The sequence below is a fragment of the Pinus tabuliformis genome, chromosome 1_1 (genome assembly GCF_031772625.1).
Source record: "Pinus tabuliformis cultivar Carrire ecotype Pingquan chromosome 1_1, CPIR1, whole genome shotgun sequence".
Classification (NCBI taxonomy): Eukaryota; Viridiplantae; Streptophyta; class Pinopsida; order Pinales; family Pinaceae; genus Pinus; species Pinus tabuliformis.
The window spans coordinates 216405656-216477744 of record NC_142297.1 but is presented as its reverse complement, the minus strand read 5'-3'; the positions used below and the strand labels follow the sequence as shown (position 1 = coordinate 216477744).

At 41.5% G+C, this 72089-nt stretch overlaps 1 pseudogene; it reads right to left on the bottom strand.

The window, feature by feature from the left end:
- Positions 1-34153: 34153 nt before the first annotated feature.
- Positions 34154-70552, bottom strand: LOC149212313 (transmembrane 9 superfamily member 7 pseudogene; annotated as a pseudogene).
- Between the last annotated feature and the right edge of the window lie 1537 nt (positions 70553-72089).

Genomic DNA, 72089 nt, shown 5'->3' with positions numbered 1-72089 from the left:
AATCTTTTCATATTTTACGAGTCAGTTGAAAAGAGCTTAAAGAAGACTCGTCTTTTGAGGAACGAGTGATAAACAGGGTTAGCAGCTGATTCCAGGTACAGGTTGGAATTTTCCAATCACGGCAGTGTCACAAGGATGGCTAGGTGAAATCACTCTTCGCAGTTGTTCCTCAAAATGGGTAAACAATCATATGGAGGTGAACGATCGGCCAAATGAAAAGTGGAGGTGACGCTGCAAACACAACCAAGGCTTTAATGGCTGATAAGGTTACATTCACAATGGTTATTTACCGGGTGGTGGTTCATTTTTTATTTTAAAATGAGCTTAAACACTGGTGGAAACACTTGCTCATTGCTTATGTTTATTTTTTAACGAGCATGAAGTCCGCGTTAAAACTGCTCGGTTTTGCGTTTATTTTTTAACGAGCATGAACTGTGTGCTAAAATTGCTCGATTATATGGTCAAATTTTGATTTTTTACCATAACTAGCTTTGTTCTTTTTCAAAGATAGTACTGTATCCTCAATCGCTGCATCAAACTAGTTAGAAATGAATAACATTTGTTTGAAAATGAGATTAAAACCCTAATATTTTGCTTCGAACTACGTAAAAAACAATTAAAAAGTGTTTTTACCTCTCATTTTACCATTTCGTTTGAACTTGGTTTGTTGGAGCTTTGGAGGTGCCTCTTTCCCCTTGATTTTCACCAGCTGATTTCGGGAGATTCTGTGGATGATTCTCGGCACCGTCTGGACCAGGTAGGAGCTAAACCTTAGCTCTTTCTTTTCATGGTTTCCTTTTTCCATTCTATGCCTGTTTTCCTGTTTCCCTAAGCCCCTAGGGTTTTGTTAGGGCGCTCTGCCATCAGCGCAGCTGGTTCACTCGAAACCTGCGCTGAATGTCAAGCTGCCTAAAGGCAGTTTGACCTTCAACGCAGGTGGAACATTGGCTAGTTGCGTTGGGCACAGAAAATAGCTTTGTTGCACAGTTTTTGATGAAAATTTTGCCAGTTTCTCATCAAATCTAGGATCTAACTCCTCTCATGTTTGTTTTTCAGAGATTATTGGAGCAAAATGACCCTTACATGGCGAGAACGAGAACATGAAGAAGAGGACATGATTTCCCTCCATGATCCTGTCACGGTGAACGCGCTGCGGAACTGCGGCCTGCTGAAGTTCTTCCGTATCTCTACTATGAGAGCACAGATCTCTTTATAGCAGTATATGCTTGATGCTTGGGATCCTATCAACCAAGTATTTCAGATTAGGGGAAAATCTATCCCCCTGACCGTAGTAGACATTTACTTCTTGACTGGTTTGTCGATGCGGGGTGCTCCCATATCTTTGTCAGGTTCGGCCCGAGGGAATGACTCCGTGAGAGATTATGTCCGTCAGTATTGCAGGGAAGGATCTCAGCCGAGCAGAGACGGCAAGGTCGTTATCCATGAGATTACTGACAAGTCTCTCAAGTCCATTCTGTATACTATTGGTAGGATGGTCGGTAGCGCATCTCTTCATGTTGCCAACAGATCCTATGTGCAGCACGCCTTGGAGTGTCTCCAATCGAAAGTATTCAACTAGTGTGATGCAGTACTTCTTCAGATGAAAAATTAGTTGACCAAGGTAAAGGACGGGAAGTTGAAGAACTTTGGATTTGGTTCTATTTTGACTGCCTTTGCCTTGGAGAAGATACCACTGATGCAGCCTCAGTATATTGCACTCGACTTGCCTTCTCCTACCGAGCCACGCATGCAGAGATGGGTTGATCACATGTCAAGGCATGCTGGTCAATCTCAGATTTCTTTCACTGATACCTTCTTCAGGTGGTTCGAGCGTCAGGAGATGGTCTATTCCGAGTATCCATATGTTGGCATGGATTTCCGAGGTGATCCGGATTTGGCACTACCGGATGGCGAACAGTGGGGCGCTATTGGTAAAGTCTTCGACCATATCACTGTTTACTGTTTTTATTCATAATGTCCTTGTGCTTTACTCTATCAAGACTTTAATCAAACTCTTGTGTGCATGCAGATGTTAGTCCTGTTCATCCAACAGTTCGCCCGAGAGCGCCAGTCGCTGCCCCAGCAGGGGATACTGCTGGGAGGGTTATTCTTTGTGACATTGACGTGGCCGAGACCCTTACAGTTGTGCAGGAGCAGGTTGAGAGCCTTACTCTTGGTATTCCGGATGTGCGGATCGACGAGTTACCTTTACAGTTGCAACGGCATACTACTGGCGTGCCTAGACGATGGACTCGTCTCTTGCGCATGATTGCACAGGCCGTGACGTGCTATCATGAGCATCACTAGGCTAGGGTGCCCCCTAGCATTTTTGAGTTTTCGGGTCATGCGACCAATTTTTGTCTTGGTTACAGAACATTATGTGTAAACGATAAACAGCTTATATATATATATATATTTTGATTTTCGGGGTTTATTCTGGTTGAGTTATATGATCCACTTGTACAACATTGATGATGCATTTCTTTTTATAAATGTCGCAAATGTCTATCTAACACATAGTTTGCTAATGAGTCGGTTAACGTGTTTAAGTTTCTGGAAATATGCTGGTATAGAATTAAATCAAACTGTCTTTCCAAAATCTTAACCCTTAGAAACATACGATAAATAGCTAGATTGCGGACGGAATATATACCATTGAGTTGTAGTATCACGAGTTGTGAGTCTAGCCTGACGATTAGTCGGCTTATACCATGGGTGATGGCATCAAAGAGTAGTTCTATCAACGCGCTATACTCAGCGATGTTATTCGTTGATTGCCCAATACACACACCTCTGAAACTTACTAACTCGCCACTTGGATCAAAAATGGCGCAGGCCGCGGAGGACAGGTTCCGCGAACTACGACCCGCTCCGTCAGCATATCCTACACATGTCTCAGAAAGGTTCGACATCTGCAATAAATGTAAAAAGGTGGATTACTCGACCAAAACAAACACTTTAGCGAAAACAAAATACAACAAAAGCATACTGGTTACTATTTAAGCATAGTAACGCTTAAGGTACAACCCATTGCGGGGTTGCGCCAGTGGAATTCCGTCATAATCCATTAACTCGTAGGCTCCTTTTGCTAACACTCGTTTAACAATATAGGGGCCCATCCATAAAGAATTAAATTTACCTGCTCCCAATTTGTCGGATTCTTGGTCGTAAAGTAAGACCAGGTCACCTTCTGAGAAGACACGGGGTTTAACTTTTTTGTCGAACTGCACCTTGACTCGTTTCTTATGGGCTTCGTTAGCCAAAGCGGCATCACGACGGGTTTCATCCAATTGGATTAATTCCAAGAAACAGGCCTCTTCTTCTGAAGTTCCGGGGAGGAGATCAATTGCGAGTTTAAGAGACGAAATTTCACACTGGACTGGTAAGACTGCCTCCAGGCCATACACCAGTTGGAAAGGTGTGAACCCGGTTGCATTCCTTACCGATGTTCGGTAAGCCCACAAGGCTGAGTACAGGATTAGGTGCCACCTTCTTTTGTGAACTCCGATCATCATTTGCAACATACGCTTCAGGACCTTGTTGATCGCTTCAACTTGCCCGTTGGCTTGCGGATAATACGGGGTAGAGCTGTCGTGAGATAGCCCTAGCTTGGCAGCTAATTCGACCATCATGTGATTGCGAAAATGCGATCCATGATCTGTAACTATAGCCTGTGGTATGCCGAACCTGGCGACTACATGATTGAAAAAGAAAAGGGCAGCTGTTTCACCAGTGTTATCTAATGTAGGCATCGCCTCGGCCCATTTGGTAAAATAGTCAACGACGACTATGATATACCCATGCCCCCCGGTCGAGGTGGGGTTACATGTCATGAAATCAATGCCCCATTTGGCGAAAGGCCCAACAGCAACTATTGGTTGTAAAGGTGCAGGTGGTCTTCTGGTTTTGCTATCCAAAATTTGACAAGCATGACAACTTCTGACTGCGGTTATGCAATCTTTGAACATAGTTGGCCAGAAGTATCCTGCTTGTAAAAAATTTTGTGCTGTTGCATATCCAGATTGATGCCCCCCACACGCGCCCGAATGACACTCATTCAGGGCTTTTTCGGCCTCCTCATGGGTGAGACACCTCCTCAGAACTGTATCGATACCACGACGGTAAAGCGTATCACCGACGATCATGTAGTCTTTTGCTTGGTATCGTATACGTTTCTATTCAGAGTGAGAGCTGTTAGGCCTGAACTTTTGGGTTTGGAGATAAATTATTATATCTCCATACCACTCATTGCTTGTTGATATCAGAAACAAATTCTCGTCCACGATTGATTCTTCGGATGTTTCATCGTTGGACGACGATGGGAGATCGCACAATAATTCTGCGAAAACTAGAGATTTCTTTGATTTGGATTTTACAAATTCCAGATCAAACTCTTGAAGGATCGCTATCCATTTTGAATATTTTCCCCCTAGCAACTGTCGCAACAGTATATAAGTCATGGGGTTGCAATCTGATAAAATGGTAGTTTTCCGAAAGAGGACATAATGTCGAAATCCTTGAATCGCTTGAACAGCCGCAAGCGCTAGTTTTTCAACATAAGAATATTTGCTTTCTGTATCATTTAAGTTCTTACTTAAATAATATATAGGGTGTTCAATTCCATCGACTTCTTGAACTAAAACCATCGCAATGGTCGTATCCGCTGCAGCCAGATACAGGTTAAAATCTCTTTGATAGTCCGGGGCATACATTAATGATGCTCTTACTAGAGAATCTTTCAGAGCATCAAAGGAAGCTTGCGCCACCTGATCCTAGACAAAAGGTACATCCTTTTTCAAAAGAGGAGTATAACCTTTAGCAAGTTCTGCGTAATTTGGAATGAACCTCCTCAGAAAGTTTGCTTTCCCTTGGAGTTTCTGTATCTAAAGCAAATTTGAAGGTGGAGGCAAATTAATGATTGCCTAAACCTTGCAAGGGTCGAGACGAATCCCATCCTTAGAGACTACAAAGCCAAGTAAACGACCAGAACCGACGCAAAACACACATTTGTGTGGATTGAGTCTTATCTTGTAGTGTCGGCAACGTACAAATATCGCTCTTAAATGCTGCGGATGATCAGTCTGCTTTCGCGAATGAGTCGGAAGGTCGTCGAGATATGGTTGAACGATGTTCTTGATGTCATGGAAGGCATAATTCAATGCCCTCTGAAACGTCGCCCCTGCGTTCTTTAAACCAAAGGGTAATTTTCGATAAGCGAATGTGCCCCACGAACAGATGAATGCAGTCTTTGACTGGTCCTGTGGGCGGATATTTATTTGATTATACCCGAAAAATCCATCCATGAATGAAAAGATTTCACATCCGGCGCATTCATCAATTATCTGGTCGATGAAGGGTGTAGGGTAGTTGTCTTTCGGACAATCTTGTTTTACATCCCTATAGTCGACACACACTCTAATTGTCCCTTGTTTCTTCATAACAGGGACAATATTCGATACCCAATCAGTTAGAGGAACCGGGTAGATGAAACCAGCATGGAGAAGCTTTTCAACTTCTGCTTTAATGGCAGCGGCTTTCTTGGGGTGCACCTGCTGAAGCCGTTGTCTTACTGGTTTGACATCATGATACATCTTAATTTCATGTTCAACGATACTCGAGTCAATGCCTGACATTTCATCATATGACCAAGCAAAGACATCTCTGAAGTCGCGAAAAAGAGCGTTATATATTTCCAGTTCTGAAGGAGAACAATCTTTGCCGACATAAATATTCTCTACAACATTTGTTTTAGTCGAGATATTTATGGCTATAGTCTCTTCAATATTGGATAAGTTTCGCTCGGTATCCACCATGTTTACAGTATTCGATAGGAATTCAAAAACTGAAGGGTGATAAAGGTCATGTTGAGTATCTTCTTCATATTCTGGAAGAAGGGAACGATGGTGGTAATCATTCCATGGTGTCCCCTCAATCAACATTGATTGAAGGATTCCTTCGTCAGTCCCATGCACTTTCGACCAGGGATCTAATGGGGTACCATATTCTCTAGACCTACCTACCCAAACGCTTGACGAGCGTTGATTTGGGTTCGCCTCCCATGCCCGAAACATTGATTGCTACAATATATCTATTGGGCTTGGGGGCAAAACCATTGCATGATCCATGTTGATATCGTCTTCTGAGATCTTCGTGGAAGATATCATGTTGCAAGCTGCTACCAATGCTATTTCTCCTATATAGATGGGAGGTGGAAGGGAGAAAGTTCCCATTAATGTGGGGTCTTTCAGTAGGCCTACTCTGATATCTTGAAGCGAATGGTTGCTTCCATGGATCATGGGAATGCTTCCTGTAACTTGTGAACCATTAGGGAGGAAGTTTTGTTGGTTGACGATCGTAATCCCTCCTTGAAAAGGGAATGCGATCTTCCTAAAATAAGTCAACACTACAGCTGCCATGGCATATATCCATGGTCTTCCTAGTAGGATGTTGTAGTCAAGATTCCCATCGATGACTTCAACATTTATTTCTACTGTTTTTCCCCCTAGTTCAACCTTCAAATTATTTAGGATACCGTACGGGGTATATGTCCTTCCGTCGAATGCTTTCAATGTCGTCGAAGATCGCGACAAGGTTGGAGACCCTAAAGTTTTCCAGCAACTCATCGACATGATACATGTAGATGCCCCCTCATCAATAATTGTTCGGTGAACAGTTTTGTTGAGGGCTTTCACTTGAATAAGGAAAGCTAGTTGAGCTGGTAACTGAGGATCGTATCCTTTGTGGTCGAAGGATACAAGATTGGAATCCTTAGGATCAACCCCACCAATAGCCGATAACAACGCCTGCCTTTGGGATGGACAATTTTGTAGTAATTCAAGAGTCGACATAGCGGATGGCGATTGGGCCAAATCTTCCACTATGTTATAATGTTACGCCGCTCTGGCGCGAGGATTAAATGTCGACTTGTGTACTACTCCCTTTGGCGGTTTTATTGTTAATTCAGGAATGATGGGTGGTACAACTTCTGTCGAAGTTGTTGTCGAACTACTTGGTTGATCTTTACCTTTGTCGTTCGACAGCTGTGGATTCCCGTAATCTTTGTTCCTTGTCGAAATAAAAGCATCATTATGTTGCTTGGAGATCGACAACATTAGCACTTGCGACGGGGAAGCATTTCCACTATCAACCAGATTTTGACCTGGATTGGGAAATGGATCAGTTAACACAGCTGAGGTTTGTAAACTTTTGAAGAACCTTTTAAGCTCAGCTTTGTATGGACAATCGGCTGTCCAATGATCCTCGTCACATATCATGCATGGACTTTTTGGTTTCCCTTTCCTAGGAGGGTTTGAAGAAGTTTTTTCAGGGGATGACTCACCCTGTTTCTTCTTCTTCCCTTTGTTTTGCTTCTTCTTGCTTCCTGGTTGATTGGTTTCTTTGCCTTTATCTGCTGATACGGCATTTACTTCCGAAGCAAGAATTTCTTCTTTTGCATTTTGATCCGAAGTCTTACGGGCTTTCTTAGACGAAGCCTTTGTCGATTTCGCGTTTGCCGTGCCAATCACACCATCGCCGGCATGAGAGTCACTATTTGATTTAGGAGGAGGAGGAATTGAGAATTCCAGTCTAGGGGTGTCAGGTATTTTGTCGTAGAGCGTGCCAGACTGAGTGTAGACTAAGTCTAGATATTGTGCACGAGCAATAACTTGCTCCTCCGTTATGACCCCCCCCTTGGCCACATCTCCTGTTATGGCAGGAAGTAACGACTTGATAAACCATTCGGCTAATAGCTGATCGGGAACGTATGTTTTCACCATCCTACGACGATGACGCCACTCATGTATATGATCGGATATATGAGTGGTCGTTGTCTGCTTGAAGTTGGTTAAGATTTTCGTTCCCGTTTCATACCTTATCGGTAATTGAAAATGGGTTAAGAAAGTCGTGGCTAGGGAGCTGAAATTGTCGAAAGAGGCTCTAGGTAATTCAATATACCATTTAGCCGTTGGACCCGTTAACGTCCTCTGAAAAAGGCGAAGCCTTATCGAATCATCATTCAGGGTGTTTGATGAACACCACAGATGAAAAGTCATCACGTGATTCGATGGGTCTTCACCTGGATTTCCATTAAATTTAGGAATGTCCGATGGAATCACTGGCCACCAAGGGGCGTAAGCAATTGGATCGTTTGTTAACCGGTGTAAATCTGGTAACTCTAAAGTTGCCACGAATGGTAACTGTTGATTCAGGTTAGGTGAAGCGCACCCAGGGTACGATGGAATTGCCTGAGCAGTGGGTCTTTGCATACCAGCATAATGTAATTGATGTTGGTATGATTGATACGGTTGGTGGACTTGACCACTGTAAAGCGGTTGGTTTTGACCATTTTGAATGTACGGTTGTCCACTGTTCGCAAAGATCTGCTGCTCAGAACCTTGGTACACTTGCTGGAATTATGGTTGTTGGTATTGCACCAGCCACGGTTGTGAAGCCATGTTCTACTGCGCTATACTAACCAGCGGACCAAGATGTGGGGTAATTGTACCCGTTTGGACCTGTGTCGCCCCACCAGTTGGCGATTGTGGTTGTGTCACAGGGTCAAGGGGCTGTTGCATTACAACCTGAGAAATCTGCGGTTGACACACAACAGGCATCGATTGAACTTGTGACACTGTTACAATAGCTGGTGTTGTCGGGATGTTCGACATAGGTACACATTGTTGCATAGAATACACAACTCTTGGTTGTTGGGGTAGCATAGGTACCCAACCACTTGTCGTAACTCCAGTATAACCTGAATACTGTTGAGAAATCTCTTATGGATATCCTCCCGGAGGGGGTAATGAAAGGGCATACTGCCCCCCATACGGTAGCAATCCGGAACTCAAGGGGATTGTTTGTCCTTGGGGACTGGATTGCCCAAATTGACCTCCAAATGGATCAATCTGGCGAGTCTCAACATACGAGTTGCCGGATATTACTCCGGAGGAACAAACTGGAACAGACCACACTGTCGAAATAGTCCCTGGGTGGACTCCTTCTAGCGATTGTGAGCTAGTTGGGACAGATGGTACGCCGGCAAACATTGTCGGAGTGACGGCAGGGAGTTCTGCTGTCGTTGTGTCATTCGACACAGTCCTAGATGTTGATGGTTGTTGAGACATTTTGAGTCTATCCAATAGATTGCCTAGCGATTCTACAGGAACTTCCACTGGTGATAGACTAACTTCTAATGTAGAAGGAAATAGAGTGACCCCTACTCCAAAATGTGTTGGAGTACTTGCTTGCGGATCTTCTACAATTTCCTCTATCGCAATCAAACCAGGTGGAAGAGGAAGACCGTCAGGTCTGTAAAATATTTCTGGTGCCGAAGAAGGGGTTGAATCGACAGCGACATTTGTTTGAGGAACAAGACTCTCTGGACCGGTTACAGATGGAACTGGTTCAGTAACACAAGTACTTGTTCTCAGACTAGGATTAGTGTCACTGTCCCTCTGTGGCTGTTGAACTTCTTCTATAGAGGTAGGGTTTCCAGAAATGTTTGGAGTAACCGGAATCTCAGATGTTGTTGGAACACTTGTTCTAACTTTGATAGGAGATTTCGAACCGGTTAAACGAGTTCGCTTTGTCCGTACTGTTTTCGATTCCGGAGACAAAGACGGTTGACTCGTAAGCCTCTGCGAACGACGGGGTTTCAATTGACTTTCTTCCACGATTGCGGATTACTCGATCAACCAAAATACAAAAGGGGAAAGTGTGTTTCCGAATTGAATGAATTTTTTAGACGCTTTAGACACAACTTGTTTTTTCACTTTTAAAGAGTCGAGAAAAAGGCTAGAGATGACTCTAGTCTCCTTCGATGTTTTAACGAGCCCGAAGTGACAAATGCTCGGATGGAATTTTTCCGTTATAGAGTCTGAAAAAGGTCAAAAGGAACTGCTCTGGAGTTCTAGGCAGAGGGTGTGCCAAACTTTTCGCAAAACCGCAGAATACTTTTTAAGGTACGGGCGGTCGATCTTCCTGAATGTTGTGTTCAGTGCATTGCGATCAGTAGGGCGGCCGACACGGCTTCCTAAGGATAAAGGTTTTATGCCTATAGGGGTCTCCCAATATATACGCGACGGTACGTGGGAGCACAATCCGTACTGGCGCTATCGTCCCTCAGGAGGAATCACCCACCTTCAACGAGATCGACAGTCACCAGGCTTTACGACGCCGGAACACGTCTCTAGCCTAGACCTCTATGTTGTGCGTTATGTTGCAAAGCGTTGTTAAGTTCATTCAGTTTATTTTAAGTTGATCTTTTTAGAAGTTTGCCTTTCTGGATCACCACGAGATGTATGATACAATTCCTAAATGCAGTCTAAAGATGATAAGCAAGCTTTATATCTTTTCAACTTTGAAAATCCTAGCTACTAAGGGAAAAGAAAGACACCATATTTTCTCAAAGAGCAATCAGCACACTCTAATGCACTTTTCCTAAATCAAACATGCAAACTATCAAGATGCAAATGCACAATGCAGGTGTTTGTTTTCCGCTTTCTTAGTATTGATGCCTACAAAGAAAGCTTTTTGTACAACTTTGAATTTGCTTTTAAATGACAAATACAAACAAGTTTACTTTTTTCGAAATTAGAAAGGGTAGAAGAGAATACAACACTTTACGACTTTCGAAATGAACACTTGTTTCGACACTTAAAAGAGACAAACTCAAACCAAAAGCAAAATTAAATGTATAATCAACTGTAAACAGCCAATGAACTCTCTCCTAAGATCACAATCAACAGATCTGAATCAAGGGCTACAGGATGATTATTTCACTCATGCAAAGGAAAACTGTAAATGACGCCACAAACACATAAAAACACTCACAGTCCTTTTGTACAAAAGGAGGCGGAATTTAAGTAGAGAAAAGGAGTTATTAGACTGGTACCTATGCTGGTTACAGGCTGCAAAAATCAGAGATCAAAACAAGGCAAAACAGAGCAGAGAACCCCAGCTGCACAAGGCCAAACTGGATCAGCGCAACCTCAACACAGGGGTTTTGACATTCAGCGCAGGTGGCCTTCACGGGACCTGCGTTGAAATGCAGAATCCCTTCACAGGGGTCGCGCTGAAGGAGAAACGAGAGTTTCTCACTGGGTTCTGGGTCACAGATTGCTGATTAATCAACGGTTTCAGGCCAAATAAAAGCAACAAGCAAGGTACAATCAAAGGGATGCTTTGAGGGAGTACTAAGATCTATCACAAAGGATCATCAAATCATTTGTGAGTCCATTGTTCAGATCATAGACAAATCCAGTGATTGGATCAAAGCAGCAACTGTCTACTTTGCATCTGAGAAGAGCAGATGCAGTTTGATTGTTGTTGTTGAGTCTATGAAACAAACAATGATAGAGACACAAATAAAATGACTAAACAAGTCTCCCCAGCGGAGTCGCCAATTTGTTGTGGGGAAAAATGCCTATGCAGGACGATCCTATCCACCTAAGGTGTGACAGTGCCTTAGCAACAAACAGAGACAGCTATTCTAGTATTCTTCCTTTATGAATTAAGAATGAAGAGAGATGGATGGACTAACCGGTGTCTTCCGTTTGTCCCTCGATCCGGTTTCTCTTCTCTTTGGGAGTTCACAGCTACTTGTCTTCTCGCTCGCCCAGCTTCAACAGGTCTCTGCAAGATCACAAGAGAAGAACACTACACAAAGACATAGATTCATAATCATAACTAGTTCAGGATTAGAAGTAAACTAAACATACTAATGCAATCATACATCAAAGATACATCAGCATATAGGAGAAACCAAGATAGCTTTATTGATGAATAACAAGGTTCAGGAAGAGATACAACCCAGAGGGTTCCAATCCAGCATCTCCTTCCCAGCAAAATGGAATTCCTATCTTCACCTCCCTTCAAAGCATTAAGCACCCAATGATTCCAATCTCAAACCAACAGCAATTCTTTGCAATAACAAAATTCCAGCCCTTAGATCTCATGGAGGAGAGATCCATATATAGATGTTTGGAGAGAGGATGAGTCAGCTTGAGATCTGACTAGTGTCCTCTCCCTCTGTCAGTTCTTGATTCCACTTGGAGGTTCTTGCTTCCACTTGGAGATTTGGAACCTCTTACTCATCATAGTCGAATTCACTAAGGAAAGTGTCATTGAGGAAGATTTTGGAAGCTTCCTGGGTCTTGACACCTTGAATAATGAACTTGCCACTTGTCAACTCTCGTTCAACACACATGGGTAGTGCTTCTACCTGCGTTGCAGTGCAGGTAGCCAGTGTTGACTTTGACATTCAGCGCAGACAGCTAGTGGAGCCACTGAATTGATCCTGAATTGACTTGTTTTTGAGCAATTTCTGGTGGAGAACTTCTGTGAATTGTTGTCGCATGTTAGCCTTGTTCCTCTAGGGGTAGGAACAACATGTTTAGGGACTTTGGATCCCTTAGATTATGGACATTTCATGCTCAATGCTGTAAGGCACAAAAATGTCTATAACAGTTACCATTAAGTTGGGAGCTTTACCTCCCTAATTTTGAGGGAAGTTGTTGAGACTTTAGATGTATAAATAAAGAGGCTTAGGACCTGAGTTTTTTTGAGTTAGTCAACTAGGTAGTCATCAGTTAGACAGTTAGCAAGTATTCAGACTTTTTGTCTAGTTGCAAACTTATAACAGTTCTGATGTAATACAGTGTTTGATTTATAATGAAGATGATTTTTTATTTGATCCGACACTGAGTTAACTCAAAGGGCTAAAGCTCTTGGGTTAGGGCCCAACCCTAGCAGCGAAAGTTCCTCTTTCTTGTATTGTATTCTACCATAAAATCTTGCTTTCTGTTCATTAACTTTAGCAGTTCATTTTCATTACAGCAATAGCATAGATGCATGGTTTGATTGTTTATTTGGTTAAATAGATGCATTTTCATTATAGTGGTTCAGCACGGATTTCTATTTTCCTGCTCATTGACTTAAGAAGTTTCATGTTTCTTGTTCATTTGCTTGAATAGTTGCAGTCCATTATAGTAGGGTAGAACAGAGTAGTTGTGTTTCAGTTTGTTCCATTTATGCTTTCATTTAATTAGTAGGTTGGAAAATAAAATATCCATTAGGATGCTCACAGGTGCCTCGGCCTCACCTCCTCCCTCTGGGACCATGATGTGAGGAAGAAACCTTGTAGCAACCCCAAAAACACAGGGTTTTGATTTTTCATGGGGTTTTTTCATTTAATACAGTCATTGAAGTCATTTCATAGTGCTCTGCCCCTTTCATGGTCATCATCTTGTTTGCCCTCTTTCTATCATTTAGACCTCCACCCTCTTCTTAGATCTCTCATGCTGTCAATCTCCTTCAACCTGAAACGCTCAGCGAGATCTGTAAATCCACGTTCAAACGGTTTTATTGGAAAAATGCCTTTCACAAGCCAAATCATTCAGTCATCGCTCAAATCCACTTTTTGCGTTTGACTTTCTGCCTTTTAAATCCCCACCGTCGATCTGCCTTGTCAAATCCTACGGTTATCGTGCACCCGCTCACCAACCTACTCAGTCACCTCTCCACCATAGATCTGCTTTGCTAGATCTGACGACCTTCGTGCCATATTGTGTGGATTTCTGTCCAAACGTTATCGGGCTAAGAGCACATGAGATGGGCGGTTTCCCTGTGCTACGTGTCGACCGGGGAGGCTAATCACGTGAATTTTCAAAATACAACTTATGGTTTTGAGGGAGCGCGAGATACAGCTTACCGCCCTCCAATCTCGCTCGTACTTTCCGCACATTTATTTTCACGCTCCAACCTCCACCGTCAATCTGACCTACCAGATCTGACGGCTATCGCATCACCTGATCACTTTATCGCCTTGAACTCTCCACCATCGATCTGTCTCCTGATCCAACGGTCGACACTTCACCCGATCGCCAACTGGCTTGGTCGATCTCTGCCATTCATCTGTCGATCGCCTCCGCGATACAATCCCAGTCATCCATCCTATTAGTCCACCATGTCTGCCCATCTGCCTACATACCCTCCTACTGTCTGATCTCGACCATTCATTTACCCTTCACCCGCTTGGTCCAACGGTCCTCATGCATTGTTGCTCATTACGTCCTCCTTTCACCATTTTGACCTCTGATCACTTCGTCCGCTTATGCACAAACTTAGTCTAGTTCCATCTTTGACCCCTTACCCTAGTTTTATTTCTTTACTCTTGCAACTTATATAGTTAGCATTAGATTAGTGTTGCTTAGAAATTATGCTTAGTCTAGTTGTTTTCATGATTAATTAGATTATGGTGATCTAGGTTTGCATGTTGTTTTCTTCATTTCTGCAGTAGAACAGCTCTCCCCTAGAATAGGTTTTCTCTCCTTCCATCAAAATCAAGCTTCTTCTGACCCAATAGAAGTATATCTTAGAACCCCTGGGGTCTCTTGCCAGATGAGCAGTGACAACAGGCAGTACGTTCACTTCTACTTTTGTATATAACACAGTCACCTCCAAATTTGTACAAACCCCAGGTTGATAAGTAAATCCAGTAGCCCTGGGAGTTGTAGCATTCTTGCTGCAATACCTAGGCTCATCACTTTTTGGCATCATTTCCGAGGAGGTGTCAGAGTAGTAGTGCTTACTGCTCTTTTCTTCTATTTTCTAGTTTCCAACTTTCTTCCATTAGTTTATTTCTACAAAAGTAATCTAGTTTCCTTCTTTCATTTTGTCATTTATCTGCTTTCCTTTCCATTCTGCAAGTTAATCTATTTTCCTTTCCATTTTGCAAGTAGTTTCCTTTTTTTAGTGTTTTTCATTCAATTCAACCATATTATTTTGCAAGTAGTTTTATTTGTCAGTAATTTCTTTTCATTTCAGTCAGCAATTTCAATTCAGCAAGTAGTTTGAATTATGTTAGTTGTTTTTCATTTAATCAGCAATTTCCTTTCTTCAATTACTTCCCAGCTTTCAAGAAAAATCTCAAAAAAACCCAAGAACATTTCCTTTCATGCCTCGTAGGATTAGGGATACTTGAGAAAAATTCTTTCCCAACACCCCCACCTCATCCAACAGTCAACCTCCTTTCTTCTTCACTGATAATGAATTGGAAGCCCCTTTGGTTGAGCAAACTAACATATTTGAAGAACCTATAGGGGAAGAAGAAGAGGAAGAACCCATTCCTACTGAACCAATGGTTAAATACTTAAATGGTAGAGGAGATAGAGGGAGAATTGTGAGTGCCTTCCCCATTAGGGAAACCAATGGGGACACTAAAATGAAGAACATAAGCCCCTCTGCGCTACCTCATTTCCGTTGCTTGACCACAGAGGACCCTGACACTTTCCTATTTGAGTTTGATGTTGTCTGCCGAACCTATGACTATACAAATGATGAGAAAAAGTTGAAACTATTTCCATCTACCCTCAAGGATGCAGCACTGTGTTGGTTCATGGGTTTACCTGGAGATAGCATAACAACTTGTGCTCAAATGCAGCAGGCCTTTAACAACAAATATAGGGATTATTGTAGGTCAAAGGACACTGAAGATGATATTTTCAGGATGACCATAGGCCATGATGAATCCCTAGAATACTATGAAGAAAGATTCCAACTCAACTACAAAAGGGCCAAGTGCACACTTGACCTTGAGTCACTAAAGTTGGTCCTACTTAGAGGAGTAAGGGAGGATATCCTAGACACCTTACATATGTTATCAGGAGGAGATATCTACCAACTACCCTATGAAGACATCAAGACTGTCTTTAGAAACCATTCTAGGGCAACCAAAAACAAGGGTAGAAGTAGTCAACCTATGGCCAGTACATCGTCCTCCAACTCATCCATCAAGGGTGAAATTGGAAATATGTTGGAGGACTTCAAAAATGAGATGTTGCAAACCCATGCCTTGCAATTGAATACCATGAATATCAGAAGGAAGTAAGAGGAAGCAGAGAAAGCCCTAGCCATCTTCTGTCCTAAGTGCACCAGAAGGCATCCTAGCAATTAATGCCCATTAAAACATATTGAGGTTTGCTCAGTCTGTGAAGAAAACCACTCCACAGACAAGTGCCCTTCCTTACCTGGACTCAGAGTTGTATACCAAGGAGCTGAAGGGGTCACTGAGAAGCTTTGCTACATTAATCAAAGGAGACCTCATGTGCCTAGACCATACCAGCAGGGTATGCAAGGATCATCCCATGCATATTATATACCCAACTAAAACACAGCTAAACCTTCTTAGGGACCCCCTGCTCATCCTTCCTCGTCTACACCCCCTCCTTGGTCCTATGCATCTCAATATCATTCCCAGCCACCCAACGAACCATTTCAACCTTACAATGAGCCACAACATCAGTGGAATACCCCACCCCAGGGGTGGAGGTCCCAATTCAACAATGTTCCAACTCTATTGTCTCCATCACCTACCCAACCGCAACTCCTGCACTCTGCTCCACCTAGGACACCCCATATGCATGCCCAACCAAATCCAAACCAAAACAATAGGCAGGCCCAACCAACATATGGTGGAGAGACATCATAGCCAGCTTATGCTGTTGAAATTCAAGAGATCAACCTAAGATCTAGGAGAACTATCCCAGATAACCAACCTCCCTCTCCACATAAGAAGGTTGAGAAAAAAAGAGAGGAAAGCAACCTTAAAGAAAATCCACCCTTTCCTGAAAGATCAGCCCAACCACACCAGCCTACCCTAGAAGAAACTGAACTTCTGGGAGAATTGGAAAACCTATGTGTAAAGATTCCCCTTCTCCAGGCAATCAAAGATGTGCCTATTTATAATAAATTGATTAAGGAGAATTTATTTAAGCATCCAGGAAGAAGAAAAATGGATGCCCCTACCATTAATGTCATTGGGCAGTTATCTGACTTAATGTTTCGGTAGGCAATATGTCCAAAATACTTAGACTCTGGAAGCCTTATAGTCGATGTCCACATCAATGGCACCACTGTAACACACACTCTGATTGATCTTGGGGTTACCATTAATGTGATGACCAAGGACACCATGCTCAAGCTTAACCTCCAAGGGTCATTGAGGAAGCCCACAACAGTGCTGAAACTTGCAGACCATTCAACAGTCACTCCTGAGGGAATTGTGGAGGATTTGATTGTATCCATTGATTCCTGGGACTCGGGAGTACCCAGCAGATTTCCTAGTTCTCCAACCTATGGCTAAGCTCACTGGTTGCCCTCTCATCCTTGGGAGGCCATGGTTGGCCACAGCTAATGCCTACATTAGTTGCAGAGCTAGGAATATGACCATTAATAATGGGCATATGTCCAAACAATTAGTCCTATACCATCCTGCTCAACCTCCCAAGAACAGGACTTACCTTTATGGTTGGAGGAGGAATAAGATGAGCTTTATTCTGCCGAACTATATACTTTGGAAGCCATCATAGGAGGAGGGCAGCAAGATGAGGATGATGTAATTGAACACTTGCTCCAAAGTCCAAATCCTAGTTCATTACCTCTGGAAGAAGAAGAAGAAGAAGAAACACTAAACAATCATCCAACTTACTTATGCTTGGCCGATTCCAACCCAATCTGAGTCAAAACCATATAATTTGGCCCAAAAAGAACCTGAAGATTAATCCATCTCTTTCTACTTCAGAGGAGGAACAACTATGCAACTTGTTGAAAGAGAAAGCCTTTGCTTGGAGCTACAAGGAAATGAAGGGAGTACACCCCTCAGTGTGTAATCACCACATATACATCAAGGAAGGTTGCAAGCCATTCAAGCAACCACAAAGGAGAATGAATCCAACCCTCAAAGACATAGTTAAAGAAGAACTGCAAAAACTATTAGATGCAAGGTTCATTTACCCTATCTCTGACAGTGGGTGGGTCTCTCCTTTAGTGTTAGTGCCAAATAAAAATGGGAAGTGGAGGACCTGCGTTTATTATAGGGAATTGAACAAGGCCACAAAGAAGGATCACTTTCCCTTACCCTTCATTGACCAAGTGCTAGATGGCCTGGCAGGGAAGAAGTTCTTTTCTTTCCTAGATGGATTCAGTGGGTACAACTAGATCCAAATCTGCCCAGAAGACCAGGATAAGACCACTTTCACCTATCCATGGGGTACTTTTGCCTATAGAGTCCTTCCTTTCGGCTTGTGCAATGCTCCTGCCACTTTCCAGAGAGCAGTCCTAAGTATTTTTGTTGAATTAGTTCACAACACTGTGGAGATCTACATTGATGATTTTACACCTTATGGCTATGATTTCCTAGAGGCTCGGACTAACTTAGGCAAAGTATTATGCAAATGCATTGAGATGAACCTGTTCCTCAGTCCAGAAAAATGTGAATTCTTAATGACTAAAGGGACTGTGCTAGGTGATTCCATATCTCAGCAAGGACTGCTGGTGGACCCAAACAAGGTAGCCATCATCCAAAGGGTCCCATCTCCACAAAAGCAAAAATATGTTAGGAGTTTCTTAGGGCTAGCTGGATATTACAAAAGATTCATAAAAGACTTCAGCAAGATAGCCTCTCCTTTGTTTGGATTATTGGCCAAAGATTCTGAATTTATATGGTCAAAGAGCTGTCAAGAGGCCTTGGACATTTTAAAGGGTAAGGTAACCACTGCACCAATCCGAGGCCCAAACTGGGTCCTCTCTTTTCACATCCATGTTGATACCTCACATAAAGCCATAGGAGCAGCCTTAGGACAAGTAGAAGACAAATTTCCTTATGCCATCTATTTTATCAGTAAAAACCTGTCAAAGGCTTAACTAAACTACACTGTGATAGAAAAAGAACTCCTACATATTGTGCATTCATTAAACAAGTTTAGGCATTACATTATAGGCTATCATACATTTGTGCATACTGATCATGCTACAATTAAATATTTGATGAACAAACCAGATGTAAATGCTAGAATCATCAAATGGTTACTTTTATTACAGCAGTTTGATTTAACTATTGTTGATAAGCCTGGTAAGGAAAATGTTGTTGCTGACTTTCTGTCTAGAATGAATCTGCCTACAGGTGAAGAAGGAATGGTGGATGATGAGTTCCCAGATGAGCATTTGTTTTCTATTTCAGTGCTCTCCCCATGGTTTGTTGATATAGCAAACTATCTGGTATCAGCACATATCCCACCAATCCTACCCTCCAGAGAGAAGAGCAAGATAATCAAGAAGAGTGCCCCCTTCACCTGGATTGGGGGCAATCTGTTCCAACTTGGTCCAAATCAAATCTTGAGAAGATGTGTAAGGGAAGAGGAGGTCTTTGACATCCTTTAGGCCTATCATGATGGGCCTTATGGAGGTCACTTTGCGGCAAAAAGGACAGCATTCAAGGTGTTGCAAGTAGGTTATTATTGGCCTACTCTTCATCAAGATGTGAAGAAGTATGTTAGTCAGTGTGATTGGTGCTAGAGGATGGGAAAGCCTACTCCAAGGGATGAAATGCCCCTGTAGCCTCAAGTGACTTTCGAGCCATTTGACAAGTGGGGCATTGACTTCATTGGGCCTATCAACCCTCCTTCCAAGCAAAACCAACACATCATTGTGTGCACCGATTACTTGACTAAGTGGGAAGAAACCAAAGAAATCAAGGTAGCAACAGAAGAAAAGGTGGTTGAGTTCCTAAGGGAAAACATATTCTACAAATTTGCGTACCCTAGAGAATAAGTTACAGACCAAGGCAGCCAGTTCACCTCCAGCATGATCGAAGAATTTCTCAAGCATCAGAGGATCAAACATAGGACCTCCACTCTTTATCATCCACAAGCTAATGGGCAAGTGGAGGTGACCAACAAAGCACTTGAGAAAATCCTGACCAAGGTAGTGAACAACAACAGAAAGGATTGGGCTGAGAGACTAGTTGAGGCCACCTGGGCCTATAATACAACGTGGAAGACCACCACTGGATTCACACCCAATAAGTTGGTCTATAGAAAAGAGGCTTTTTTGTCCAACTAGATTTAGATCTCAGTCATGCACAAAAAAAAGGATGTTCCATTTGAATGGCCTAGATGAATTTAGAATGCATGCCCTCCTCCATACAGAGATAATTTAGCTCCAGAGAAAGATCTGGCATGACAAGCACATTAAGGAGTAGCTATTTCAAGAGGGAGACTAGGCCTTATTATATGATTCAAGGTACAAATACTTCAAGGGTAAGCTAAGAACAAGATGGCTTGGACCATAAGTGGTGGAAAGATGCCATGACAATGGTTCAGTGTGGATCAGGACTATAGATGAAGAAGCCATTCCATTACTAGTTAATGGACATAGATTGAAATTATTCAAGAGGCCTTCATCTAGACAAGATTTCATTGACAGCATCAATAAGACAGTGATGATGGTGGAGCAAGTTTCAGCTCCTCCCTCATCAAGTCACTTAAAAAAGAAAGAAAAAAAACAAAATAAGGATTTAAGTGAAAACCTCCACGAGGCGCCTGACTCCCATCTTTGGGTTGAAAACCTCCATGAGGCAGCCCAAGGATGAGAAAAAAGGAAATAAAAAGAAGATCCCTGGGTAAAAACCTTCATTGAGGTGCCCAGGGCAGATACCTAGGGTGAAAACCTCTCTAAGGTAGCCTAGGTATTCTTCAAAAAATATAATAATAAAAGAAAAAGAAAAAACATAATTGTTGTTTGCAGGAGGATGAGAAAGACAATCAAGGAGAAAAGAGAAGATCCAAAGGGGGCCTTGCCTCACATATGTTCATCTCCCCCACTCGTTACCATGCATCCCTCTATAAATTCCATTGTTTTTCACTTCACTACTTCAATTCAAGAGAAGATTGTGTTTTCCACAGTATCACCTCATCCATTACCATCATCCCTGCCTTCACACACACTCCTACTCCCTCTGTACATGCAGCAGCATCTGATCTGCAGTCACAGACACCATCAACAAACAGCAGAGGAGGAAGAAAGAACTACAGAGCAGCAACAACAACATCTGATCTACAGTCCCAGACACCACCAACGGACAACAGAAGAGGAAGAAGAATGACCATCAACAACACCTCTGATCTTTGACACTTGCAGCGTGGCATTAAGGCCACATGTAAGTATCCTACTCTCTCACTCATATGCATCATTTGATCAAAAGTTGTAAAGGTTAAGAGGTAGTTGGTTTGAAAGTAAAAAGGTGGCTAGTTTCCTCTTAAAAAAGGCTAAGTAGATTAAATACACAGGAAACTATGTTTCTTCAAAGCAGTTGCTTATTTCCTCCTCAAGCCTCACAAGCAAGATACTCATTTATGATGCTAGTCCTTTTGTCAATGAGGGGGAGGAAAAACAAAAAGAAGAAGATACAAAGCTAGATAGGGATGAAATGGATAAAGAAGACACTAGTACAAAGGAACATGATGCTGAAACTAAGGAAGAAGCAAAGCAAGAACATGATAGAGATTAAAAACAAAAGAAGAAGAAGGCATTGAAACAAAAAAAGAGAGAGCAGCAAGAGACAAAAGAGCTAAGTGGCTTCGGGGACAGAGAAGCAGCTAAACAATCAAACCCCATGGCCCTAATCAGCACTCATAATCTAATTACAAATAATCCTCAGCTGACACTTAGTCATCTTGCTATCCAAGAGCAAGCAATTGCACATTTTGAGGATATGTTTAGGCTGCTAAAGAATGATAATATACCTGCCTGCTAAAAAATATGGAAAACACTGCCACATAACTTGAAGATCAGAGAATATTAGTGGGAAGAAGAAGAAAGGAAAGCATGCTACTATAAACAAGAAGAAAAGACCACAACAAAAGAATGAGATGTCAAAGAGGCTACCAGAACCACTAAGTTTCTCAGAGGATGAGCAACACTTTCAGTAGGGGGGTGATGATGAGCCTCATCATTGAGTAATTATATGGGCCTTAATTGGCCTTAATTGGCCTTAATTCACCTCCTAGCTTAGTCAAACCAACTATTCTCACAAATTATTGCATACTTTTGATTATATTTTGCTTATGGGGTGAGTTAGAGTTGGATATTTTGATTTGTGGTCTAATGTGCATGTAATGCAGGAATAAAGGATAAAAGCAAGGGAAATGCAGGGATAAAAGGTAAAGGCAAGGAACTATGGTAAAAGACCTTAGTAAAAACTCGGATGGGACAAGGGAGAGGAACTACAGGAGGTAAATCCTCCTCATTTACTGCCCATCCATTCGACTATCCCTCCATCACTTAAAAGTACACACAGCCAAATCAGGAGTACTAAAAGACAGCCAAGCAAGTGGAAGTACAAGCAGCCTCCCTACTAGAAGGCAGATGAGCTAGTGAAAGTGAAAGGACAAGTTACCATTAAGTTGGGAGCTTTACCTCCCTAATTTTGAGGGAAGTCGTTGAGACTTCATAAGTATAAATAAAGAGGCTTAAGACCTCAGTTTTTTTTAGTTAGTTAGGCAGTCACCAGTCAGTCAGTTAGCAAGTATTCGAACTTTTTGTGAAGTTGCATACTTGTAACAGTTCTGACGTAATACAATTTTTGATTTATAATGAAGATGAATCTTGATTTGAGCCAGCACTAACTTAACTCATAGGGTTGAAGCTCTTGGGTTAGGGCCCAACCTTAGTAGAAAAAGCTCCTCTTTCTTGTATTGTATTCTAACGTAGAACCCTGCTTTCTGTTCATTAACTTAAGCAGTTCATTTCCATTACAATAGTAGCATAGATGCATGGTTTGCTTGTTTATTTGGTTAAATAGATGTATTTTCATTACAGTGGTTCAGCATAGATTTCTGGTTTCCTACTCATTGACTTAAGAAGTTTCTTGTTTCCTGTTCATTTGCTTAAATAGTTGCAGTCCATTACAATAGGCTAGAACAGAGTAGTTGTGTTTCAATTTGTTCCATTTATGCTTTCATTTAATCGGTAAGTTGGCAAAGAAAAGATCCATCAGGATGCTCACAAGTGCCCCAACTTCACCACCTCCCTCTAGGACCATGATGTGAGGAAGAAACCCTGCAGCAACCCCAAAAACATAGGGTTTTGATTTTTCATGGAGTTTTGTCATTTAATATAGCCACTGAAGTCATTTCATAGTGTTATGCCCCTTTAGTGGTCATCAGCTTGTTTTCCCTCTTTCTGTCATTTATACCTCCACCCTCTTCTCAGATCTCTCATGTTGTCAATCTCCTTCAGCCTGAAATGCTCAACGAGAGTTGTAAATCCACGTTCAAATTGTTTTACCGGAAAAAACGCCTTTCACAAGCTAAATCGTCCAACCACCGCTCAAATCCACTTTTCGCATTTGAATTTCTGCCTTTTAAATCCCCATCATCGATCTGCCTTGTCAGATTTGATGGTTATCGCGCATCTGCTCACCAACTTGCTCGGTCACCTCTCCAGCATAGATATGCTTTGCTATATCCGATGGCCTTTGCGCCATATCACGTGGATTTATGTCCGAACCTTATCGGGCTAAGAGCACGCGTGATAGGCAGTTTCCCCGTGCTACGTGTCAGCCGGCGAGGCTAATCACGTGAATTTTCAAAATGAAACTTATGGTTTTGAGGGTGTGTGAGACACAACTTACCGCCCTCCAAACTCGCTTGTCCTTTCCGCACGTTTCTTTTCGCGCTCCAACCTCCACCATCGATCTTCCCTACCAGATCTGATGGTTTTCACATCACCCAATCACTTTATTGCCTTGAACTCTCCACTGTCGATTTGCCTCCTAATCTGACAGTCGTCGCTTCACCCGATCGCCAACTGGCTTAGCTGGTCTTTGCCGTTCATTTGTCAATCACCTCCGTGATACAATCCTAGTCATCCATCCTGTTAGTCCACCATGTCCGCCCATCTGCCTACGTACCCTCCTAATGTCTGATATCGACTGTTCATTTACCCTTCACCCGCCTGATCCAACAGTCCTCATGCATTGTTGCTCATTACGTCCTCCTTTCACCATTTTGACCTCTGACCACTTCTTCCACTTATGCACAGACTTAACCTAGTTCCATTTTTGACCCCTTAGTCTAGTTTTGTTGCTTTACTCTTGCAACTTAGATAATTAGCATTATATTAGTGTTGCTTAGCAATTCTGCTTAGTCTAGTTGTTTTCATGATTAATTAGGTTATGGTGATTTAGGTTTGCATGTTGTTTTCTTCATTTATGCAGTAGAATAGCTCTCCCCTAGAATAGGTTTGCTCTCCTTCCATCAAAATCAAGCTTCTTCTGACCCTATAGAAGTCTAGCTTGGAACCCCTGGGGTATCTTGCTAGATGAGCAGTGACAACACTTCACTTCTACTTATGTATATAGCACAGTCACCTCCAAGTTTGTACAAACCCCGGGTTGATAAGTAAAGCTGGTAGCCCTGGGAGTTGCATCATTCTTGCTGCAATACCTAGGCTCATCAGTCGATAATCTTTCTCTTGCTTTTGTCACACGCATGTATGTTTCCCTTTGCTGATGGTGCTCTCCTAGATGTTGTTTCACGCTGCTCCGCTTAGCCTTCCACAACGATGTCGACTAGTTCATTGGACCTGGAGAAGCTATTAAAATATCTCCATGGGTCTTCCTCAACCCAATGAAACGCCCCGTGGATCCAAGGGAATTGCACTCTCACGCAGTTATCCTTTACAAAATAATGCAGTTCGTACAGATTGAAGCTTTTGGTGTCGAAAGTAAATTTTTGAACTCTTCTGTTTTGGCATCTGCATGCTTGAGATTTTGTATCTCGTACAACTTGATCCACAACGGAAGAGTGGGCCAGGGTTCCATCTTCTTTCGATGCAGTCCAGCTGACAGCCCTACCGAGATGTGGTACGACACTTCTTGCATGACAAGCTTGTCCATGGCAAACTTCGGTAAAACGTGCAAAGGCTTCTCCACGTTGTACATCCGTATGAATTTGCCAAAAGGTGAGGCATACCAATCCCCTATGTTGATCAGTGCCTCCATTACTGCCTTCAACATGCAAGGTGGATCCTGCTCAAATATCATCTTGTACACCGAGGTGACAAAATGGTTTGACAACTATGTGATGACTCCACAGAAGCTGCATTTGAAAAATAGTCTGCAATAAGTGTTCATAGAGGTTTCCATTGATGTCCATGCCCACTTCAAGCCCAGGAACTACTGACGGGCACAGATTACATCCAAGATGTATGCGGACATGTAGATTTATGCTTGTTGACCTTTAGGCGAATATCGAGCTCCTGTTACCTATTCCTTCAGCCTGTGAGCCAACATGTCAGAACAATTGCATGCTTTTCCTTCACTAGCCAGTTGGTCCAACGCGATCACCCAAATCTGCGGGAAGGTCTCCGTGCTCTCTTGTTCGTACAAGCGGCATGCAAAAATGACCAAGTATTGATATGCCTTCCGCATTATCTTCGTCTTGTAAATCTGGTTGGGTGTCATCCTAAACTTGGCTGGCTCCTTCACCCAGTTCTTCAAGATATCCCTAGAGTTTGCATTGCCGCTGGGTATGTTGAAGGGTGTCTCCGTGGTGATCATTGGCTTCGTGAAGTGGTAAATCTAATGACAACACCATCATCTCGGGATCAGTTTACGAGATGATCCAATGTATCATGTCGGTGCATGAGAACACGGGAAACCTGCATGCAATCTGGTACAAGCCGGACTTGTGAATGTTCACATAGAGTTTGTGGTCTTCGAGATCTTCCCCAAATGTGCCTGAAAATGTATCATTGATATATTTCCATTTTAGCTTGATGTCTTTGTCTACGATCACCTTGGTGTCTTCATAAATCGGTAAACTCATAGACACTCGCTCAACTACTTCTCCAGTTTCACTTCCGTCGGTGCCCTTTGACCCTGATCTCTTGGAGGCCATTGATCCTGAACTGCTGAGAGACGGACGAGCACCTGCTATATACGAAGACATGGCAACATGCATGGCAAGGAATCTGTCAGTTAAAACCAAAGAAAACTTGAGGATTGACATGCAACATACCTAGGAGACTGCTGGCAAGGATTGTGCAATTTTCACTGGGAGGTCGAGAGACTAACTATCAAAACTACACAAAAGGCAGTCTGAACTATTGGGAGGCTAGTTGACTGACTTGCCAGAACTGCACAAAAGGAATTTCGGACTGTCGGGAGGCTGGCTGACGGTTGGAATTGTGCAATACGCAATCCAGATTGACCTGATGTGTGTTGAGATTGTGCAATGCGCAATTTCAGGTGGAAAGTCATGCAGGCCCAGGGACTGCATTGTGCAATTTTCTGGGCCAGTAGACACTACCTCTCAGAATTGTGCCAAGAAAGTTTGGAGGACACTGTCTTACCAGATTTGTGCATTTTTCTAGGAGGAAGGCGGAGCCTTTCCTCTCAGGAATGTGCAATGTTGTTCGGGCAAGGCAGAGTCTAGGCCAAGGTTTCCTAGACCTGCCGACAGGAAACTGAAAACATATGAAGATGTGAATGCATGGCGAAATCGAGTGTAAGCAGGAGTGAATGATCATGCATGCAAATAGCGAGTGCAAGATTCAGGAAAATGGGAAAACATGCATGTGTGTGAAACGAGTCGTTGAATCAGCGATCGTTCGTGCAAAACAGTGTCATGCATACGACAATAGTGAGATGCAAATAAAAAGTGAAACTGTGCTAATACAGGCTAACATGCATGAAAATGACAGCAAGAGTTCACAGAAATCAAGCAGACAGCACTCACACAAGCCAAAACACAAAAAGTGACAGAAATACTGCAAAATACAAGTAAATTGGACTTACCCAGAAATCACTGAGTCGAATGTGCCGAAGACTCCTAGATGTGTTGTGGGATGTTAGAGCTCCAAGATCGATGTGAAAAATGAGCTCTTAAGGTCGAATAAATAAGTTTGAGGCTTATGACGCGCATGCCATAAACCTGGGAAAAAGCGATACTTGGAGGGAAGTTTCTAAAATGACCTTTGCATGTAACCTCGACCTGCTAAAAATAGATCCGCATGTTTCTTTATGCTATTTCAGGAAAAAGCAACCCATGCATGCAAATCAAGTTTGTTGGGTCTCGGGTGGAACTGGTCAACCTGAAGGTACATGTAACAACCGGCTTGACTGAGAGAGGAATTTGCGCAATTTCTAGGAGGAGCAGATCATTGCTACCCATAATTGTGAAATTTCTGGGCTGAGCTGCAGTGCTAGGCCAGATTGTGCAATTTTCCCAAGGAATATTGTCTGACTGTATTATGAAATCTCTGAGCCTAGCAGGCTGCCCAACAGATTTGTGCAATTTCCGGATGGAAGGTTGGTTCCCCTCCAAAATTGCGCAATTTCCTGAGGGAGCTGCTCAACCAGCAACTAGCTTAAGTCCGGAATGGCAGCTTGTGAGGGGAGTGAAGAAAACTAACATGCATAGGTTGGAAAGCTGCTGAAAAATCAATGAAGCCTATGTACTTGACATTGCAAGACATGCTGCTAAGGATGGTTGGTAGGGAGGCTCCAAAACAAAGCTAAGGCAAAATTTTGGAGGGTGGTTGTAGCCGCTACAACACCATCCTTGATGACTCCATATTATTTGTCTCTCCACATTAATATTGCATCTCGCATGTACATGTAGGGACTTCCAAACACGACTCCACATACATCAAGGTGAACCACATCTAATTCTACTTCATCAATAAAATTAGCACTGATGGAAAATATAATTTTGCACCATTTTGTTACCTTCAGTTTAACATTCTTATTTACCCATCCCAGTGGATATGGGTTTGGATGATTACAAACTTCCAGCCCCAAGTTATGAACCACATTTGCTGCAATGAGATTTGATTGCGATCTCATTGGAGCCCAAATCCAACTTGGGTTAATTTAACGAAAAAAATGTAAATGCGTATGAGTAATTTGGATGGAAGGAAATTTGGTTAGTAGATATATTAGGGAAATATTAAAATACCCCATTGTGGTCTTAGGGTTAGGTATTTTTATGTGGGATCTGAAGAAGATTTGACAGTAGTCTTTGGTTTTGGTCTTAGGAGAGTTGCATAGGATTTGGGGTTTGTGTGAGGAGCTTGGTGTGGAAACACAACCTCCTTGCCGCCATGGCAAGGACGACTACTTGTCTTGTTATAAATTCATGTGGGTGTTAATGGAAAATCTATATTTTTGTGTCATATGTGTTTATTTTACAACATTTCTATGTGTGTGGTTCAATTAGTTGTCTAGTATTGGTAATAATTTTCTGTGTGTTTGCAACAGCGTGTAATATGAAGCAACTTGTTGGTTTAATATGTTGTTGTCCATGTACAGTTTGTTTTTCTGAAAGGAATTTTTATGAATGCAATTAGCTTAAAATAATGTTTTATTTTTCTTTCATTGGCCCTCCTAGTCAAAGGTGCCAAAAATTGCACTAGATAGGAAGTACATGGTCCCCCTCTTCAATCAAGTGGCAACACAATGGAGAGAAGGTCAGGCGAATGAACTTATGGTCTGAGGGAGGCTATGGGCCTGGCTATCTTGTAGCTTCAGGAAGAGAACAACATCTGTGACTTTGTAGCTAGATTTTTTGGGTTTTGTCAGTTTAGAGGCTCCTCATAATCTGGTGGCTCACTGTCAGTGTGGTGGATGTTCCTATGTTTTCAAAGACACTCCTCATTCATGCGACTTTTGTGATATTTTCTTTATGAAAGGGAGGTTTCTAAAACTGTTGTGATGGCCATGGAGACCTGGATAAAAGACCCAAAGAGGGATTAAAAATAAAGGTTGGAAACTCGGGTTGACTCCACTGGATATTGAGGTTAGGTTTATGTTATCCACAGAGGGAAAATTTTCCCAACAATTTGCAGCAGCCCTGACCAACAGTTCAAAAAATGACATTTCAGTAACGTATTCTTCCACGATTAAGGCAACGGATTCCTCAGAATCATACCTCGACCACAAATCTTGTCTATGTTTCAACTTGAGGCCCACTCTACCACATGTCAATAGTGGGACCAGTGGACATGTTGACTATGGGAAAACTTCGATGATAATTGCATGTGAAGGAAGGGTGCATAGCCCAATGTAGGAACAAGGTTATGTAAGGGGAAATTTAGAGAGTAAGGCCCAGGACACAATTGATTGGCATAACATTTACTTGAGGAAGGATAGAGTGAGTCGTTGATGGCAGAAGAAACGCACAAAGGCATAGGGTCCCAACATAGTGGAAAAATGTATGGAGGCATTCATGCATATTGACTTGAGATGCGATGAGCAGGGAAAAGGAGTATACTCATTACGCAAAGAGGAGGACTGCGCAAAGCAGTGAAGAGACTAGGATAGTCTTGTGCATGAGGTGAGCCCCTCAAGAAGTGATAACGAGCTTGGTGCAGTATCGAGAATCCATTCACAGTGACAAGGAGTGCCTGCAGATTAAAGTTAGTTAAAATAAGTGGTGATGCTAAAAATGGCGATGACTAGAAACTCATCTTCATCCCTCAGAGAAAATCTATGGTTAAAAAAGGCCCCTCTAACAGTTGAGAACAAGAGTCGGCGAAGAAGGCATCATGTTTGAGAGATGGGCTATGACAGTCATGGCCATCGCATCTATTAGTAGTTGGGTTTTTGCTTTCTATCACTTAAACACAAATATGCATGCATTGTCGATGGTTTAATATGAGATGAATTTGTCAAATTGCATGATTGTGTCGGGGGAGCCACATTTTGTAATGAAAAACCCAAGGATTTTATTCTTAATTGTGGCGGGTTGTCCATATTTTTGTTTTGTTTTTATTATTTTTCTTTGTTTTGTTAGTTTACATAGATCCGTCTAATGTAGAAGGGAATTTTAGGTAGGTAGATAGGTGGTCTTTATTAAGACTCTCATAAACCCTCAACAAGAGCAGACTCCAACAGCACAAGTAGTGATGAAGGCAACGGTATTCGAGCAGGTGCAACTGATAGGGATAGAGGAAGGAGGGAGAACAATAGGAAGTTGATTGTAGGTTTCAATACCAAGTAGCAAAATAGAGAAGGAGAAAGGATTGGGGTCTTGCGAGTAGGAGGTTGGGAAGCCCAAAAAGGAAGCAGTGAGCAAGGAGGATGCGCAGAGTAGAGTACAGTAGGGGAGTAGCTTGCGGTTTAACATTCAGAGGAGAATTTGGATTGTGTGACAGCAATGCAAGTCACCATGGATGTCTGCTTACATCTGGATCGAGGGCGAGCCAAGACTTTGTGTCAGGGACTTGTTGGAGCCTAGGTCCAACTTGGGTTAATTTAATGAAAACAATGTAAAATTTAAATGTAAATGCAAATGAGTAATTTGGATGGAGGGAAAGTCGGTTAGTAGATATTTTAGAGAAAATATTAAAATAATCCCTCATGGTCTTAGGGTTAGGGATTTTTGATCTGGACTTAAACAGGAACACAACAAATTATAGATATAACCATAAAAATAGAGATGTAACAGAAATAACATTTCATTTCATTAATATCAAATACTAAAATAAGCTTACAAACATAATGGAAATAAACTATCTTGGGACACATGCCTATGAATTGTGTTACAATGAGGCTCAAGGGCCTATTTATTATTGAATAACAATGGAAAACCCTAAACAACCAAAATCCTAACACCAGGAGATGGAACGCCAAGAGTTTGTGGGCCCCATTGGGGTTAGTTGGGTAGCCAACTTCCCGGGGTCGTAACTTGGTCATATTATCTCCATTTGGCACGTACAATACCTTGTTGGAAATGTCTCTTCGAGTAATACATGATTTGCTATAGGCCCTTTCCTATGGCTATGGGCCTTCTATGGACCTAAAAAAAAACGCCATTTAGGGGGTCAAAACTGCTCGGAAGTTCAAGACCCAAAAAAACTGCTAAAAATAGTGAATGCTACCATAAACAAGGAATCAGATGAAACCAAATGGGATCTAGGTGGAATAGGTGGGTGGTCACTAATAACCACATGGATCAGTCCTCTCCTCTTAGGAAGCAATGGTCCCCATTATGTTGAGTGCCTCCATGAGATGGGGAAACTTCTGCTGAACTTGGCCCCTAGTGAGCCACTTGCCTTGGTGCAAGAGTTGACCAGCTTTGACAACCCGATACAGTTGGATATTCTGTTGGCGAGTGTTCTTGATCTGTGTGTCCATGATCCGATTAGTTGTGGCATGTTCCATGCAGTCTGGGTTTAACTATGTTGGTGTGAGTTGTTCTTCAATGTATGATGTGTCCAGTAATGGTGGAAATTATGGTCAAGGTCTGCCCACATTGAACACTGGGTGCAGGCCAAGGAATGGTGGAATGTTGAGCTCAAAAGCATTGTCTCCACGGCCTTGGTAATATTATAAGGACCATATCGGAGTGGTCTGAGCTTCTGATGGGCTCCGGTAAGGTGTTCTTTCTACAAATACAACCAAACTTTGTCACCCACCTGAAACTCGTGTGGCACCCGATATTGATCATGTCGTTGCTTGTACTTGGCATTTGACTTCTCCAAGATGTTGGTGGGCCCCAGTATTGTAGCAATAATGCTACAACTCCTGGAACTCCCTTCTTTAATTTTATCAACCCGGTAGTTCGTAACAAACTTGGAAGCGACAGTGCTGTATGCACAAGTACTAGCTCTTGCCGCAGCTGTCACTTGGTCAGCTGGCACAAGTCCACTAGGCTTAAGCCAACTTCTATGAGCTCTTAGAAGAAGCTTTTTAATTGATGGATGAAAGCTAACTCGAAGGAAGCTAATCTAATTGCAAAAAGAAACTGAAAGCCAAAAAGAAACACAAACCCTAGCAAACCCTAATTCTACCAGCTAGTCCTACTGACGCAAAGGAGAGCATGCAAACTACTGAAAGAGATGCCATTACTTCTATGAAGGTAAAATACATGTGTATAGACTACCTCTATCTGAAGAAAACATCTTTTTGTATTTTCGATTAAGTTGTTGGAATTATCATGCATGTGCTTTTAACTATTTTTTACTGTGCAGAGGTGGATCAAGGAGGAGAAATGCTTGGAAGTGGACGGGAAGGTTCAGAGAGGGTCTAAGGAGTCCCCAACACCCTTCCAGAGAGTTTCACGGAGTTTGGCTATCAAGAAACCTCATTCTTGAGCTTCTACAGGAAGTCTGCATGGGTTCTACAGGATGTTCAGAAATGGGGTTTTGAAGCATGGATGGAGGAAAAAAGGTGGAGGAATGAGTATGGAGGTGAAATAGGGGTGTAGGGGAGTTCAAGACTTGGAGGATGGAGTTGAGGAGTGGCGTAGATGGTGAGATCTGTTTAAGGAGGGATGAAACGATGTTGCACAAGAATATGAGAATCATGGCAAAGTAAGCAGATAAGGCAAATGTAAGGTAAGGGTTCTAAGTGAAGGGTGAATCAGGTAGGTTGGATGGAGTATGGGCAGGTAAGGAAGGATAACAGGTACTCTGCAAGTGGTTTTTCAAACTAAACAAACAAACACTTATAAAACCTATGACCTAGTTACTTCACTCTAATCTGACCTAACAGCAAAAGGAAATGAACAGAAGTTTATTTGCAAGGAAACCATGTGAAACAACTATGCAACTAAGCAATCATAAACCTAAACATGCATCCAAAACTGATATCAAGTTCTGCAAATGAGATTCGAACACTAATAATTGCATGGTGAAGCAAAGAATGTGTTTTTGTGGGCAGCAAGGTTACATTGGTCCCAGCTCATGATTCCACTGAAGGGGAGGTGAGATCCAAAGTACTTGGTAGCCTTTCTCTGAATATATTCCATGTGACTAACCTATCAAGTAAATCTGAACATGAAGAACCTTTTTAATCATCGAAAGCAACCTAAATAACAACACAATATTTAAATCTAAATAGCAGATTTTATTCTAAGAATGCAGCAAAAACACATAAATATAAACAAAGGAGGTACTGGGCACTTGAGATGGGCCCAACCCCAAGAGCAACAGCCTCCTAAGAGAGATTTAGAGCTGATGCAAAGCTGGATTCATCTTTATTGACCAAGAAAAGAAGAGTTACATCAAAACTGTCCACAAGGAGAACTTGAAAATGAGCTGAAAGCAAAGCTAATCTATTGCCTCAAAATCGAAATACAAACTAGCTAACTTCTGCTTACAAAATGACTAACCATTGGCTAACTACCAGCTAACCAAAATGAGGCCCTAAGCCTTATTAGTTATACAAATTGAGGACCCAACAATCCTCCTAAACTTTAGGGATTCGGCTGCCCAAAACATGTAGTTAACAACAGTCCTACTTGACTTGCTTGGCTGCCCTTGCGCTAATTGATTTGGTGGCCCTTGAACTCCGAGCTGATGGTGGAGAATTCGAGGTAAGGGCCCATAAATGAAGGGGACACCTTCCTACAAATCCTCTCCCTTGTTCTCCCACGAATTTGGCTGCCAAGTGCTCATTAAAACCTTTAATTTTGTCTCCAAGTTGACCAAAAAGGCTACACAAAGCACACATTAGACTTGTTGGCATAATGACTAACCCAATTCACTCTATTAGCATAAATATAATCAAAAACATGCAATAAACTAATTAGAATGGTGGATTAAGTCAAATTAGGAGGTTGAATGAGCCCAAATAATTATCCATTTTGGGGCTCATCATCACCCCCCTACTGAAAGTGTTGCTCATCCTATGAGCAACCAATTTATCTCCTCATCTTTGATGGCCCTGGTGGCCTCCCTATCATGCTAAGCTTCTGAAGTGATGTCCTCTTCTTGGTCATGAAATCATGCTTTTCTCTCTGCTTCTTCCCACTGCCTGCTCCTTTTCCTAGAGAATTCTCAGCTTTGGTATGATTGTGCAAGTATATTCAATCAGATGGTGGCAATGGTGGTGAAAGGAGATGAAATCAGTGGAGTATGGAAGAAAAGAGTGGTTGCATGCCTCCTCAACAAACTTCAAGCTTCAAATCCCTCTCCATAATTGATTCTGGCCTGCCCAAAGGCTTCTACAGGATGTTTCTGGTAAAAATACAGAACTTTCTGTAGAAAGTCCTATAGCTTCCTGTAGAAGGTTGAACCATGACTAAATTTTGTCCGAACTCTAAAAAAAATGAGTGTTCATGGAGGGGATGAATGTGAGGATGCCTGGGAACTTGGTAGGGACCCTTCTGCTTGTGTTGGGAGGCCCCCTTTCGGCATTGTGTTCCTGCAACATCTTCAGCGTTAACTCCCACAGCAGCACATTGACATTGGTGTCTCTTGTAATGTTACCCAAAAACCTCTAAAACAACATAAAAGGAGCAAGCACCATTCCCCTAAACCAAAACTTAAACAGCCCCTCTAAAAAATGGCAGCTGCATGCAAAGCCTCAGTCAATTCTCACTGATGAGTATATTGTCCGCACAAACCAAAGGCATGCATAGAAACCTATTGTACCGGTTAGAACAAAAAATGAATATGAAATGATGGGCATGTAGCCAAAATATAAAATTCCATAAACAAGCTTTGCCATCTCCAGCTTGGTGAAGAAATAGAATGTGGCATAGAGAAACAAGTAAAATGCTAAGGAGCCTGCAGTCAAATAAGATCTCCACCACCAGTTGTAATCTGCACTGCACAATTCGAAGTAGCACGGGACAATGGTGATCTCTGCACATGTAACAATGAGGATCACAGAGACACTGAACAGGAACCCAAAAATATAGTAGAACTGATGCAGCCATATTGAAGTTAATATAAAGAACAATTCAATGAATACAGCTCCAAAAGGCAACATGCCTCCAATTGGTGTTGAGAGAATGGGCTGCATATACCAAGATTGCTCTGGAATCTGCCTGGGGATTTTATTGGTCTTCACTGGATCTTCAATCGCAGGTTTCTTGTAGCCAAAGTAACTGCCCACAAAGACCAATGGCACAGAAATTTCAAACCATAAAAGGACCAAGGCAAACATAGTCCCGAAAGGAACTGCACCAGATGATTTTTTCCCCATAGCAGAGCATTGAGAATAAAGAAAATGCAAAAGGAAATGCCTGGAAACAAGAATGTTGTCTTCAACGTCTTCCTCCTCTATTATGTGCCCTTGAACATCTTATATAGACGTGACAATGCATACCCTGCAAACAAACCCATAAACACCCATAATAGCAGCATAGCTGTCATTAAACCTCCACGGTTCGAAGGAGAAAGGAAACCAGGGACTGCAAATATCATTGTCACTAGTGTCATGGCAAAAAAACTGAACTCTAGTGCCCACATAGACACAAAGTAAGCTTGCATTGGTTGGGACCCTGACCACATCTCCATGGACCGACTTCCATACTGTTTCCTCTTGAGCCTCATCCTGTGTTTCTAATTGGTTGTACTTTGAGATATCCCGGTACAAATGTTCGCATCATGATCATTGTAACCATTCCGAAGAGAAATAAAACAATCATCAATGAGTTGATGATAGAGAACCAATTAACCGATTGTGCACACTTTAGTTGAGGATGTGGAAAGTGCAGATGAACAACAGTTCGTGAGTTTCAGCCAAGTCGTCTTTAATTGTTGTGTGATTTGCATGAGAGAGTGAAGTGGCCAAGTGTACGTGGCCACATGCAACTGGAAGTGTTGTTTATGAACTATGTGTTTTCCCCCTGTAATCACTGCCATGAATTGAACTGAAGTTTAACCGGCCAACACTCCTGGTTGTTTTAATTTTCACATAAGTCAGTTGTCCACGTGTACTGCGTGACTTCCAGCTGAGTGCTAGAGAAGGCAATCGGCTTAACCTTGCTATATTTGTGGCTCAATTTCACCATTCCATTCGTTCATGCATTTCTTTAATTAGATTCATGCAATAGAGGAACAGGTTTTAGTCACGTACCTGAAGTCAAATGGCTGCTGTGAAGTGATTTTTGCTGCTGCATGCCTGGATCCTTTGGTTGCATGAGGGCTTGGCTGAAGATTTTTGGTTGTTTTTCCTTGTGCAGGTGTCCTCTAACCAGATCTAAGCTGCAGGCATTTGTTTCCACATTCAAATCTGCACCTTCAAGCTGCTGCTGCTGAATTTTCACCGGACCAGAACTTGTTTTCGTCATTGCTTCCAAACGGTGAACCGCATTGATATGAAACTTGCTAAGCATGTTCCTATCATCATGACGCACCTCCCATAGCAAAATCGTGATCAATGGATGCACAAATTTTGAGAAAAATGGAAAGTGGCTGAAGATTTCAGAGATCAATTTCTCGGAAACCGTGCATCGGAATCGGCTGAAACTACTTGGGTAGGCTACTATCACCCATGTGAATCTCCCCATGAAACAGGTTTTGAAACGGATGCATGGATATGGAGAAAATGCAAAAATGGTTGAAGGATATGGAGGCTGATTTCTTGGAAACCGTGCATCGGAATTGGCTGAAACTGCTCAAGCATGTTGCCATCACCCCTGTATGATTCTCTGTAAAACGGTTTTTCAAATGGATGCATGGTTTTCAAGTTAAGGCAAAAACAAATTCCATTCTAGGTATTTTTGCTTCAAGGCATTTTGCAATTTTGTTGCATGGTATGAAAAATGAACTTGGGCTGTGATGCAGGTATGGAGATGATGGAGGAGGAGTTTGAAGATTGCAGGAGGACTTCTGAACCCTTGAGGAAGCTACCATGTTCGCCAAACCACCTTTTTGAAATCCATTTCTAGCTTCCTACAATTTCTATAGGAACTTCCTGTAGAAGCACAATGAGGTGGAAAAATGATGGAGAAAGGCAAGGGATGGACACAAAGGTGCTTGCAGGCCTAACCAACAGATTCCCACCATCAGATTCCCTTTTAAAATTGAATTTGGTTCGTCCAAAGGTTCTACAGGATGTTTCCTGTAGAAATTCAAAACTTCCTGTAGAAAACACAGTTTTCATAAAAGAAGCACAATGAGGTGGAAAAAATGATGAAAAAGGGTGAGGAATGGAAACATGGATGCTTGTAGGCCTCATGGACATATTCCCAGCCTTCGGGTCCTCTTCGGAGATCAATTTGGCTTTTTTGTAAGCTTCCTGTAGAAGACACAAAACTTCCTGTAGAAAGCACAAAATTCCTTTGTCTTTGCTTTGAGTGATCCTCCTGACCTGCAATGTCCTTCTTACAACCTGCAATTATCCAATGGAAATTAGCTTTATTTTTCTTTTCTTTTTCTCTTTTTTTTTTTGAAAACAACTAGGGCGCCTCATGGAGGTTTTCACCCTAATTGCCTGCCCTGGGCGCCTCCAAGGGAGGTTTTCACCCAGGGATCTTATTCTTTTTTCTCTTTTTTCCCAACCCATTGACCGCCTCATGGAGGTTTTCAATCAATGAGCCAATATAAGGCGCCTCCGAGGAGGTTTTCACCTTATATTTTTATTTTTCTTCTTTTTTTCATTTTTTTTCTTTTTTCCTTTTTTCTACCCTACCCTACTTGAAAAACAAAATCATTTCAAGTATAAGAATACTTCCAATGGAGCCATGTGCACATCGAGATGAGAGACAAGATGATGTGGAGGCTTGAAATGCATGCTTGGACAGCTATCCGGATTTCAGAGACAAAATGATCTGACTTTGAAGGGATCAAACATAGCTGAGGAAGAGAGTACTGCTGCAACTTAGTGACTGTCTGGAACCATGTCTCAATATAGCTTTGATATCCTTGGTCCTTTTGCTGATCTGGATCACTCTTAATGTCACCTTCTATCATGACCTTCTCATCTTCCTCTTTTTGTTGATCTTTCTCTTGAGTACATGGAGGATTTGATGGTAACCATGAGGGAACTCTCTCGATCTCTGATTCTGATCTCTTCTCTTCATCAAGTGCAGCCCATGGTTCTTTGTTCTCTTCTTTTGAATCTTCTTATGCCTTTGGTCCTTCAATGTTGTCAACTCTGCTTTGCAACACTCTTCCTGAGCTATGGTGAAGATCATTGAGCTCAAGAGGAGTCATTTGGACATGTTGTGCCTCAACTTTGCAATTGGGTTGAGCTACTCCATTGTATGGTTTTGGTAATGGTGGTATGGGTAGCTGAGTGGGGGCATATATTTGAGATGGATGAGGATGGGGTTGTGGTTGGGTAGGCATTTGGGGTTGCCTTGGTGGAGGAGGAGGTGATGGTTGCGGTTGAGCAGGTGGTGGAGGAAAAGAAGTGGGAGGAGTGTTGTACTGGGGCCTCCACCCCTAATGAGGTGCATTCCACTGAGGCTGTGGCTGAGCATAAGAGTGAAACGAATGAGCAGCTGGTTGGGCATAATATGGATCTATGAAGGAACAAGGAGGAGGTGTGAACCAGGAAGGATGAGCAGGGGGACCCCAAGACATGAAAGTGGCTTGATAGGGGTCATAATAGGTCTCAGATGTTCCTTGCAGTTCCTGCTGATAAGATATAGGTTCATGTGGCCTCCTTTGGTTCATATAGTAGAGTGATTCAATGGCTCCTTTTGCCCTCTGATATGCAGCTTTGATTCCAAGCAAGGAAGGGCACTGATTCGTAGGATGGTATTCTTCACAGACGAAACACACTTCTAGGGAGTGCATTGGACATTTGTCCCTAGGATGCTTTCTAGTGCACCTGGGACAAAATATGGCCAAAGACCTCTTGGCTTCCTCTTACTTCTTTTAGATCCACAGGGTATCCAATTGCATGGCAAGAAACTGCCTCATATCACTCTTGAAATCTTCTATCTAATTTTCAAATTCGTCTTTGGACAAGGTACTGCTCCCAACATTTCTGCTTGTAGCCATTTGCTCCAAAGGAATGTTTTCTTCTTCTTCTTCCCTTGAGCTTCTTCAAATATGTCTTGTTGTCCACCTAAGGGTTCTTTAATCACAGCCATCGAAGAAGAGAGAAGGTTGGCTGTGTGAAGTAGTGGGGGTGTTGTGCAAACATTTTTCTAACTTATCTCTACTCCTACAAGACAAGAAAGGAACTCTTTTTGGTTGATTTTTGCTTTTTTTTCTGCTTGTACCTGCAAAAACTAAAATAGATTGAACTGCAACTAACTATCTTGCTAAAATGAAAATGCGGAATTGAAATGAAAGCAGGAAAGGACTAATCTATTTTGCTCAAATGAAATTACAAGAATGAAATGCTAATCTACGCTTGCAGAATTGAAATGCTAATCTACGCTTGCAGAAATGAAATTGCGGAATTGAAATGCTAATCTATGAAAGTGGGAAATGCTAATCTACTTTTGCATAAACGAAATTGCATAATGGAAATGAAATAAACTACTTAGCAGAAGATTGTAGTGGAAAATAGAAGAAAAGCAACAATCACCAATACTCTGACGCTTCCCCGGCAACGGTGCCAAAAAGATGGTGGGCCCTAGTATTGTAGCAATAATGCTACAACTCCTGGAACTCCCTTCTTTAATTTTATCAACCCGATAGTTCGTAACAAACTTGGAAGCGACGGTGTTGTATGCACAAGTACTAGCTCTTGCCGCAGCTGTCACTTGGTCAGCTGGCACAAGTCCACTAGGCTTAAGCCAACTTCTATGAGCTCTTAGAAGAAGCTTTTTAATTGATGGATGAAAGCTAACTCGAAGGAAGCTAATCTAATTGCAAAAAGAAACTGAAAGCCAAAAAGAAACACAAACCCTAGCAAACCCTAATTCTACCAGCTAGTCCTACTGACGCAAAGGAGAGCATGAAAACTACTGAAAGAGATGCCATTACTTCTATGAAGGTAAAATACATGTGTCTAGACTACCTCTATCTGAAGAAAACATCTTTTTGTATTTTCGATTAAGTTGTTGGAATTATCATGCATGTGCTTTTAACTATTTTTTATTGTGCAGAGGTGGATCAAGGAGGAGAAATGCTTGGAAGAGGACGGGAAGGTTCAGAGAGGGTCTAAGGAGTCCCCAACACCCTTCCAGAGAGTTTCACAGAGTTTGGCTATCAAGAAACCTCATTCGTGAGCTTCTACAGGAAGTCTGAAGGGGTTCTACAGGATGTTTAGGATTTCTAAAGGATGTTCTGTAATTTTTCTACAGGATGTTCAGAAATGGGGTTTTGAAGCATGGATGGAGGAAAAAAGGTGGAGGAATGAGTATGGAGGTGAAATAGGGGTGTAGGGGAGTTCAAGACTTGGAGGATGGAGTTGAGGAGTGGGTAGATGGTGAGATCTGTTCAAGGAGGGATGAAACGATGTTGCACAAGAATATGAGAATCATGGCAAAGTAAGCGGATGAGGCAAATGTAAGGTAAGGGTTCTAAGTGAAGGGTGAAGCAGGTAGGTTGGATGGAGTATGGGCAGGTAAGGAAGGATAACAGGTACTCTGCAAGTGGTTTTTCAAACTAAACAAACAAACACTTATAAAACCTATGACCTAGTTACTTCACTCTAATCTGACCTAACAGCAAAAGGAAATGAACATAAGTTTATTTGCAAGGAAACCATGTGAAACAACTATGCAACTAAGCAATCATAAACCTAAACATGCATCCAAAACTGATATCAAGTTCTGCAAATGAGATTCGAACACTAATAATTGCATGGTGAAGCAAAGAATGTGTTTTTGTGGGCAGCAAGGTTACATTGGTCCCAGCTCATGATTCCACTGAAGGGGAGGTGAGATCCAAAGTACTTGGTATCCTTTTTCTGAATATATTCCATGTGATTAGCCTATCAAGTAAATCTGAACATGAAGAACATTTTTAATCATCAAAAGCAACCTAAATAACAACACAATATTTAAATCTAAATAGCAGATTTTATTCTAAGAATGCAGCAAAAACACATAAATATAAACAAAGGAGGTACTGGGCACTTGAGATGGGCCCAACCCCAAGAGCTACAGCCTCCTAAGAGAGATTTAGAGCTGCTGCAAAGCTGGATTCATCTTTATTGAGCAAGAAAAGAAGAGTTACATCAAAACTGTCCACAAGGAGAACTTGAAAATGAGCTGAAAGCAAAGCTAATCTATTGCCTCAAAATCGAAATACAAACTAGCTAACTTCTGCCTAAAAAATGACTAACCATTGGCTAACTACCAGCTAACCAAAATGAGGCCCTAAGCCTTCTTAGTTATACAAATTGAGGACCCAACAGTCCTCCTAAACTTTAGGGATTTGACTGCCCAAAACTTGTAGTTAACAACAGTCCTACTTGACTTGCTTGGCTGCCCTTGCGCTAATTGATTTGGTGGCACTTGAACTCCGAGCTGATGGTGGAGAATTCGAGGTAAGGGCCCATAAATGAATGGGACACCTTCCTACAAATCCTCTCCCTTGTTCTCCCACGAATTTGGCTGCCAAGTGCTCATTAAAACCTTTAATTTTGTCTCCAAGTTGACCAAAAAGGCTACAAAAAGCACACATTAGACTTGTTGGCATAATGACTAACCCAATTCACTCTATTAGCATAAATATAATCAATAACATGCAATAAACTAATGAGAATGGTGGATTAAGTCGAATTAGGAGGTTGAATGTGCCCAAATAATTATCCATTTTTGGGGCTCATCAGATGTCATGAAATTGTTGGCAAATGTATTAGATGCATTCAATAAATTTAGTCACTTTATGAGCCTCAGACAATACATGTGTGGATTTTGTCTATGTAGTCGTACAAGGCATCGTGACATCAATCAGACACAATGGTTGAAATCCTAAACCCACTTAAAAGGGTTTGTGACCAATAGAGCTATGGAGAGCTCTGTTAAGACTATGTTCTACATAGGGAAGACTCTCATCCCAGGTTTGTGGATGCATGGAGTTGTACATGTGGAATATGTGCACTATCATCCTATTGACGACCGCTATTTGACCATCAGTCTGGGAATGGAAGGCAGTCGACTTGGTGAGCTTGGTGTCTAATAGTGTCCAGAGGCTTGACCAAAATGTGCTTAAGAACCTTCTATCCCAATCTGATATAATGGTTTGAGGGATCCCAAAAAGTACCCTCACTTGTTCAAAGAAGAGTTTGGTAGTGTCCTCTATTGTGATACTCTTCTTGCAGGCCGCCAGTATAGCCATCTTAGAAAAAATTTCCATGACCACAAATACACAGTCATTACCATGCTTGGTAGAAAGGAGACCAGACATATAGTCCATGGAGATGGATTCCCATGACTGGCTAGGAGTAGGCAGAGGAGTGTACAGGCCTTGCTTCTTGATGGTTGGCTTGGCAATGGCGAAGGAAGTGTAGGATCTGATATATTTCCAACCATCTAGTCGAAGTTTTGGCCAGTAAAAGTATGTTTGCAGTACAACCATAGTTTTCTCCACACCAAAGTGTCCTACAACCCGATTGTAGTGCGCCTTCCAAATCAAATTAGCACTCTCGCTTGAAGGGACACAAAGGTGGCCTAGGTAGCATAATAATATGTCTTGAAGGTGGAAATCAGGAACTTGCTTTCCATCTGCTAGCATCTGATATGTGGAGGCAAAATCAAGCTCATTTTTGTATAGTTGCAGTCATCCAGAGGTCTCGTGGCCACAAGAGTTGAGAATAGTAGTTAGTGTTGTAACTAGGGGTCAGCCGACGGAGTCTGCAACATGATTGGTGCTGCCATTTTTATATTTAATGTTCAAGTGGAATTGTTGCAGATAGGTAGACCACTTCTAATGGCAATCGTTCTACAACTTCCCTTGTGTCTGTATACACTGAAGAGGTCGGTGATCAGTGTGGATGATTGTCTCCTTCCCCATAATGTAATGCTTCCAATTCCGGCAATCCTGCACGATGAAATGCAACTCTTTATCATAGGTGGGGTACTTCTGAATTGTATTGGAAAGTGTCTCACTATGATAGGTCGTTGGATGCCCGTACTGGGTGAGGATTGCACCAATAGCATAGTGGGAGACATCTGTCTCAATTTGAAATGGTTGCTGCAAGTCTGGTAGTGTGAGTACCGGTACATAGCAGAGGTGGTGCGTCAATTCAATGAACGCCTTGTATTGGGACTCAAACTAGGAAAATATTATTTTTCCCTACCCTTAGTAATCTGACTAAAAGGCCAAGTGATATGAGAGAATCCCAACACGAACATTTAATAAAAAATTGCAAGGCCCAAAAAGTTGCAAATCTCTGTTCGAGTGGTTGGGGATGGCCAATCCCGAATGACTTGGATCTTAATCGAATCCACATGCACGTCACACTCATCTATGATGTAACCTTGATATTGGACTTGGGTCATGCCAAAGGAGCATTTCTCCAAGTTGGCACACAGTTTGTGTTGCCAAAGGGTTTGAAGGACCTATCGAATGCGTTGCAAGTGTTCTTCCCAACTCTTGCTAAAGATGAGGATGTTGTCAAGATAAACAACATCAAATGAGCTGGTAAAGGGCTGCAAGATGTCATTCGTTAGCCTCATAAAAGTAACAGGGTCATTTGTCAACTCGAAGGGTATAACCAACCACTCAAAAAGGCCTTCCTTGGATTTAAAGGCAGTCTTCCATACATTTGTGGGATCTATTGGAACTCAGTAGTAGCAAAACTTCAGATAGATCTTGCTGAAATACTTGGCGCCCTTGAGTTGGTCCAGAAGGTCATCAATTGATAGGATTGGATACATGTTCCTAACAATGATTTTGTTTAGTGCTCGATTATCAGTGTAGAGCCTCCAAGTCCCACCCTTCTTCTATGCAAGTACAATCGAGTTCCCACAAGGCGAGGAACTTGGTTGGATGTACCCTTTTCGCAACAAACCTTGGATTTGTCGCTTTATTTCTTCATTTTCTAGAATGAAGCAGCGATATATCGCCCCATTGGATAGAGGTGCTCCAGGAGTGAGATCGATCGAATGATTGACCTGACAGTGCAAGGGTACCCATGTGGGTGAGGAGAAGATGTCCATATATTCTTCCACACATGTATCCACATGCTTCTGTTGTGTGGAGGAACCCTTCCTAGGGGCCATGGATGTGGCTGCGATCTTCACCTTACTTTGAGAGCGAATGAGAAAGAAAAAAAATTCCCAGCCTTGGAGATGATCTTACTGCATTACTTAGCAGAGATCAAAGATATGGCAGTAGGTGGGCTACCTCCAGTAATCTGTATAACTTATTACCCAAATAAATAATAACAAAGTGAGGCCTAGACTCATATACAACATGTCTCTTCCACAAGTATGGTTTTCCTAACAATACATCACAAACTTCAAGAGGAGCAACATCACACAGTACCTCATCTGTGAAGGGCTTGATGTTGAAGGGAAGGCGACATTGTTGGTTGATGCAGAGATCTCTTCCTTGGTGAATCCACCCGATGGTGTATGACTGTGGATGTGTTGTAGTCAGTAGGCCCAGCCACTTCACAACCTCTATTAAAATGAGGTTCTTTTGGCTCTAGCTGTTGACGATGAATTACAACGAAGAACCCTTCACGCACATTGATGAGTGGAAGAGGCATTCCCTCTCCTCTGGATCTTCAGGCTCAATATTTTGGATCTTAGTGGTGGCCATGGTGGCACTAGGCTCTGTGTAAATTATCTGCTTCCCTTTGTCATTGCCCTTGTGAGGTTCTGACTCAGACTAGGAACATGCATATGATTCGGAAGCCTTCAGCTCAACCACCAGTGACTGCTTGACCTGACACTAACTTGTGTTGTGAGTGGAGCTCTTATGGAACTCACACCACTTTCCCATATCCTTCTTTGTCTTTGTGGTGTTTTTATTTACTTGAGGCTTTCACAGGTTATCCTGGATCACCCCGCCTTGGCTTTTCTCTTTGCTCTGTAGTTTGGGGGCGCCTTTCCCTTGCTTCGGATTTGCAGATCCAAAGTCTCGCTTTTTCTGTTTAAGCTTCTTCTCAATCTTGACAGCATATCGGTACATCGTGTTGAGCGATAATATGTCTAGGAACTCCATCTCATCCTAGATGTACATGTGTAGACATCCGCGGTACTTGAGTACCTAATGCCACTCAGAATTCTTGATTCCCAACTTCGTGTGAAGGGTATGAAAAACATTGGCAAACTTCGGCACGTCTTGGTCCCTTCCCTGCCGCAGGGTGGTCCACTTTATGTATTTATTCTCATATCTCCTAATAGGGTAGTACTACTCCTTAATGGCTTCCCGTAATGAATTCCAATTGTAGGAATTTACAGGGAAAGTTCCTCAGACAGAACACCAAAGGACACCGCTCACAAACATATCACAGATCAATACACCAGTATTTTGACGTGGTTAAAACCGTCAAAGAGGGAAACAGTCCATGGCCTAAGCCAACTCGGCCACTTCAGGCAATTTATTAATAAAAGAATGAAAATTTACATATGCTTCTCTCATAGATGGATTACCCTACAAATGACCCTCCATGCGCTTTAAATAGAAATCATGAACCAATCGGGTGTTAAGCCATGGCTCAAGTGTCGGTAATACCGAGGAGAGAATGAACCGTCAGATCACTACATATCATGACTGTTGGATTGTAAGTTACAAAATGTACATAGTAAAGAAACACACTTTACCTAACTCTATACTATACCAAGTTGTACTTAACTATTTCCTATGTGTCGGAATATCCTAACATCCCCCCTTAAGAACAACTTGGGATAGGATTGAAGGATTTACAAATATGACACAATAGGAGAAGGAAGGAGGCACTAGAGCCTATCCCCCCTTAGTGACAACTTCCTGAACTCCAACCATAAATCGAAGTTTAGTGAACTTCGCCTCTGTGAGAACCTTTGTAAAGATGTCTGCAACTTGATCATCTGTTGAACAATATTGCACTTCAAGAACATGGTCGTGAATGAGATTTCTGATGAAGTGCATGTGCAGTTCAATGTGTTTGCTGCGCTAATGTTGGACTGGATCTTTGCATAGTTGAATGGCACTTTGATTATCACACCAAAGTGTAGTCGGATGCTGCGGCTGAAAGCCAAACTCTGGCAGGATCTGACGAAGCCACAAGGCTTCCTTACTAGCTTCTACGGCACCACGATATTCTGCTTCTGCTGAAGAAAGAGAAATGGCACCTTGTTTCTTGCAAGCCCATGTAAAATATCCTGAACCAAGAGAGAACACATAACCTGCAGTAGACTTCCGATCATCAGGGTCACCAGCCCAATCGGAATCAGTGAAACCAACCAATAGAGGAGATGCTTCGGCACTGTAATGAATCCCAAACTGAACTGTACCTCAAACATAACGAAGTATTCTTTTAGCTGCTTTCCAATTACTTTCACGTGGGTTTTGCATAAACCGAGCAACAAGGCCAACAATAAAGGAAAGGTCAGGACGAGTATGGGTTAGATACAAAAGTTTTCCTACAAGTTGACGGTATAAGGTAGCATCAACTTCAGGAGAAGTACAAGTGACTGAAAGTTTGACTCCAGACTGAAAGGGAGAAGGGGCTGGCTTACAGTCTTCCATGTGAAAGTGGCGTAGAATATCACAGGCATACTTGGACTGAGAAAGAGAAATACCTTCCTTGGATTGCAAGACTTGAAGATCGAGAAAATAATGTAAGTTTCCTAAGTCTGTCATTTCAAACTTCCTTTTAAGGCTAGACTTCACATGGTTTATAAGGTTGGGATCACTACTAGTCAGGATAAGATCATCAACATAAAGAACAAGAATGATAAGAGACTTGCCCACTTTCTTGGTGTAGACAGTATTGTCAGAATGACACCTAGAGAAGCCAGATTCTAAAAGAAAGTTATCCATTTTTGCATACCAAGCTCGAGGAGCTTGCTTGAGACCATAAAGGGATTTCTTAAGCTGACATACAAGGCTGGAGTCTGTTTGTATAAAGCCAATAGGTTGTTCCATATAGATTTCTTCATGCAAGTCCCCATGCAAGAAAGCGGATTTAACATCCATCTGATGGACTTCCCATTTGAAAGAGGCAGCAAGGGAAGAACAAGGCAGATAGAGTTCATTTTGGCAACAGGGGAGAAGGTTTCAGTATATTCAATGCCTTCAACTTGTGAAAAACCCTTAGCAACAAGATGAGCTTTATGTTTATCAACTTTCCCATCTGGTCCATACTTGGTTCTGTAAACCCATTTGCATCTAACAAGTTTTCGTCCCTTTGGTAGAGGAACAAGATCCCATGTATCATTTTCCAATAATGAATTATATTCTTCATTCATAGCTGCTTCCCAGTCTAGATGGCCTGAAGCTTCTGCAAAGGTGTCAGGATCATAATTCACTGAAGCTTGAGCCAGTAAAGAAGAGGCTCTCTCGAACTGAGAACGTGTACGTCACTGATCTGTAGGATCACCGGCAAGATCACCTGCTGCATCCCGAGTAGCACGGACCCATTTTGGAAGCTGAGGAGCTGAAGGAGGATCCTGAGAAGGTGGGGGAGGATTTTCATCCTTGCTTTCATCATCTAAAGAAGAAATGTTTTCAAAATTAGAAGAGATAGGGAGAGGTGGCACATCCGCCGAACTAGGCTCGCAGGCCGATATCTTTTCATCAAACTTTACATCTCTTCTAATGATAACATTTTTGGACTTAAGTGGAATAAGTCTATATCCTTTGACATCTTCAGAATAACCAACAAAAATACATTTTTCACTCTTTGGTTCTAAACCTTTATGTTTCTCATCTGGAATATGGGCCCATGCTTCACTTCCAAAAACACGAAAGTGACTTACATCTGGTTTGTTTGAGCTCCATGCTTCTTCTGGAGTGATATTCTTTAAAACCTTAGTAGGAGTGTGATTTATTATGTAATTTGCACAGTTAATTGCTTCTACCCAATAATTAAGACTAAGTCCTTTAGATTGAAGCATACAATTAGCCATTTCCTTTAAGGTGCGATTCTTCCTTTCAGCTACACCATTTTGTTGTGGAGTATATGGAACAGTATGTTGCATTTGAATTCCATTCTCAGTGCAAAAGTTGATGAATGTGTTTTTAACATTTTCTCCGCCATTATCAGATCTTAGCTTAAGAATTTGATGTCCAGATTTTTTTTCAACAAAGGCCTTAAAGGCCAAGAACATGTTAAATACTTCACTCTTGAGTTTTAAGAAGTATACCCAAGTGCGTCTGGAGAAATCATCAATGAAAGTTAAGAAATAGTAGTAGCCAGAGAATGAAGCAACTGGAAGTGGACCACATAAATCACTATACATGAGTTGTAAAGGGGCTAAGGCGTGCCAAGAGGCACGTTTTTCAAAACTCTCCCGATGATGTTTTCTGAGTACACATCTGGAACAAACACCATCTCTGCAAGATACCATTGGAATACCTGTCACCATATTTTCTTTACATAGATTCTGAAGAGAGCGATAGTTTAAGTGACCAAATCGCTCATGCCAAAGTTTCCTCACTTCATCATTATGAGCAACAAATATTGAGGGAAGATTTGATGACCCAAAGTTGTGAAACTTATACAACCTTATAGAATCATCAGCAATGCCAGTAGCTAAAATCTGTCTAGGATCTCTTAGGTCCTTAATTACAACATCATGAGGTGAAAATTCAACGATTTTACCTTCACCTGAATGAGTTATCTGATATACAAATAGAAGGTTGCAGGATAAGGTTGGAACACATAATACATCATTAAACTGACCATTGTCTATATGAACAGTTCCAGTCCCTACAACACTAAGAGATCTATCATCACCAACATATATATTTTTGGTGTTACAATCATTTAAAGAAGAAAACATGGCTTTGTTTTTGGCCATGTGATAAGAAGCTCTAGAATCGATGAGCCACTCATGAGAATGAGAAGAAGAAGATACATTTAGTGCATAGCCAGACCGAGATGCTTGACAACCACATGCAGAAAGTGCCATTCCTGAAGATGAAGTTGAAGTTGAAGAGTGCAACAAATGGATGTTATGCTTCTTCATTGCTGCTTCCAAGGCTTCCATCTTCTTAAAGAATTTGGATTCTAAGTGGCCATCTCGATTACAAAAGTTGCAATGTCTATCAGTCTTCTTCCCTTTGTTTTTATTTGTCTTATCATTTTGTTTTGAAATGATTTTTCATTTTGAGGTTGAAATTGCTTAGGACCCTTGTTTGGTTTAGGACCATTCTTTTTAGGATACAACTTCTTAGGATTCTTTGGATTTGGTTGCTGCTGGGCGGCTAACGCTTTCTTAGAAGAGTTTCCAAGATGAAGAAGACCAAGGTGTAAGAGTTTTTCTTGTTCTCTTATTAAAGAGTCACAAAAGGAATCAAAGGAAGGGGACTTGTAGGTTTGTACTTGAGAAATGAAGGCTTCTCTTGTAGAATGGAAGGTGGAAACAAACATAGAATAGGTTGGTCCCAACTTAGTAAGAATGGAGTAGATAAGGCTACTATCTTCTTTCTTAACCTTAACACCTTCTAAGAGAAGTCTAAGGGTCTTGAACTTGGACAAAAAATCTTCAATGCAAGAAAAATTATTGGGGTCCAATGTAAGCAATTCATTTTCAAGTTGATGGGCTTTAAGTTCATTTTTAATTCCAAAGACTTTAGTAATTTGTTGTAGTGCTTCATTAGGAGTATCAAGTTCTGCAATATGGAATCTAAGATCTGGAGAAATAGACATCCCTATCAACCCACGTGCTTGGTCTTGCCTATTTTCCCATTTAGCTACCTTATCTTCATCTTTCGGTTTGGTCTCTTGGCCTGTGGCTATTCTGTAAAGACCTTTACTTCTAAGTAAATCCACAATGTAGGACCACCATTGGAAGTAGTTAGTGCTATCAAGAATGACTTGGCATGGACTTTCCATTTTTAACAGAAACTGAAGTTGTAGATGCTGAAACTAAGTGTACCAATGGAAAGATCTCAAAAAATTAGGCCGTTTCAAAAAAACGGTTCTTAAAACGGCTTCCGGATGAAGAAGTTATGGCTTTTTGAAAAAAAAAATGACGAAGTCACCGACAAAGTGCAGGAATGTGTGGAAATGAAAAAATCCGCCCCCACAAAATGGAGACTCGAACCCAAGACCTCTATTCTCATAAATTAGCTTTGCACCAAGTGAGTTATACAAAAAGTTTGAGAGAGAGAGAGAGGGGGGGTTGATGCTTTGGGTTGCGTGCTTGCTTTGAGAAAGCTCTTTTTCTCTACAAAACAAAAAACACAAAACCCAACACGAGCATACAAAAAAAACGAACCTTGCGGCTCAAAGTTAGCTTTAGCCGAAAACTAAATATTTTTAAAAACGAACCTTGCGGCTCGAAGTTAGCTTTAGCCGGAAACTAAATATTTTCCTCAATGTTTCTGATTTTCCGAGATCACACTAAGGCGCAGCGGAAAAGAGCATACACATGAGAAAAATCCTTCCTTCCTGTTTCTGATTTGCCCAGATCGCACAGAGTCGCAGGGCAAAGAGCATACGCAGAAATGAAAGGTATAGATCTGGTAAATAAAAAAGCTAAATAAACTGAAAACCGAAATAAACAGAGAGAAAATAACTGTAAACTGCAAATAAACACTGTATACCTCCAGATCTTAAAAATGACGCAGCTAGGGCTACCAGAAACCTTTTCACGTGAAATGAAAGGGGTTCCTCACTGGAACAAATGCTCCCAACACAACAGAGCAGTCCTCTTGGCCCGAAAGCAGTCAGAAACAGTAGATCTAGGAAACAGTAGACGGATGCAGTTCTACCGGCCTCAGATTTGGATCACCAACGGACGCAGCCCTCAAATAGCTCTGATACCATGTAGGAATTTACAGGGTAAGTTCCTTAGACAGAACACCAAAGGACACCGCTCACAAACAGATCACAGATCAATACACCAGTATTTTGACGTGGTTAAAACCCTCAAAGAGGGAAACAGTCCACGGCCTGAGCCAACGCGGCCACTTCAGGCAATTTATTAATAAAAGAATGAAAATTTACATATGCTTCTCTCATAGACGGATTACCCTACAAATGACCCTCCATGCGCTTTAAATAGAAATCATGGACCAATCGGGTGTTAAGCCACGGATCAAGTGTCGGTAATACTGAGGAGAGAATGAACCGTCAGATCACTACATATCGTGACCGTCGGATTGTAAGTTACAAAATGTACATAGTAAAGAAACACACTTTACCTAACTCTATACCTAACTCTATACTAGAACAAGTTGTACTTAACTATTTCCTATGTGTCGGAATATCCTAACACCAAGTGGGTGCGGTTGAAAATAGTGAGGGTGTACTTTCGTCCTTCTTCTCACAGTAGGTTTCCCATTAGTCCTTGATGTGGGGGGGCGACTTTGAGAAGTGTGAAAGTAATCTTTTCCCGGCTAGAAAAATCATGAACATAAAAATATCCTTCTAGCAGATTTAACCATTTATCTAAGTCGACCGCATCTATCTGACCTTCAAATATGGGGATGTACCTTGAAGGGTGTGGCGCTTCCAGAGTAGCTGCTGAAAGGAGATGCATCACCTTTGGGTAGTCGCTAAAGGATCTAGGCAAAGTTGTCCATCATCGCGTACCTCTGTCACTCGTGGGATTCTTCAAGCAAGATTTTAAAAGGATCTCCTACCCCCTCATCTTTCTTCTCTTCTGCCATGGGAGGTCGTCGGGGTTTGCGAGGTTGGCCTTGCAAAGGTTCAACCAATTCAAGCCGTAACTCCTTATATCCCAACTTCGTTGGGGACATGTAAAGAAAAATTGAGAAAGAACATACCGCTCTTATACCACTGATATGAACTTAAACAGGAACATAATAAATTACATATATAACCATAAATACAAATATGCAACACAAATAACACTTCATTTCATTAATATAAGATATTGAAATAACTTACAAATAGAATGGAAATAAACTAGCTCAGGCGATGGTAGCTTATCTCTGAGAAGAGATTTGGTGAGTAAATGCCTCTTAACTATGTGACAATGAGGCTGAAGGGCATATTTATTAATGAATAATAAGGGAAAACCATAAACAACAAAAACCCTAACCCCAGGAGATGGAACACCAAGAGTTTGTGGGCCCCTTTGTGGTTATTTGGGTAGCCAACTTCCTGGGGTCATAACTTGGTAATATTATATCCGTTTGGTGCGTACGATACCTTGTTGGAAAGGTCTCTTCGAGTACTACATGATTTGAAATAGGCCATTTCCTGAATTTTGGGGCCTGTTGCGGACCTAAAAAAACGTCGTATAGGGGGTCAAAACTACTCTGAAAGTTCAAGGCCTGAAAAAACTGCTAAAAATAGTTAATAATGCCATAAACAAGGAAGCAGATTAAACCGACTGTGATCTAGGTGGGATAGGAGGGTGGCCACCAATATCCACATGGATCCATTTTTATGTGGGAGTTGAATGAGATTTGATAATAGCCTTTGGTTTTGGTCTTAGGAGAGCTGCATCAGGTTCAAGTTTTGCATGAGGAGATTGGTGTGGCAGCATAGCTTCCCTTTCGTCATGGTATGGAGGGCTATTTATCTTCATGTAAATTCCTATGGGTCTTAATGGAAAGTCTAGATTTTCGTGTCATATGTGTTTATTTTATAGCAATTATATGTGTTCTTCATTTAGTTGTCCAGTATTGGTAGTAGTTTTCTATGTGTTTGCAGCAGTGTGTAATATGAAGAAACTTGTTGGTTTAAGTGTGTTGTCCATGTACAATGCGTTTTTATGCAAGGAATTTTTATGGCTGAAATTAGCTTTTAATTTGTTTTATTTTTCCTTTGTTGGCCCTCCGGGTCAGAGCTACCAACAAATCCTAAGTGAAACAAAACATCAATCTTTGTCTTCTTGACCTGTATCTTTATATGGAAGAGATTGGTCATTTATTTCTCTTACTATTGCTAAAGGCTACTTAGATTCACCTCCTTCTACATTGACATACAAATGATCTTCCCATCCACGTCCGAGATGCTTTCAAATTGGTTGCTTAAATTAGTGGCCAATTGTCTTTATTTTTGTTCTTCAGGTTAAGCTTTGGATGCAACTTCCATTACTTCTCCTCTGTATGGTTGTCAATGTTGCAGTGGTTTCTGGGATCTTTACACTGGTGTGTTGTGGTTGTATTCTTTTTATCTTTCCCCATTTCTTCTTCTTCTTCACTTCCTTAGATGTTTATTTTTTCTCCTTCTACTTTGATCCACTTTATTGTGCTCTCTTCAGTCCTATGTTCTCCATGCATGTACACAAGCTTCATCCACTGATTTGGGCTTGAACAACATCACTTGCTCCCATGAAAGGTGATGTGGACCCCCCAAATACTTGAGGAGTACATCTGGGTTCTTTAGGGAGATATCCAATATTATGGCCATCTTTCTGAACTCTGCGGTATACTCATGCATGCTTTTCCATGGCTTTTACCTAAAGTAGTGCCACCAGATCCACTGGTCCTATACATGCCCAATAGGGTAAAACATTAGCTTAATGATGGTTTTGAATTCCTCCCACTTAGTCACTGGAGGGTCTCCCTCCAAACTTAGGGTCTCCATGTGGCTCTCCCACTAAGTCACTGGATGGCCCTCTAATTTCAGCCACACGAATGAAATCTATTGCTCTTTCTGAATTTGATGAACACTGAAATACACTTCAAATTGTTGCAACTGATGATTCATCTTTAGTGCGTCGATCTCACTGTGGTACGGATGGATATCGACCTTCACTTTCATCTTAAATAGGGGCTATGATTGATTTACGACACTCAAACTAGGTTGAACTTTTTTCGAGTTCTTTCTTCGACTAGTTCTTTATTTCTTCCTGATCACGTGACCCCCCTTTTGATTTGTCCTCTGAATTTGAGCCACCACATTCTCTAAATATCCCAATCTTATTTCTAAGGGCAGCCATGAGGAGATTTACATTGCGATTTATATCAACGAATTGTTGTTCCAATCGCAAAAACCTTTCCTCTCCAAGATCATGATGGTTATTCATAAATTCGTCAGCCATGATTAGGGTTTTGGACCAACCGATCTAGATCCCTTGCAAATCTCCACAATACATACAAAGAAACCTGCTTTGATACTAATATGATTTGTAAATTGTCATGGATATTCCATTAGACATATTCCACTAGACAATTTGTCACAATAGATATGATAAAATTATATTTGAAATTTGAAATTCTACACTATTACAGTTTTATTATATTTATGTATCTATAAATTTATAGTTAATAGTGCATGCAAGCGAATTAAAATGATGTAGAAAAATAGAGAATGGAAAAATAAAAGCTCCCACACACATTTGACACAAGATATGCTATGGGAAACCCTTTCGGGGAAAAGCTTAGCTGGAAGGTGAGGTTGCTCCACTCTCTTTCTCTGAATAGAAATATGGTTACGAGTACAAATAAGTATGTCATGTGGCTCGTGGGCCGCTACAATGCACAAATTCTCTTTGTGTGCTCTACCTTTATTTTTGGCTAACTATGGAACAACTGCGCTCGAAAGAATGGAATCCCTTTTCCTCCTAGTGGCTAGGTTATTACACAACCTGATAGCCTCCTAGTGGTTAGGTTTGACTAACTCAACTCTTAATCAAAGTTACAATGTAGACTCTTACAGAGTATTCTACATCGTAATCACATACCTAGTATGCCTTTCATGAATATTTGGGGCTGACATGGCATCCTCTCGAATTATGGTGGTGAAAACAGGAAGGTAAACTTTTGAGTGGCATAACTTTCGCATATGGACTCTGATTATCGTGATTCTTGCATTGTTGGAAAGGTCTTTGTGTGTGGAAAAGGAATTAAAGGTTCAAAGCTAAAATGACAAATTTTTACCCCCAAAAAACATCATTTGATGCTTCAAAATGCTCCTGAAAGGTTTCATACCGTGTTTTGCCAAACTGGGCCTCGCGAGTAAAAATGGTCCTCTTAGTTGATTCCTCCACTTTTTCCACTTTGAAAGCATCACCTCCAAGAACCCGAATTGTTCCTGAGAAATAGACTTAGAAATAATAGGCTATATTCTTTGAGCTATAACATTTTAGATTACCTTGTAGACATAATTACACAATGACATAGGCCTAAACCCCTCAAAATAAGTTGGGTTATCAACCTTAGTAATTAAGGCAATAAAGGAATATTTAAAAGCTGCCAAAATACTACCTTCTTGTATGGATTCATTTACAACCCTTACCAAATCATACCCCAAAGTGTCATAGAAGGTTGTGAAAAATTCAACAGCATAGCCATCAGGATTGGGGCTCTTATCCTTTTGAAAACTAGAATGTTAGGTCCCTATACTACTAGTGTAACCCCTTATTGTTATTAGTACAACCCCCTTATAATATTTTTGTGCCCATGCAATCCCCATATTGTTATTATTATGCACCATAGAAGCCCACTATTGTTAATATTGTTCCCTTACATTATTATTGTTATGTCGGCTCTGATTATATTATGACCCCTTAGACTCCTATATATAGAAAGGAGGTCTTGTCATTTGTATCATCCAAAAGTTTTTCATTTATGTAATGTAAAGGAGGTTGCCCCGTCGAAGAGGCTTATTCTAAGTCGTTCATCTATCTTTTCTATCTTTTTGTGAGCTGGTTTCATAACATTTGGTATCAGAGCTTTGGATTCTAGGGTTTTGTTGCTCCAAAATAGGTCAACGTGGAATTTTCGCTATAACTTCTTTTCTGCGACGTTTCAGAATCTACAAAAAAAACATTTGAGAAGAAATCACACTGAATCTCACGTCTGAATTTCAGATCTTGTCTCGCTATATTTTCAGATATATGATTTGTGGAAGTTACGGTTTTTTCAAGCTCCAAAATTTCATCTAAAACAGGTCATCGTGGAAGTTTCACTATACCTTGTTCACTATGAAGTTTCAGAAGCTAAACAAAAAACCCATTTGAGAAGAAAGCGGTCTGAACCGCGGGTCCAAATTTCAGATCTTGGCTCACTATATTTTCAGATATATGATTAGAGGAAGTTAGGTTATTGCAGACTCCCGAATTACATCTTAAACAGGTCACCTTGGGAAAACCATCATAACTTTCTCTCTGAGCATCAGATTGAAATTTCGTCAGAAGTTAAAGAAAGAGGACTTCCTATAGTTTTATGTATATCAGTTTCAGGTACTAAGGTCAAAATAGTGACACGTGGAACTTCATACAAGTTCGCTCTTCTGAAAAGGTCTATAATCAGGTCATCGTGGGAGATTTGACATAACACTTTCTTGTAGAATCCAATCTTGATCAGACTTGCAGAATTAGAAAGAGAACACAGAGAGATACCGCAGGAAGAAATTTCAGAACTTGGAGATCTAAAATTACAAAGTTACATTCGTTTCAAGGTCAATCTCCTAAAATCAAGAAAAGGTGATATGAGGAAGTTTGATGGCAAGGATCAGGTAAATTGGATACTTCAGGGAGAAATATTTTGATCTACATGGTGTACCACTGTTACAAAAGGTATGTATTTCATCTTCATATTTAGAAGCAGATCAATTTTTATGGTATAAAGGGCTTTGTTCTCATAAACAACTTGCTACGTGGTCAATTTTCATGGAGGAAATCATAGCACATTATGAGGATACAAAGAGCAACACCACAACAATTGGAAGAAAGAAAGAGAAAAAGGGCTTTGTTACAAAATGGAAAGCAAAATTATGGCAACAAGGAAGTATACCCCTCACAACTATAAATATGGAAGTGTTGTTTCTCCTAGCCTTCCACAACCTACAAGGGTTACATCACAACAATTGGAAGAAAAAAGAGAAAAAGGGCTTTGTTACAATTGTGATAACAAATACATTAAAGGTCATAAGTGCGTTGAGAAGAAATTATTTTACATTGATTGTGGAGAGGAGGAAGAAAAGGATCAAGAAACGTCAAAAGAAGAGCATATACACCAGGAACCAACCCCAGAGAAAGAAGAAATGAATCTGAACGTATCTTGTAAAGCATTGGAAAGAATTACTACTCCTCAATCTCTTAAGATAGAAGGACATATCAAGAAGAAAAAGGTTCAAGATGTGAAAGACCACATCAATAAAGAAGAAATGAATCTAACCATATCTTGTAATGCATTGGTCGGAATTACCACTCCTCAAACTATCAAGATAGAAGGACATATCAAGAAGAAAAATGTTCAAGAAGTGAAAGATCACATCGAGCATCAAGAAATGAATCTGACCATATCTTGTAATGCATTGGAAGAAATTACCACTCCTCAAACTCTCAAGATAGAAGGACATATCAAGAAGAAAAAGATTCAAGCATTGAAATATCACATCGAGCATCAACAACAAGTTCTCCAACTTTTAAAGGATAATGCCACTTTGTTGCAGAATCGAATGAAACAACAGGCAGATCAACAACGCAGTGAAAGAAGTTTTGATGTAGGCGATTGGGTATTTTTACGTCTACATCTCAAGAAAGCTAGTTATGAGAATGAAATGTTGGCAATACTACATGCACTTAAGAAATGGTGACCTTACCCAATGGGTAGACACTTCAAGGTAAAAATGGATCATGATAGTCTTAAATACTTTCTAGAACAAATATTATCTTTAGAAGAACAGAAAAAATGGGTCACAAATATGTTGGGTTATGACTTTGACATCATCTACAGAAAAGGGAAGAAAATTTTTGTTACAGATGCACTCTCAAGAAAGGATGAGAATGTGGAAGTATTGTTTTGTGTTATTTCTATTATCCAACCAGATTGGATAAACGAAGCAAGGTGTGAATGGAACAAGGATGAAGAAGTGTGGCCACTCATTCAAAAGTTGCAGAAGATCCCAGTTCAAAAAATATCGCCAGAACTTGACGAGGAAGAAAAAATCATATTGGAACCTGGAGCAGTCACAGAAACAAGAGCCCAACAGCTACGAAATCGATCAATTTCAAAGTATCTCATCAAGTGGAAGAACTCACCCGCTAAAGATTCCACATGGGAGGACAATAATTTTATATAGAAGCATCAAGAACTACTCAAGCGTTGAGGACAACACTTTTTAAAGGAGAGGGGCATGTTACGTCCCTGTACCACTAGTGTAACCCCTTATTGTTATTAGTACAAACCCCTTATTATATTGTTGTGCCCATGCAGTCCCCATATTATTATTATTATGCCCAATAGAAGCCCACTATTGTTATTATTGTGCCCTTACATTATTATTGTTATGTCTGCTCTGATTATATTATGACCCCTTAGACTCATATATCTAGAAAGGATGTCTTGTCATTTGTATCATCCAAAAATTGTTCATTTATGTAATGTAAAGGAGGTTTCCCCCTCGAAGAGGCTTATTTCTAAGGCGTTCATCTATCTTTTCTATCTTTTTGTGAGTCGGTTTCATAAAAGTACAACTTTTAGTTCATTTTCAAACACTTCCTCCATTAAGTCCCTATTATCGTCATCCCCCACAAAGCTAAGAAAGAACTAAACCACATGAATGGCTTCAACAATATTAGTTCCCTCTGGTTCCTAAAATGTTGATTTAAAATGGGTCATGCCTAGAGAGGCGAGGTATACCTCTTGACCATTTTGCCCCTCCACACTCCAAATAGTGTTTTAAATTTTCCAACCCTTTGCATAGGCTTGAAAAAAATTAGTATTTTCACCACCGCAATCCAACTAGATAACCCTGCTTTTAAGGTAACATATAGCTTACCCATTGGCAAAAATCTCTTTCCTTCTCGATTCCATACTATAAAGTCACCCCCTAGACTCTTGAGAATAGAAAGCAACATTATTTGAGATAGAGAAAGCCTCAATTTGTTGTTCAATAGTCACCAAGTCTTACTCCTCCTTCTTCCAAATAGTTGTAGCCCATTCCTTCGAAAAAAGTTTAATATGTTTCAAATTGAACTCAAATTGTGAGGTTGCAGAGAGCCCCGAGCCTGCATCAAAGGGTCTCCATTTTTTACGGATCAGCTTGTAAAAACTCACGTCTATAATCTAGCATGAATTCATTTTAAATGGGCTAGAAAGCTTATAAGAATGACCCTTTATTTCAATAGAATTTGGGCATGCTCAGAGACACCACCAGAGCCCACCCATTGATGAAGAAGAGGGAATCTATGGAACATAACCTCAGCCACAAGAAAATGGTCCAATCTTTTAGCAATATGATCCTCCCCCACACACAAATTCCTCCATGTGGACAGTAATACGACCAGAAACAAGATCAGATAGTTTCTTAGATTCAATATGATGAGAGAAAAAATCTGAAAGGGGATCAATTCTAGCATGAACACCCCATGATTCGACCACACCCATAGAGAAGTTTAGATCTGCATTGATAATTAGGTTTTCATCATTTAAAATAGACTTGCTAAAAAAATCATTCCAGAAAGCCACACATTCCTCATTTGGACCATATAAATTGATGAAGGTGAATATGCAATCCAACTCTACAGAGAAGCCAACCATGCCAAGCCCAGAGTAGATACTCCAAACATTATTAACTTGTATTTTCCGCTAATCCCACCCCAAGACTAGGCCCCTTGATCAACTATGGACATCCAATGCAATAAATTTCCAGGAAAGAAGGATGGATTCTAATAATTTTGAAATAGACTCCCCACCCGCAAGAGATTTTTTTGAGAAATATTACATCAGGATGTTCCACCTAAACAATCTCCACAAAGAAAGTCTTTTAGGATTACTTGCAAAAATTTTACAATTAAAATACATGAGTGTTATTTAGAAACCCCATGAATGGCAAATAATGCTCTAAGTGCCCCATTAATAAATGATTTCCTACCCATAGCCATTTTCTCACGAGACTTTGATTAGGCCTAAGAGATATGGAACCTCCTCCCCCTACCCTTCGTAGGGGACCTAGAGATAGGCGTTTGACTCAAAACACTTGAAAAGCCCTCATGCACAAAGAGAGTAAGCCTTGACCTAAAACTATGTAAAATGTCACTTCCATCCAAATTTCTACAAAAGCCCAAGGAAACTAACACCCTTGGAGATGAGTAACCCAAAGGCCCAGGAGGAATGGGACAAGAGGCTTTAACAAGGGATAAATAAGTGAACAAATTCTAAGAAATCACAACATCCATACCTATGGAGGAAAAATCCCTTTGCAAGTTCAGAAAAATAACTAACAAGCAAAGAGACAGGGGTAAGGGAGAAAAGTACAAGGAGTGGGCGTTGCCGACTAAAAATCCATAGACATTGGAGACGAGGCTAATTATTCCAAGAATGAGACCATAGGAGTTGTAGAAAATGCAACAAGAAAATCCTCATTTAATTTTGTCCTTGAATTAAATTGGGAATAAAACTGTAATTCCACATCTCATGAGAACTTGTATTAGTTAATTAAGTTAATTTGACTTAGTTCGCTTAGTTAATTCGAGTTGAGGTTCTAACTAGAGTCATGTATAGTGTCTCCTACATTATAGGAACCCTAGTTGAGTTTATTTTGAGTTGTAATTAATTAATTTAGTCTAACTGAATTAAAATCAGTTAAACTAGTTCCAATTGATGGAGGAACTAGTGGGAGGTATAGTAGTGTGGTGCTGCCTATAGTGGAGTGTGATGTTGCCTACAATGATAAAATAGTAAACTGAAGATTCCCTCATAAGTAATTCATGCATGTCAAATCTGAGAAAGACCTAGTTGAGATTGGAGTTCATGGAAAATGTACTATCAATTGTATAATCATCCAAATTGTATAGATGGTGCATGCAGTCAGAGGAAGGGCTATGAGGATTGCACAATTCATATTGAAAAATTCCCTAATCAATAGGGGGATAATTCCTTGAGGAACAATGTAAGGAAATATGGACTTGGGAAAGCAGGAAATTGGTTAGGTATTGACCTGGGCTTGTCTAGGAAGCTATGAGACAGATAGAGATAGTGCAGAGATTGCTCGGGCTTGAGCAAAGCATTGTAATCTTCTCATGCTTTTTAACGAATGTAATATACAGATAACGGGGGTTTTTAGTTGTAGCTTTCACCAGGAAATCATTGTGTAATGTGTTGATTGAATTATTTCTCTTTTATGCTTCGAGATTTCACGATCGTTTAATTGTTTCCGCTGATGAGTAGAGTGGATTCAAGTCTATTGTTTTAGTAAATTACAATTAGCAATTTGAATATACAAGGAATCTCTACATGGTATTAGAGCTTAAATCACTATAGAAGAGGAGAATACAAGTTTTTCTTTTGCAAGTGAAACTGAATTTGCAATATCATACTTTATAGCCAATAGGATGTTGTTCTAAGGATTGAGACTCAAATAATCCCTTGAGGGTATTTTGAACTATCTTGCTTGGAAGGATTGGATGGAGGCAGTGTCGGAAGATAATGAGCTTAAGTAATCCATAGAAAAAGATATTCCTAAGCATCCAACAGCTGATGCTCAAGATCTGGTAGAGTGGAGAAACTGTGTTGCAAAGGTCAGAAGGATTATCCTAGAAGGAGTTTGAGATCATATTGTCTCGAACCTCCATGGCAAGGAAACTCCATATGAAATGTAGAAGGCCTTGACAGACTTGTTTCAAAACAATAGTGACCACAAGAAGATATCACTGAAGGACAAGCTCAGAAAAATCAATATGGAGAAGGACAACATTGTGTAATATTCTTGACCAAGTTCATCCATTGTCAGGATGAGCTTGTAAGTGTTGTTGTGATAGTTGTTGAATACGATATGGTGAGCCTATCACTTCTAGGCATTCCCAAGAGCTAACATAGCTATCGGAATCGGTAAATGGGAGGGAGAAGCTACCAGAGTGGGAGCGTTTGTGGTTCGACTTGGTGCAAGAAGAGATTCAGCAGAACACCAGAGATGAATCCTCATCCAAGCATGATGATGAGGAGAATTGTGCTTTAGATGGAAAGGCAAAGAAATGGAAAGGAATTCATCCCTTTCAAAATCAAATTCCAGTCATGGTGGTAAGAAGGACATGTCGAAGATTAAATGTTTTCATTGTCACAAGCTAGAACACTATGCCACAAAGTGTCTGCACAAGAGGGTCGACAAGAAGCCCTCGGGAGGAGCGATAGGTGAAGCTCTTGCTTCACAATTCGAGCTGGATTTCACCCTCATCACTTGCATGGTGACATCGATGATGGGTAGTGTGTGGTATCTGGATAGTGGAGCCTCATTCCATATGACCGACAACAAAGAGTTCATTAGTGACTTGGAGGAGAAGGACCTCCAGATGCACATCTAAATGGGAGATGATGGGAGGTATAGCGCGACCGACATCAATATTCTTACCTTTAAGAGGGAGTTTGGTTCTCCTCTGACATTAAAATATGTCATGTATGCTCCCCGTTTGAAGAAGAATTTGGTTTCAATTGCCATGTTGTAGGACCGTGGCTACGATGTAATATTTAGCAAGGGAAAGGCTTTCCTTTGTCATATAGCCTTAGGACAAGTGAAGCGGATCGGGGTTGAGGTGAAGAACCTCTACAAATTGGATGTAGAAGATTTTGTTGCTTTGAGCACAAAAGAAGAGAAGGTGCAGAGCCGAGACATCAGTGAGTTGTGGCATAGAAGATTGGGTCACTTGCACCATGAAGCTTTGAAGATCATACAAAAAATTTCTACAAGACTTCCCAAGGGTACACTAGAGCAGAGAGACACATGCAAAGGGTGTACATTGGCGAAGTAAACCAAAGATACCTTTCATGATAAGGACAATCGAGCGTAAGTTATCCTTGAAAGAGTTCACTCAGATGTGTGTGGATCGTTCTCGATAGCCTCCACGGCCAAGCATAGGTATTATGAACTATTTGTAGATGATTTTTCTCGTAAGTGTTGGATTTTCTTCATGCATAAGAAAGATCAACGTTTGCTAAATTTTGTGAATTTAAAGCACTTGTGGAGAAAGATATTGGCAGGAAATTTAAATCTCTTAGGAGCGATAACGGTGGAGAATATGTGTTGAATGAATTCAATAACTTATGTTCATCATAAGGCATTCGATGGGAGTTAATAGAACCCCATAACCCAAAGCAGAATGGTGTGGCTGAAAGGAAGAACAAAAGTATTGTGGGAGTTGCACGAGCAATGTTACATGATCAGGGCCTACCGTTGTACTTGTGGGCTGAAGCATGAAATACAAATGTATATGTGCAGAATAGGAGTCCTCATCGGATTCTCAGGATGAGTACACCAGAAGAAGCTTTTTTTCAGGTAAGAAGCAAGATGTGGCACACTTCAGGATCTTTGGTTCATCAATTTGCTACTATGTTACCAAGGATGCGTTTAAAATCTATAACCAACAACTGAGTTGGGTAAATTTGTGGTGTACACTGATACACCTTGTTACACTAAAATTTGTCACCATGACTATCTACAGTTAGTATGGCTCTATCAACTGTCATACTATCCTCCTTGGCAAGTCTCATAACTCTGCTCCTCATGTCAAACTCCAAGAAAGAGAGAGAGTCCTTAAAAAGTCAATTAACTCTGGTTACGCAGTTTCACTTAGCCTTACCTGCGTGTACGCACCTCCAATTCATAAAACCTGCGTACTTGTACGCTCTGTATATAAAGGGGTGGGTGCGTACTCCTGTAAAGGTCAAAAGGCGCAAGTTTCACTTCAAAAAAGTTACTTGTGGTCATTTCTAGAGCCTTCTAGAAGATGGTTTGACGTGGATTGAGCGCCTCCAGATGGTTCATGCATCCCAATGAAAGAGGAACTTATCCCATGAAGAGGGGAGCTATCCCATTGAAAGAGGGGCTTATCCCATTCATGGTGGACCTGATTAACTTCCTCCAAAGCACTATAAATACAGGCATTGGGCCAGAGGGAGGGGAGGTTGAAAGCTGAACATTCCTAAGGGTAGATGTTGTTGAAATTAGGACTCCCTTTTAGAACTTGAGAGGAGAGATTCCAATCCTTTCTTAGCTTCATTTGGAAGTGGGTGAGCTGATCAAAGTAAAGGAGAACTCTTGCTGGACCCTGGGAGGGACCTGTACAACACCAAGGCGCTGGTTGTAATGGTTTCTTTTGTTTCCAATTAATACAATTAAGCTCATTTTTCTCAACAAGTTGTTTTATATAATTTGTTTCATATACTCCTTGGTCTTTATGATGAATATGTTTTATTATATGAGTTATTCAGGTGCTATGTAATCGTTTGCTTGTTAGTGAATGCAGGCTTCAAGGAGAAGGAGCTCATCTGGATCAGAGAGGCTGGACTACAACAAACAAGCGTTGGACTAAAGGTATGTTTTAAACACCTGGTTGCTTGTATTCTAAATGCATGTTTAGGGAAAGATAGTGTTTAATTGTCTTGTTTGTCACTAGAAAGCCTTAGCTTCTAGGGAGGTCGGTTTTGTCCGCAAAATTGACTCTTTCTGCATGACACACCTCACAACTATCGGGTGTACCTGCCATCTCACAGGATGACAATGGTTCGTAGAGATGTGAAGTTCGATGAAGAGAAGGCCATGTGATGTTCCATTGGGAGGGAGCTTCAGTTGCATGGAGAAGAGGATCTTTGAGCTCCAAAGGTGGAACCTCAAGATGATGTGGAGTAGCCATATTCAGAGGAGCAGAGAGTGGAAGCACCCACTCATGCAAAGACTTCCAGAAATGGAAGGAAGCGCACCAAAGAGGCTGGTAGATTGATGCATGATGCTAGAGAGAATGTGGGAGCACCCACATCGCAACGCAAGTAGAGGCGGTCACCATATTGGTACATTGAATACATGGCTCTGATGAGTGAGAGTGTAGATATTGACCCATCCTCTTTCGAGGAAGCAATGTAGAAACTAGTATGGGTTGATGCCATGGTTGAGGAGAATGACTCCACTTTCAAAAACAATGTTTGGGAAGTGGTCCCAGGACCAGCAAACAAGTTAGTGGTGAGTTCCAGCTGGCTTTACAAGGTAAAGCAAGCAATAGATGGGAGTGTGGAGAAACACAAGGCCAAATTTTTGGCTAGAGGGTTCTCTCAGGTGGAGGGAATTGATTATGAGGAGACCTTTGCTCTAGTAGCAAGATACTCTTCAATCATATCTATTCTAGCACTTTCAACACAGATGCAATGGAAGATACATCAAATGAATGTGAAGATAACTTTCCTCAACTGTGTGATTGAGGAAGAGATGTACATTGAGTAGTTGGAAGGATTTGAGACCTTCAACAGAGAGTTGCATGTGTGCAGACTCATGTGATCATTGTATGGACTAAAACAAGCACCTTGTGCTTGGTACACCATTATTGACAACTATTCCACCAAGTTTGGATTCACCAAAAGTGAAGTAGATGCGAACCTTTGCCATATTGTGGTTGAAGGTAAATTGTTGATTATAGTATTATATGTCTATGATTTAATTCTAACAGGGGATGAGAAGCTAGTAAAATATTGCAAAGAGAATCTTGTAAGAGAATTTGAGATGAAGGACCCAGGGCTCATGCATTATTTCCTTGGTATGGAAGTATGGCAAGGAGATGAAGAATTGTTTATCTCTCAGGGCAAGTATGCCAACGAGATAATAAAGAAGTTCCACATAGAGAACGACAAACCCATGGAAACTCCTCTAGCAGGGAATTGGGGGAAGGAAGATGCTACTTCAGGTGAAGTAGTGGAGGCTACTATTTACAGACAACTTGTGGGTTCACTTATGTATTTGGTGAACATACTACCGAACATATGTTTTGCAGTTAACCAGCTTAGTCAAGCCATGGTTAAGCCAACCAAACTCTATTGGAAGGCAACTAAACATGTGTTGAGATACCTCAGAGGCACCACTCAGTTTAGTATGTGTTACAAACAGACAGAGGGAGTGAAGTTGTAAGGCTTTGATGAGCCTCACCATTAAATAATTATATGGGCCTTAATTGGACTTAATTCACCTCCTAGCTTAGTCAAACCAACTATTCTCACAACTTATTGTATACTTTTGATTATATTTTTCTTAAGAGATGAGTTAGAGTTGGATATTTTACTTTGTCGTCTAATGTGCATGTAATGCAGGGATAAAAATATAAAAGCAAGGAACTACGGTAAAAGACCTTGGTAAAAACTTGAATGGGACAAGGGAGAGGAATTACAGGAGGTAAATCCTCCTCATTTACTACCCCTCCATTTGAATATCCCTCCATCAGCTGAAAGTACAAACAACCAAGCAAGTGAAGGTGCAAACAACCAAATCAGGAGTACTAGAAGGCAACCAAGCAAGTGAAGATGCAAATAGCTAAATTAGGTGTACTAGAAAGCAGCCAAGCAAGTGAAATTATGAGTTTATCTTGAGTTGGGAGCCAAGCCTCCCTACTAGAAGGCAGCCGAGCTAGTGAAAGGGAAAGCACGAGTTTATCATTGAATTGGGAGTTGTGCCTCCCTAATTTTGAAGGAAGTCGTTGGAGACTTCAGATGTATAAGTAGAGAGGCTTAGGACCTCAGTTTTTTTGGTTAGTCAGTTAGCAAGCATTAGAAGTATTTAGACTTTTTACTCTACTTTGTGTCCAAGTGCAGACTTGTAACAATTTTGATGTAATACAATGTTCTTTTATAATGAAGATGAGTTTTTTTTGAGCCAGCACTAAGTTAACTCAGAGGGCTGAAGCTCTTGGGTTAGGGCCCAACCCTAGCAGCCAAAGCTCCTCTTTATTGTATTGTTAAGTAGCATAGTTTCCTGTTTTCTGTTCATCTGCTTAAGTAGTTCATTTCCATTCCAGAGGTTTATTGTTTAATTGTTCATTTGTTTAAGTAGTTGCAGTCTCATTACAGTAGTGTAGAGTAGATCATTTATGATTTCATTCAGTTAGTAGGTTGGCAAAGAAAAGATCCACAAGGTTGCTCACAGGTGTCTCGACCTCACCTCCTCCCTCTGGGACCATGATGTGAGGAAGAAACCCTGCAGCAACTCCAAAAACACAGGGTTTTGGTTTTCACAAGGAGTTTGTTGTTTAACGCAGTCACTGGGTTCATTACATTGTTACTCTATTCCTTTTATGATCATCTACTCCTTCATTCTCTTCCCGTCATTTGATCTCCCTCACATCCTTTTCATTCTCGTTTAGCATGAAAAGCTGAGCGAAAGCTATTTCCACGTTCAAACAGTTTTTACCCGCAGATTGCCTCACACAGCGAAACTAACCAATCACCGCTCGAATTCACTTTTAGCGGTTAACTTCGTGCACTTTAAATCCCAACCATTGATCTACCTCATCAGATCTGACGGCTATCATGCACCCACTCACCAACCAGCTCGGTCAAACTCCACCGTTGATCTTCCTCGCCAGATCTGACGGCTATCGCCCCATATCGCGTGGATTTCTGTCGGATCGTTATTCACCCGAGGGCACGCGAAATGGGCAGTTTCCCCGTGCTACATGTCGGCCGGGGAAGCTAATCGCGTGAAAATTGAGAAAATTTCTTACAGCTTTGAGGGCACGTGAAATACTGCTTACCGCCCTCTAAACCCGCTCCCTCATTTCTGCACATTCCTTTAAGTGCTCCAATCTCCACCGTCAATCTATCTCCTGATCTGACAACCATCACATCACCTGATACCATTTCCGCATCTTTCTTTTGCTCGCGATCTAATCTTCCCCATCCATCTGCAAATTAATCTTGTTTATCCATCTCCTTAGTCCGCCCATGCAATATAATCTCAACCATCCATCTCGGTTGTCCCCGTTCATTCATCTATTCACTTAACCATTCGCGATATAATCTCAGTCATTCATCCTGTAGTGAACCTTGTTCGCCCATCTACCTACGTACCTTCCTGTGATTTGATCTCAGCCGTTCATTTGCCTTTCACCTGCCGACCCAACGGTTCTTAGGCATTGTTGCTCCCCCACATCATCTTTTCACCAATTTGAGCTCTGACTGCTTCTTCCGCTTAGACACAGACTTAGCCTAGTTTCCATTGTTTACCCCTTAGTCTAGTTTTTATGCTTTTACTTCAGCAACTTAGATAATTAGCATTAGATTAGTGATTGATCTAGTAATTCTGCTCAGCATAGTTGTTTAATTGGTTAGCTAGGGTCTGGTGTGAGTTTAGCATTACTTTATTGCTTTCTTCATTTCTGTAGTAGAATGGCTCTCCCCTAGAATAGGCTTTCTCTCCTTCCATCAAAATCAAGCTTCTTCTGACCCTATAGAAGTCTGGCTTGGAACCCCTGCGATATCTTGCCAGATGCGTAGTGACAACAGGCAATACCTTCACTTCTACTTGTGTATATACCACAGTCACCTCCAAGTTTGTACGAACCCCGGGTTGATAAGTAAAGCTGGTAGGCGTAGGAGTTGCAGCATTCTTGCTGCAATACCTAGGCTCATCACTTTTTGGCGCCGTTGCCGGGAGGTGTCAGAGTAGGAGAGATTACTACTCCTTTTATTTCTAGTCTCTAACTTTCTTTTCTTCTACTTCTAGTCTTCAATTTTCTTCCATTAGTTTATTTCTACAAAAGTAATCTAGTTTCTTTCTTTCATTTGTCATTTATCTGCTTTCCTTTCCATTCTGCAAGTAGAATTTCAATTCAGCAAGTAGTTTCCTTCTTATTAGTAGTTTTTCATTCAAGTAAGCAATTTCATTCTACATTAGTTTTCTTTATATCAGTAATCTTTCATTCAGCAATTTCAATTCAGCAGGTAGTTTCCTTTTTGTTAGTGGTTTTCATTCAATCAACAATTTCCTTTCTGCAGAGTACTTTCCAGCTTTAAAGAAAAATCTTACAAAAAACCCAAAAACATTTCCTTTCATGCCTCGTAGGAATAGGGATAATTCAGGAAAATTCTTGCCAAATACCCCCACTACATCCAATAGTCAACCTTCTCTCTTCTTCGGTGACTGTGAATTGGAAGAACCTTTAGGTGAGCAACCTCACATATTTGAAGAACCTATAGGGGAAGAAGAAGAGGAAGAACCCATTCCTACCAAACCAATGGTTGAAAAACAAGATGACAGAGGAAATAGAGAGAGAATTGAGAGTGCCTTCCCCATTAGGGAAACCAATGGGGACACTAAAATGAAGAATATAAACCCCTTTACTCTACCTCATTTCCATGGCTTGACCATAAAGGACCCTGCCACTTTCCTATTTGAGTTTGCTATTATATGTCGAACCTATGACTATATAGAGGATGAGCAAAAGTTAAAATTGTGTCCATCTACCCTCAAGGATGCAGCATTGTGCTGGTTCATGGGTGTACTTGGAGATAACATCATAACTTGGGCTCAAACAGTAGGCCTTTAACAACAAATATAGGGACTACTGTAGGTCAAAAGACACTAAATAAGATATTTTTAGGATGACCATAGGCTAGGATGAATCCCTAGAAGACTATGAAGAAAGATTCCAGCTCAGTTACAAAAGGGCCAGGCACACACTTGACCCTGAGTCACTGAAGTTGATCCTGCTTAGAGGAGTAAGGGAGGATATCCTAGATACCTTGCACTTGTTAGCAGGAGGAGATATCTGCCAACTACCCTATGAGCATATCAAGACTGTCTTTAAAGACCATTCTACGAAAACCAGGAAAAAGGGTAGGAGTAGTCAACCTATGGCCAGTACATCATCTTCCAACTCATCCATCAAGGGTGAAATTGGAAATATGCTGGAGGACTTCAAAAGTGAGATGTTGCAAACCCTTGCCTTGCAATTGGATTCCATTAATATCACAATGAAGCAAGAGGAAGTATAGAGAACCTTGGCCATGTTTTGTCCTAGATGCACCAGGAGGCATCCTAGGAATGAATACCCATTGATCTGTATTGAGATTTTCTCAATCTGTGAAGAAAACCACTCCACAGACAAGTGCCCTATTTTCCCTAGACTCAAAGTTGTATATCAAGGATTTGAAGGGGTCATTGAGCAAGTTTGCTACATCAACCAAAGAAGACCTTCTGGGCCTAGACCATACCAACAGGGTATGCAAGGATCATCACATGCATATTACAAACCCAACCAAACCACAACTATACTTTCTTGGGGACCCCCTGCTCAACCTTCTTGGTCTACAACACCCCCCCTGGTCCTATGCACCTCAGTATCCTTCCCAGCCAGCCAGCCAATCATTTCAACCTTACATTCAGCCACAACACCAGTGGAATACCCCGCCCCAGGGGTGGAGACCCCAAGTCAACAATGTTCCAGCCCTATTGCATCCACCACCTACCCAACCACAACTCCTGCACTCTGCTCCACCTAGGCAACCCCAGGTGCCTGCCCAGCGAAATCCAAACCCAAACAATAGGCAGGCTCAACAAGGATACGGTGGAGAGACATCATACCCAGCTTATGCTGTAGAAATCCAGGAGATTAGCCTAAGATCTAGGAGAATTCTCCCAAATAACCAACCTCCCTCTCCACATAGGGAGTTTGAGGAAAAGTTTTGATGCGGCGATACTGGACGGAGCCATGGCGGAGAACGGCTAAACCCTAGTTTTTTAGCCGGTGAAATCTCAGGGTTCATGGACGGTTTTGACCTGGTTTGATTCTCTGGAAATGGTGACACTCGCGGGCCTGTTTTGAAGGTTTTTCATTATTATATGGTGTTGACCCATATTGGGATCATGGAGACATTGATTTTATAAGGGTTTGTAGTCTCCTGATCAGTCGTTTCATTGTATTTAAATTCGAGATTACGGTTTCCCCTGCAGTCGGTCCCCGGGGTCAGTGGTCAGAACAGGTTTGTCGGTTTTACCATGGTGGAGGAGGACCTCATGGACTATGAGGAGGACCCCATGCCAGACCAAGATATTTGGGCATATAAAAATCAGCCGGCTATGGATCCTTGGGGTAAAGACCTGCCTAGCTCGACAGTTGTTGTACATTCGTCCACCACTCGCCGCGCTCTGGGAAAAAGCAGCATCCGGCTGTCAACATAGCGGACCTTCCGTGTTAGAGTGCCCTCCTCTCTCGCCGGCCACACTTCATCTACTGGGCTCCTACTTGCAGACCTCCCCATCCTTCGACTCCCCCCTACCACACCCTTCACAGCAACCCCTGCTTTCCCCTTCGCTTACCTCCCAGCCCTTAAACCCTTCCACCATATCCTTGGCACCGGTTGGACCCTCCAATGTACAGCGCCCTGTTCATCCTTCCTTTCATCCCGGATCCTGCAGTTTAAACCCCCTCTCCCCTATTCGCTCGGGCTGCTTTAGCTCTCCGCTTCTATCTGCTCGTCCGGCCAAGTCTGCCCAGCACAGCACCTCAGACCCCTGTCGAAAGCTCCTCAAAGAATTCCCTATAGGCAGGCGCTCAGACAAGCAGAAAAAAGGTCGGTGCCTCCGGGCCATCGACTCAGATATAAACTTGACATTCGGGGAGGACGTTCAAATGGCGGATGCAATTGATACTGCGAGGAAAGTACTGGTTGGATGGGTCCGTGGTTGGACCTATTCTGTGGAAAGATTGCGGCAATGGACAGAGGAGATTTGGGGCACCTTACTGAAGGAACTGCCAGCTATAAAGGTCTTAGCAAGAGGCTGGTTTGCTCTACACTTTCATAGAGCGGAATACACAGAATGGATATTGTCTCAATTCTGGCATATTGAGCTAGCTCCTGTTCTTCTGAAGCAATGGGATCCCCTCTTTGATCCGGAGCGTGAACAGCTTGGTGCTAGGCCTATTTGGGTCAGATTGCCGGGATTGCCTATGCAATTTTGGACCCCTCAGGTGTTCAAGCGCATTAGCGATGCACTGGGAACTTATCTTGAACATGACCAATCCTATGAACAAACAGGAATTATGACTATGGCAAGGATATTAGTTCATCTTGATACCAGGGTTGGGCTGGAGGAAAAAATCACATTGCACCGAAGACACTTCTCGCGCAAACAGCTTCTGGACTATGAAGGTGTCCCTTTTAGGTGTAGAAGGTGCCATAAAGTGGGCCACTTATACAAAGACTGCCCACTGCTCTCTGGGGTGACTTCGGAAAATTCAAGGGGAACAAAGCAACAACCTTTAGTGGAGCTGAACAAAGGAGACATAAAGCAAGGTGAGGGTGAATTGAACCAGAGTGAGATCCCATCGGTGGCGGGGAATGGCGCTTCAAAGAAGACAAATAGTAGGCGGAAAGCTGCGTCCTCTCCACCTCGTACCCGTTCCAAGTCTGCAGTGGAAGCATCATCGGCCCCGGGTAATGAGTCTCTTCCCATAACCTCTGCACTTTTTTCAGATGTTATGTTTTCTGTACTGCACACATCTCTGCATCCTCCTTCCTCTGTACCGGGCTCTATCCCCTCTATTCCATGTTCCATTTTCCCCCACCCCCCCCCCCCCCCACCCCTCCCCCCCCCCCCCCCCCCCCCACCTTCTCCACCACTCCCTCCTCTCTCAGGATGATATCCTCTCCCCCCACCCTTTCTACCTCCCATACTGGTTCGAGATCGCATCCATACCATCTTTGACCTCATGTCTGTCCAAATGTTTTGGGTCTGGGACTCTCCCCTGGACGAAAGCAAAAACCTTCTAGGGGTCGTCCATCCAAAATCAAGTCTGCCATTCAGTCTGCTGTGGCAGATGTTGCTCGAGGCCGACAATGCACCATTGAGAGGGCGCTTAGAGCAATTGAGCCCTCAGCCC